Source organism: Microcaecilia unicolor, chromosome 3 (genome assembly GCF_901765095.1).
Source record: "Microcaecilia unicolor chromosome 3, aMicUni1.1, whole genome shotgun sequence".
Lineage (NCBI taxonomy): Eukaryota > Metazoa > Chordata > Amphibia > Gymnophiona > Siphonopidae > Microcaecilia > Microcaecilia unicolor.
This window is the reverse complement of record NC_044033.1, coordinates 201,325,928-201,397,078: the sequence shown is the minus strand read 5'-3', so window position 1 is coordinate 201,397,078 and position 71,151 is coordinate 201,325,928. Positions and strand designations below refer to the sequence as shown.

The following is a 71,151-nucleotide window of genomic DNA, read 5'->3' as shown; positions in this document are numbered from 1 at the left end:
GAAAGAGACTCACCTCTGTACATTAAACTCCACAGAGGTTTTTACATATCTCTATCATATCCCTTCTCACCCTAAATAAACGTATGGGAGTGGAGTAGTCTAGGAGCTAGAGAACCTGGCTGACAACCAGGGAAGCTTAAATTCTGCTGCTGCTCCTTGTTATCTTAACCTTCACTGCCTCAGGGACAAAACTGTAAAGCCTCTGGGAACAGGGAAATACCTGAACATTAACTCAATTTGAACTACTACTGATAAAGGTGTGACCTCAAGAAAAAGAAAGGTACAATAGTTATTTTTCCTGTTCCCAGAGGGCTTACAATATAAATTCGTACCGAGACAGTGAAGGATTAAGCGACATGCCCAAAATTTGAACCCTGGCTTCCCTGGTTCTCAGCCCACTGCGCTAATTATAAATTTTATCAGGGCCAGCAGTAGCTGACACTTCCTTAAGGACACAGGACTGCACTAGTCTATCAGGTCCCTTAGTCATTGGTTCATCTGTATTTACACCCACCTTTGCCTCCTATAAATCACCCCCTCGCTCATAAGAGATCAAAGAAACAGAATTTCTCTCTTAAGAATTGGGGAAAAAAGGCTTAACAAACATCTTGATTTTCCTGCAGAAGCAGAACTGCTAGTGGAATCAGGCTCCTGCACAGATTAAAAAAAAAAAGTACCAGGGAGAAGGTGGGTCCTTGTGCCTGAACAGCTGGGGGGAGAGCAAGAAAACAGATCAGATCCCTTCACAGAGATTATTTACATTGCACAACCCAAATCTCCAGCAACATCACTGCGTCATGGCTTTAGAGGCACAACAATAAAGCCTGAATCACCATCAACACGGCTCAATTAAAGATAGATTTACGAGCCCAACACATTCATGACAGCCCGTGAAGAAGGAAAATGAGGTCTTGATGACGGCAAAAGCCAGGCGAGTGTGTGATAAAAAAAGAAAAATGAATAATAAAACCACAGAGCTAGAGTTTAAGAGAGACACACCAAGTGATGATAGGAGAATCGTTTGCGGTAGTCACCAGCTCCCCATCTCCAACATTCAAAGAGTGCTCAAACAGTTATGGCGCTGGGGTCGCCAACCACTGCAGAGGCTTGTTTGGAGAAGGCCAAAAGCGTCCTGCCTTGTAACCCAGAACTCACCATGAAGGTCAAGAGCAGCAACGTAGTAAGCATCGACCTCGTCTATCCTCTGGCTTTGGGAAACAAACACGGAGTGAAAAGGATCCGAGATATCCAGAAAGGCCATGCTGTGGTTTGCTTAAGAGCTCACTTGGTCTCCGGATTGACATGGCTGTGCCTTTGTACACTAAAAAGAGGCAAAACCACCATGCTATCCTCCTTCCGGTCCTCCCTATTCCTTGCCAAACAGGACTATTACACCCAATTGACTAATTCTCTCAGCTCCAACCCTCATCGTCTCTTCGCCACCCTTAACTCCCTCCTCAAAGTGCCCTCCACTCCCACCCCACCCCCCACACTCTCTCCTCAATCACTGGCTGACTACTTCCGCGACAAGGTGCAGAAGATCAACCTTAAGTTCACTACCAAGCCACCTCCTCCTCTTCACCCTTCAACCCACTCCCTCAACCAACCAACCCAGGCCTCCTTCTCCTCTTTTTCTGATATCACTGAAGAGGAAACCGCCCACCTTCTTTCCTCCTCGAAATGCACCACTTGTTCCTCTGACCCCATCCCCACCAACCCACTTAACACCATCTCTCCTACTGTCACCCCTCCCCATCTGTCATATCCTCAACCTCTCTCTCTCCACTGCAACTGTCCCTGACACCTTCAAGCACGCTGTAGTCACACCACTCCTTAAAAAAACCATCACTTGACCCTACCTGTCCTTCCAACTACCGCCCCATCTCCCTCCTACCCTTCCTCTCCAAGATACTTGAACGCGCCGTTCACAGCCGCTACCTTGATTTTCTCTCCTCTCATGCCATCCTCGATCCGCTTCAATCCGGTTTTCGCCTTCTACACTCGACAGAAACGGCAGTCACTAAAATGACCTGTTCCTTGCTAAATCCAAAGGTCACTACTCCATCCTCATCCTCCTCGACCTAGCCGCCGCTTTTGACACTGTCACCATGAGTTACTTCTTGTCACACTGTTCTCATTGGGTTCCAGGGCTCTGTTCTCCTCATATCTCTCCCACCGTACCTTCAGAGTACATTCTCATGTATCTTCCTCCACCCCCATCCCGCTCTCTGTTGGAGTTCCTCAGGGATCTGTCCTTGGACCCCTTCTTTTTTCAATATACACCTCTTCCCTGGGCTCGCTGATCTCATTGCATGGTTTCCAATATCATCTTTATGCTAACGACACCCAGCTTTCTCTCTCCACGCCAGACATCACTGCGGAAACCCAGGCCAAAGTATCGGCCTGCTTATCCGACATTGCTGCCTGGATGTCCAACCGCCACCTGAAACTGAACATGGCCAAGACCAAGCTTATCGTCTTTCCACCAAAACCCACTTCTCCTCTTCCTCCACTCTCTCAGTCGATAACACCCTCATCCTCCCCGTCTCATCTGCCCGCAACTTCGGAGTCATCTTCGATTCCTCCCTCTCCTTCTCTGCACATATCCAGCAGATAGCCAAGACCTGTCGCTTCTCTCTAACATCAGCAAAATTCGCCCTTTCCTCTCTGAGCACACCACCCGAACTCTCGTCCACTCTCTCATTACCTCTCGCCTTGACTACTGCAACCTACTCCTCACTGACCTCCCACTTAACCATCTATCCCCCCTTCAATCCGTGCAGAACTCTGCTGCACGTCTTATATTCTGCCTGGACCGATATGCTCATATCACCCCTCTCCACATGTCACTTCACTGGCTTCTGATCAGGTACCGCATACAGTTCAAGCTTTTCCTTCTGACCTACAAATGCACTCAGTCCACAGCCCCTCATTACCTCTCTACCCTCATCTCCCCTTACGTTCCCACCCGAAACCTCCGCTCACAGGACAAATCCCTCCTCTCAGTACCCTTCTCCACCACCACCAACTCTAGGCTCTGTCCTTTCTGCCTCGCCTCACCCTATGCTTGGAATAAATTTCCTGAGCCCATTCGCCAAGCCCCCTCCCTGCTCATCTTTAAATCTTTGCTCAAAGCCCACCTATTCAATGTCGCCTTCGGCACCTAACCTTTATGCCTCTATTCAGGAAATCTAGACTGCCCCAATTTGGCTGCCCTATTTTGACTGACTGTACATTTGTCCTTTAGATTGTAAGCTCCTCGAGCAGGGACTGTCCTTATCTGTTAAACTGTACAGCACTGCGTAACCCTAGTAGCGCTTTAGAAATGTTAAGTAGTAGTAGCAGATTTAGCTGGGCATCCCTGGCTGATCACATGACCACTGGACTGAAGTGATGCTTTTGCTGCTCTTGTAGGTGCACAAAGCACTTGGTGTGGTTTTCACAATTTCAAGGGCCAGTCACTGGGAATCTTGCATATTTTTATTTATTTGTTACATTTGTATCCCACATTTCCCCACCTATTGTAGGCTCAATGTGGCTTACATAGTATTGGAGAGGCCTTTGCAGGCTCCGGTGTCAATAAATACAAAGTGATGTTGTGATAAGTTCATGTGGAACAGTCAGTGGAAGAGTTGTGTTATGTCCATTATGTACTTTACTTTTGTTGTGTTGCAGAGATCTGGCTATTAGGTTGGGTCGGTAGGGTATGCCTTTTTAAACAGGTTAGTCTTTAGAGATTTCTGGAAGTTTAGGTGGGCATACATTGTCTTCAAGGCTTTTGGTAATGCTTTCCACAGTTGTGTGCTTATGTAGGAAAAACTGGATGCGTAAGTTGATTTGTATTTAAGTCCTTTGCAGCTTGGGTAGTGCAGATTTAGATACGTTCGTGTTGATTTGGATGTGTTTCTGGTTGGTATGTCAATGAGGTCTCTCATGCATATACCACTTAGCTCTATAATCTTGCATGCACATTTTCAGGCTTAGAATGCAAATATGCACACGTGAGTTTCAGAGCACTGCCAATTATATGCGTAGTTAATTGGTAATGTATATACTGACATTAACAAATGATTGCCAATAATTGGAGTTAATTGGCACTAATTTGTAGTTACGTACCTAACTGTACTTAATCAGTATTCTAGAAACCTAGCGCACAAAAGCTAGTGTTAACTGCAAAGGGGTGTGGCTGTGGGAGGGGCATAGGCGGGCCCAGCACTCACTGTTAAACTATGCACAATTAAGCTGCATTCAGTTGCATGACCCATTGATATGGCACAAGTGGGCACCTCTGAATGATGGTTTGCGAATGCAGATTTCTACTACTATTCTGTAATGGCAATCGAGTACGTAATTCCCTATACACCACCTACAATTAAGCTCCAGGATGATGCAGGCTAGGTGCGAATTCTAGAACGGCAATCGTGCCTGCAATTGCCATTGTCGAATACTAGCATAAGTCCGCATTTACGTGTCTAACTTTACGCTAGCTGAATGGTTGGCACAAACACTGTAGGCAGTGACATGTGTAAACGATAGTATTCTCTAACCCGCGCATCTGCCTGAAGCACCTTCGACCCACTCATGCCCCCATGAAGTTACACAACTTACAGAATACCGACTACATACATAGTAACATAGTAAATGATGGCAGATAAAGACCTGAACGATCCATCCAGTCTGCCCAACAAGATAAACTCATTTACATGGTATGTGATACTTAATAAAATGGGCAATGTGATAATAATGGGTGACTTCAATTATCCAAATATAGACGGGGTAAATGTAACATCGAGACACGCTAGAGAGGTACAATTCCTTGATGAAATCAAGGACAGCTTTATGGAGCAGCTGGTGCAGGAGCCGACGAGAGAAGGAAAAGTTCTAGACTTGGTCCTTAGTGGAGCGCATGATCTGGTGAGGGACGTTATGGTACTGGGGCTGCTTGATAACAGTGATCATAATATGATCAGTTTTGATATCAACCTTGAAGTAACTATACACAGGAAGTCAAATACGTTAGCGTTTAACTTTAAAAAAGGAGACTATGATAAAATGAGAAGAACGGTAAAAAAAAAAAAAAACTTAGGGGGGCAACTGAGAGGGTAAAAACTGAACAACAGGCGTGGACGCTGTTCAAAAATATCATCCTGGAGGCCCAGGCCAAACATATTCCGCGAATTAGAAAAGAAAGACGGAAGTCCAAAAGACAGCCGGTGTGGTTGAAAAGTGAGGTGAAGGAAGCTATTAGGGCTAAAAAACGCCTTCAGAAAATGGAAGGAGGAAACGTCTGAAAATAACAAGAAGCAGCATAAGGAGTGTCAAAGTAAATGCAAGGCGCACATAAAGAAGGCCAAGAGGGATTACGACAAAAAGATAGCATTAGAGGCAAAAAAAACATAGCAAAAATGTTTTTCGGTATATTAAAAGCAGGAAGCCAGCAAAAGAATCAGTTGGGCCGCTGGATGACAGAGGGGTAAAGGGGCGATCAAGGAAGATAAAGATGTAGCGGAGAGACTGAATGAATTCTTTGCTTCAGTCTTCACCGAGGAAGATTTGGGTGTCGGAAATGGTATTTCAAGCGTACGAGTCGGAGAAACTTACTGACTTCACGGTAAACCTGGAGGACGTAATGGGGCAGTTCAGCAAACTGAGAGTAGCAAATCTCCTGGACCGGATGGTATTCATCCTAGAGTACTGATAGAACTGAAAAATGAGCTTGCGGAGGTACTGTTAGTGATATGCAATTTATCCTTAAAATCGAGCGTGGTACCGGAAGATTGGAGGGTGGCCAATGTAACGCCGATTTTTAAAAAAGGTTCCAGGGGAGATCCGGGAAATTATAGAGCGGTGAGTCTGACGTCGGTGCTGGGGAAAATGGTAGAGGCTATTATCAAAAACAAAATTACAGAGCACATCCAAGGACATGGATTACTGAGACCAAGTCAGCACGGCTTTTGTGTGGGGAAATCTTGCCTGACCAATTTACGTCAATTCTTTGAAGGAGTAAACAAACATGTGGACAAAGGGGAGTTGGTTGATATTGCGTATCTGGATTTTCAAAAGGCGTTTGACAAGGTACCTCATGAAAGGCTACAGAGGAAATCGGAGGGTCATGGGATAGGAGGAAATGTCCTATTGTGGATAAAACTGGGTTGAAGGACAGGAAACAGAGAGTGGGGTTAAATGGGCAGTATTCACAATGGAGAAAGATAGTTAGTGGGTTCCTCAGGGGTCTGTGCTAGGACCGCTGCTTTTTAATATATTTATACATGATTTAGAGATGGGAGTAACTAGCGAGGTAATTACATTTGCTGATGACAAAAAAGTTATTCAAAGTCGTTAACTCGCAACAGGATTGTGAAAAATTACAGAAGGACCTTACGAGACTGGGAGACTGGGCGGCTAAATGGCAGTGAGCAAGTGCAAGGTGATGCAAGTGGGAAAAAAGAACCCGAATTATAGCTTCGTCATGCAAGGTTCCACGTTAGGAGTTATGGACCAAGAAAGGGATCTGGGTGTCGTCGTCTATAATACACTGAAACCTTCTGCTCAGTGTGCTGCTGCGGCTAGGAAAGCAAATAGAATGTTGGGTATTATTAGGAAAGGTATGGAAAGCAGGTGTGAGGATGTTATAATGCCGTTGTATCGCTCCATGGTGCGACTGCACCTTGAGTATTGTGTTCAATTCTGGTCACCGCATCTCAAGAAAGATATAGTAGAATTGGAAAAGGTGCAGCGAAGGGCGACTAAAATGATAGCGGGGATGGGACGACTTCCCTATGAAGAAAGACTAAGGAGGCTATGGTTTTTCAGCTTGGAGAAGAGACGGCTAAGGGGAGACATGATAGAGGTATATAAAATAATGAGTGGAGTGGAACAGGTGGATGTGAAGCGTCTGTTCACGCTTTCCAAAAATACTAGGACTAGGGGGCATGCGATGAAACTACAGTGTAGTAAATTTAAAACAAACCAGAGAAAATATTTCTTCACCCAACGCATAATTAAACTCTGGAATTCGTTGCCTGGGAACGTGGTGAAGGTGGTTAGCTTAGCAGAGTTTAAAAAGGGGTTAGACGGTTTCCTAAAGAACAAGTCCATAAACCACTACTAAACTGACTTGGGAAAAATCCACAATTCCAGGAATAACATGTATAGAATGTTTGTACGTTTGGGAAGCTCGCCAGGTGCCCTTGGCCTGGATTGGCCGCTGTCGTGGACAGGATGCTGGGCTCGATGGACCCTTGGTCTTTTCCCAGTGTGGCATTACTTATGTACTTATACCTGAGCACAGATTGTAGAAGTCTGCCCAGCTCCCGTTTTGTTTCCCAATTACCGGCGTCGCCACCCAATCTCCGCTAATATTCCGCGGAAACCATTCCTTCGTGTTTATCCCACTACCGTTTCATCTCCACCACCTCCTGCGGGAGGGCATTCACATACCCACCAACCCTCTCCGTGAAAAAATACTTCCTGACATTAGTCCTGAGTCTGCCCCCCTTCAACCTCAATTCATGTCCTCTAGTTCTACCGCTTTCCCTTCTCCCAAAAAGGTTCATTTGCGGATTAATACCTTTAAAATATCTGAACATCTGTATCATGTCACCCGTTTCTCCTTTCCTCCAAGGTATACATGTTCAGGTCAGCAAGTCTCTCCTCGTACGGTTTGCAATGGAAATCCCATACCATTTTTGTACCTTTTCTTTGCTCTGTAAAGAGCATCCTTTATAGAATACCAGCTTAATGCTCATTTCCCCACGATTCTATATATTGCACCTAGTATTCTGCGCTGAAATCCAGTGTATTCTATAACAATGTGCGTAACTTAATTGGCTTAAGCTAATTAGAACTGATAACAGTTAAGCAATAATGAGCACTAATTGGCAATCATTAGAATTTACACACACAACTCGCTACGGGCCCCTTTTATGCACATAACTGCCAACCAGGACCAATCAACAGCAATTCTAGTTAATAACTGGTTAAGGCCAGTTACCAGTCAATTAATTCATTGATTACACGTGCAACCGACTTTATTCTACAAACTGTAGGTGCAAATTTGCACGAGTCAGAAGTCTGGGCACGCAACTTTGCATAATTGCTCCTACAGAGCCTGCGCTTAGCACGCAGCATCCTGGCACCTAAATTTCGATGACAGTTTCAGAATTATCCCTATAGTGCTGATGTTGCCTCCCCTCAGTCATGCCAATGACAGCCTTTTGTAAAATGAAGTTGAAACTAGCCATTTAAACATTATAGTAACGCAGCAAACGATGGCAGCCAGAGTTGTACCTGCCAATCCGTGCAGCTTACACCCTTCTACTACCCTGTTTAAGTTTTGATTTGATCCCATCCTCTTTCTGTACAGGAATCCTCTGCGTTCAACTCACACATTTTTTTAGTCCCTACCACCTCCACTGGAAGGGTATTATATATCACATCTGCAAATTAAAATATCTACACCCAGTGTTACCTACCACTAATGCACCATTGTCCCCAAATAGAAGCACATAACGAGGTTTCACACTAGCATGTACCATTGCAGGACATGAACGAGTAGAAGAAAAACAGGATGAAGTACCAAGTGGATGTTAATGGAGAAGTCAAAATATGAACACTAAGGGGCCAAAAGCAAGAGCTGTCTTCCTCTAGGCCCATGCTGAAGATTCAGCTTTGCAAGATGGTGATTTCTGGAGGAAGCAGATTAAAATACAAAACTTGTGTACAGAAAAAACATTTATATCCAAGCTGCTATTTCTAACGCAGAGCAGAAACCAGGAAGCAAAACAGAATACCCGTGCACCATGAGGCTACACAAACATACGGGTTTGTTTGTTTGTTTGTTTTTTTTTAATAAAAGGACCTAAACAAATCTACCCACACCCCCAGTCAATGAATGGCACAGCTCCAAGTGACAGAGCCATTTTAGCATCAAGATGCCGCGATGAGCTGTGCCAAGCCTCGGTGCTTTTACTTCACTGAAATTTAAAAGCCATCTCCAAACCTACACGGTGTTGTGATATTCCTAATAGAGCAAACCCATTGCACTCAAGATACTGCAGATGTTGAACTGTACCTGGTGTACAGTTTAAGTATGCAGGATATTGATTTGCATTTGTCCCATATACTGCTGGCGCTGCTGGTGGCTACAGAGCGAGCAGAAATGGTGTTATCTGTATACATCAATCTAGCATGATCCAGTTAGGTGGTATATGAATCACAGGGAAACAGTGACGCATGTGCCCAAGACCTTGCACAGGCTGGGTCAGATCTGAGCAGCACAGACACACACAGGAGTGTGTGGACAAAAAAGTGTCTTGTTTTGGGAAAGGTTTTTCTGACTCACTTCAGCCAAACTACCTATGTATACAGTTATTATGCAGGTGTAATTAAAAGTATTATTGTCAGTGTAATCTGCCAGCATTTTGACCTGTCCTCTCCTCTCGAGCTGTATGAACTGCGTCAAAAGGCAGCGCACAGAACACAAATTCTATTAAAGGTATCTGGGCGCACAGATTCCAGTCTACTACTGTAAGTCAGCATTTATGCGCTAGGTCTTTAAACGACTTATTGTTTACTTTCACCAAGTCCAGCGATGGCCGAGTTAGAATCTACATGTCATTCGGCTTTATTTAAAAAAAAAAAAAAAGTTTAATTGCTCCTTGAAAAAACCCTTCCGTGTACTTTGACAGTGGAAGCTAGTCTTAACAAATTTAAAATCTGTAATGAAATACTTTTTTCCCCACAACTGGCCATTGAGGGGGTCTAGGGGATAGGGCCTGTACACAATGAAACTAGTTTTGTAATTTTTACTTTAGGATATGTCAGAATAACAATGAATGTTATTATACACTTTTCCTATCAAATGACGCAGCTTTTTCTCTCTCTTCTTTTTTAGACTGTAAACCGCTTAAATCCGTCAGCCAGATTTGGAGATATAGTTTTAATAAACATTTAGGTGTGCCTCATTAAGGGGAAATGGGACTTGATATACCACCTTTCTGATGTTTTTTGCAACTACATTCAAAGCGGTTTACATATATTCAGGCACTTATTTTGTACCAGGGGCAATGGAGGGTTTTGATATTAAGTCATGTCAAAACAGCAGACATAAATGTGCCCATGTAAATGTAGCGTATAATAGTACCCTATAATATAGGTGTGTGTGACACACCCATGTACATGCCCCCCCCTTGTGCACTAAAGTAAGGGAATACTGCTATATGCCTGCATGAAATTAAAAGTAGGCAAATGCAAGGTGAAGAACATTGGAAAGAATAATCTGAATCATAGTTACCTGATGCTAAGGTCCAACTTAGGGATCAGAGCTCAACAAAAAGATCTAGGTGTCGTTGTAGATAATATGCTGAAATCTTCTGCTCAGTGTGCAGCGGCCAAAAATGCAAACAGGATGCTAGGAATTATTAGGATAGGGATGGTGAATAAGACTGAAAATACTATAATGCCTTTGTATCGCTTCATGGTGTGTCCGCACCTTGAGTATTGCGTTCAGTTCTGGTTGATGTATCTCAAAAAAGATATAGCCGAATTAGAAAAGGTTCAAAGAAGAGCGACCAACATGATAAAGAGGACAGAATTCCTCTTATATGAGGAAAGGCTAAAGAGGGTATGGCTCTTCAGCTTGGAAAAGAGACGGATGAGGGGAGATATGATTGAGGTCTACAAAATCCTGAGTGGTGTAGAAAGAGTAGAAGTAAATCGAATTTTTACTTGTTCCAAAAGTACAAAGACTAGGGGACACTTGAGGAAGTTAAATGGAAATATTTTTTTCTTTCAATGAATAGTTAAGCTCTGGAACTCTTTGCCAGAGGATGTGGTAACAGTTGTTAGTGTTTCTTGGTTTAAAAAAAGGTTTGGACAAATTCCTGGAGGAAAAGTCCATAGTCTGCTATTGAGACAGACATGGGAAGCAACTGCTTGTCCTGGGATTTGTAGTATGGAATCTTGCTATTCTTTGGGGTTCTACATGGAATCTTGTCACACTTTAGGATTCCAGAATCTTGCTGTTCTTTGGGGTTCTACATGGAATGTTGGCACGATTTGGGTTTCTGCCAGGTACATCCTCCTTCAACCTCCAGCTGTGCTCCACCACCCCCACTCACCGTGACGGCCACTGTCTTGACCTAGTCCTCTCCTCCTCCGGCTCACCCTCCAACTTCCACGCTTCTGCTCTCCCTCTCTCCGATCATCACCTGATCACATTCACACTTCTTCAACCCCCCCTGCCCTGTCCAACTTTAACCACCTCCTCCAGGAATCTCCAGGCTATTGACCCCCCCACCACTTTATCCTCTAGTATCTCTAATCTCCTCCCCTCCATCATGTCCTCCGAGACTGTAGACAAAGCAGTCTCTGCTTACAATGCCGTTCTCTCCTCTGCTTTGGACACCCTCGCTCCATCCACCTCCCGTCCCACAAAGCGTACTAATCCCCAGCCCTGGCTGACCCCTTGCATCCGCTACCTTCGCTCCTGCACCCGATCCGCTGAACGCCTCTAGAGGAAATCTCGTACCCATCCAGACTTCCTTCACTACAAATTCATGCTATCCTCCTTCCATTCCTCCCTATTCCTTGCAAAACAGGACTATTACACCCAATTGACCAACTCTCTCAGCTCCAACCCTCGTCGTCTCTTCACCACCCTTAACTCCCTCCTCAAAGTGCCCCCCCGCTCCCACTCCCCCTTCACTCTCTCCTCAATCGCTGGCTGACTACTTCCGTGACAAGGTACAAAAGATCAACCTTGAGTTCACTACCAAGTTACCACCTCCTCTTCAGCCTGTAGCCCTATCCAATAACCAACCAACCATGGCCTCATTCTCGTCCTTTCCTGAGATCACCGAGGATGAAACCTCCCGCCTTCTTTCCTCCTTGAAATGCACCACCTGTTCCTCTGATCCCATCCCCACCAACCTACTTAACACCATCTCCCATACTGTTACCCCCTCCATCTGTCGCATCCTTAACCTTTCCCTCTCCACTGCAACTGTCCCTGACACCTTCAAGCACGCCGTAGTCACAGCTCTCCTAAAAAAAACCCATCACTTGACCCTACCTGCCCCTCCAACTACCGCCCCATCTCCTCCCCTTCCTCTCCAAAATACTTGAGCGCGCCGTTCACAGTCGCTGCCTTGATTTTCTCTCCTCTCATGCCATCCTAGATTCACTTCAATCTGGTTTTCGCCCTCTACACTCGACAGAAACAGCACTCTCTAAAGTCTGCAACGACCTGCTCCTCGCCAAATCCAGAGGCCACTATTCTATCCTCATCCTCCTCGATCTATCCGCTGCGTTTGACACTGTCAATCATGATTTACTTCTTGCCACACTGTCCTCTTTTGGGTTCCAAGGCTTTGTCCTTTCCTGGTTCTCCTCTTATCTCTCCCACTGCACCTTCAGAGTACACTCTCATGGATCTTCCTCCACTCCCATCCCACTATCTGTTGGAATTCCCCAGGGATCTGTCCTTGGACCCCATCTCTTCTCAATCTACACCTCTTCCCTAGGCTCACTGATCTCATCTCATGGTTTTCAGTATCATCTTTATGCTGATGACACCCAGCTATACCTCTCCACACCAGACATCACCGTGGAGACCCCAGCCAAGGTTTCAGCCTGCTTATCCGACATTGCTGCCTGGATGTCCAACCGCCATCTGAAGCTGAACATGTCCAAAACCGAGCTCCTCGTCTTTCCACCTAAACCCACCTCTCCTCTTCCTCCACTCTATCTCAGTTGATAACACCCTCATCCACCCCGTCCCATCTGCCCGCAACCTCGGAGTCATCTTCGATTCCTCCCTCTCCTTCTCTGCGCATATCCAACAGACTGCCAAGACCTGTCGCTTCTTCCTCTTCAACATCAGCAAAATTCGCCTTTTCCTATCTGAGCACACCACACGAACTCTCGTCCACGCTCTCATTACCTCTCGCCTTGACTACTGCAACTTACTCCTCACCGGCCTCCCACTTAGCCATCTACCCCCCCCCCTTCAATCCGTTCAGAACGCTGCCGCACGTCTTATAGTCCGCCAGAACCGATATACTCATATCACCCCTCTCCTTGTCACTTCACTGGCTTCCGATCAGATACCACATACAATTCAAGATTCTCCTCCTTACCTACAAATGCACCCGGTCTGCGGCTCCTCACTACCCTCATCTCCCCCTATGTTCCCGCCCGTAACCTCAGCTCACAGGACAAATCCCTCCTTTCAGTTCCCTTCTCCACCACTGCCAACTCCAGGCTCCGCTCATTCTGCCTTGCCTCACCCTATGCTTGGAACAATCTTCCTCAACCCCTACGCCAAGCCCCCTCCCTACCCATCTTCAAATCTCTGCTTAAAACTCACCTCTTCAATGCTGCTTTCGGCACCTAACCTTTCGTGAACTATAGTATGCCCTATCAGACGGACTCTTCACTTGTCTTTAGATTGTCTAGATTGTCTTTAGATTGTACACCTGTCTTTTAGATTGTAAGCTCCTTGAGCAGGGACTGTCCTTCCATGTTAAATTGTACAGCGCTGCGTAACCCTAGTAGCGCTTTAGAAATGTTAAGTAGTAGTAGTACTTGTGACCTGGCTTGGTCACTGTTTAGAAAACAGGATACGGGGCTAAATGTAGCACTGGTCTGACCCAGTACGGCTACCCTTAAGTTCTTATATGTTCTAATGTAAGTTCATGCAAATGGCACTTATAAGCACTAAGATTCCAGAATTAGGGGGATAATGTGAAACCAAGCCAAAAGTTCTGTAGCAGGCAGACCCCAGTTTTTAAAATAAATGATTCCTGTGGTTAACTGAAGTGATAAAAACAGCAGCAGAAGTAAAAACGCAAACAAGGACAGAATAAGGAGTGAAGGAAGAGCTACAATCCCACCCTTCCCAGCTTAAGAAACTCCATGGAGACATTTCTAAAGCGCTGGGAGCCTGTGGAAAACACCACGAAGCCGTGTAAGGAAAAGTACCAGTGGAATGATGCAAGAACACACCCTATTGCTCACAACAGGGAAACAAGCTAACTTGTGCGTCTCTGAAAGCTGCCCTTTTCATCATTCACCCCCCCCCTCCCCACCTAAAAGCAACCTCTCTCCCATGACTTTTCACCATCCCCATGTGACTTCCATTTAGGGCAGTGAATTAACCTGTTCTTAGCCTCCATACTGCCAAGAAAGTCAGTAAACTGATCTGAAGAAATGTGCTTCTCACACAGAAAGAAGCTAATTTGGACAGTATGGGATAGTGGTTCTGAGTCGATTGCTTTGGGACCCCTTATTTTAACCCCTTTCTGGAAGTGAAATTTTTAAAAAGAAAAAGCAGCTCATCACACTCAACAGCCCAACAAAATCAGAAACTGAGAGGAGGTAAAACAAAAACAAAAAAAACACCCCAACCCTGCCATATTCAACATGGCCTAAAGTCATTTTGGAAAGGACGTTGGTTTTTCCAGCAAAACAAAGCACACACACATACATACCAACCCAATTCCGAGTCTTGTATTTTTGCACTAATCTCGCATTCGGTCAAGCTCCCTTTCTAGCTGGGTAGAAATGCCTTCTATAAGTATCCATGAACTCTTTCTACCTAAAACAATTAATAGGGAACAGGGACTCTCTCATGGAGCAGTACACAGGAACAGACTGTCCTCATAACTCAGAGGTCTAAACAAATGCCTATGAGACCCACAGTGTCCTCCTTGTGTAACGCTTTAACTTTTACAGTCCCAACAAGGACTGAAGTGCAGAGGCCACCAAGCACCTTCCTGAATCCATCCTAGTGACATTACAGCCAGAGCACACTGGATTTCAGGACACTCGACATTTTTGCTCATACATATTCACAGATATCCTGAAATTCCAATCATGGGGTATTGTAGGGAAGGTTTAGGAAACCCGAGAAGTCTTTCGATGGAGTCAGCCGTGGCCATTTCATGCCTTCAAAAGTTACCCACGGCAAACCTGTTCAAGAGGGACTCACCTCCACCATCAAACCTAAAATCAGGCTTGGCGACATGAGTAAGACCTGGCTTCAATTGCTAGGTTAGCTCCATGAGCCAGGCTACCTAAGTGTAGGAAGAAAAGTCTAGGTCAGAGGTTTTCAACCTAGTCCTCAGGGCACATCCATTGAATTCAATGGGGATAGCGTGAAAACCCAGACTGGCTAGGTGTGCCTCAAGGACTGTGTTGAAAACCCCTGGTCCAGGATATACTAGACTCCGGAATGCTCAAGAGGAGAGGACAGTTGCATAGTCCCTACCACTAACCACTGCCAGCCTACACGAGGCCGACGTGAGCATATCTATATAACGTTATAGTGATCTTCTGTGTTGAAATGTCTTAATAAGCATTTCTACTGTGCTGGCATCATATCTATGTTATTTGAATGTTTTGTGAAGCTTAAGATGTACATACATTATATGATGGTTCTACGATGCTGCCAATTATGGTATCATTTCCATCCTGCTGACATCATATTTCTGTTATATGAATGTTCTACCGTTCTGTTTCAATATGTACATTACTGTATCTCCAAGTTTACCTAATTGTATTATATCAACATTTAGTCATTTTATGCTAATGCAATATAATTTATGTCAGGCAGTTAAACCTTAATAAAGGCTCATCAAAGTAGATCCCTCCCATTGTTCCAACTGAATTGGAAGGAGGAAGAGGAAAATACTGCGCCAAAAGCAGACCTAAAAATATGCTCCCCATCCCCCCCACCTAGATTGGCAAAACTCGAAACCCCTCTTAATACCAAAGGGAGCATCATAAATCTCGGAGGGAAAGTCACAGACTTGGAACACACATGGAGTTTTTAGAGATATACCCTGATTACATCAATACCCCCTAATTATCACCCATTCAATTTATTATTCATCCACTAGCCCTAACGCTAAACCCGTCACCACGATGTAAACAGCACTTCTTGTAGCTGAGGCATCATCAGACTGTCACCTTAACCTCCACTGATCAGAAGTCCAGCAGCAAACAGACAGCCAACCTTAAGTGACATCATCAGCCAGGCTCAACACAGCTGTGGAATATTAATTACTATTTACAGTCACAGGAGAGGCTGACGGGATGATAGCAAAACTTTGGGACACATCCATCCCTTCTGCACAACTACCCTGCAAAGCTTCAGTGCACCTCCAGGTCCTTTCTGCTGGGCGTTACTGGTTAAAAATCACTAGCTGGTTTGTTTTGTAGTACATTTCAAGCAAGACGAACTATGCTCTGACACCAGCTCCCAAGACATTTCAACACCTTTTAATCGCCATATCTGGGGGACTGGCTGCAGGAAAATGTGGGGAAGCGGAGAAGGCCAACTGCAAGCATCCATAAAAAGGGGACTCCCTTCTTCAAGTGCAGCCACTAAGATACTGTGATCCAGCAAACCTAATCTGGGAAGCAATTATCTCTGCCTCACCTATCTCCTCAGACCCCTTTTCATGACCACAGCTCATCAGGCAAGCCTGCTCCTTTCTCCATCATCAACTCTGAATGCTGCACACATGAACTCTCTGGCCCACCTAAAAGCTCACCCCCTTAAGGTTTCTTTAAAGCTTAACCACACTGGCTCTTCCCGATCATAACTCTCTCAACTTTAGCCACCTTTACAGAATGAATTTCCTGGAAACCTCTTATTTAAGTTCCAAGCACCAGGGCCAGCATCTTCTACATACCTATACAGTGTGTTATATACCTGGTATTACTATTAGTGGTAGCCCAAGGGTCCAGATTTTGACAAAGTAGCTTTTATCCTCTCTAGGCCTGTCCTTACTTGCTGTATCCTACAAAGAGGACTGGTCATAGAAGCAGAAGATGAGACTTACACAGTGCCCAGTCAAAGGCTTGTCAGACAAGGAGGGGACTTTGCACAGCACTGATCCAACCACTTTGACAAAAACTGTTTTTCGCGGGGGGGGGGGTATTTCCAATTTGAGGCCTATAAATTTCACTCAAACGGCATTTTTGCATGCTAGCAGCATTTGTTTATGCTTTAGCTCTAAGAACCCAGTCTAATGACCTTCCAAAGTACTACATGGAGATTTCTTGGGGCAGAGGGTGGTCCCAGTGCAATTTCTACTCTAGGCAAAATTAAACCTGAAGAGTCCAAGGATGTTACTCTTAAACCTAATGGCAGGGCTGTGAAAATAAAATTCTGAATTTGCCAACTACTTTACTGGCATGAACAATAGGCTCTGTTCTGTGAATTCCAAGGCAAACCCTCTGCATAAAGAATAAGACCCCCCCACACACACACCTCCAATAGGCCAGAGCTAAATAAGCCCCTGAGCGGGACTCAACAAGTTTCTCCAGATATTCCTCTATTTCCTAATTTCTGCTGAAATGAGGATTATCAAACCTAGAGGACAATACAGAACCTAATCTAAAGGTAATCAATAGAAATAAAACAAAATAAAACATGGAAAAGAAAATAAGATGATACCTTTTTTGAGCAGGGACTGTCTTTCTTCTATGTTTGTGCAGCACTGCGTACGCCTTGTAGTGCTATAGAAATGCTAAATAGTAGCAATACATTTCTTGATTAGCTTTCGAAGGTTGCCCTTCTTCGTCAGATCGGAAATAAGCAAATGTTGGTAGATGACAGTATATATAAGTGAAACATCAAACCATTTCAGTGACAGTCTAACAGGATGGGGGTGGATAGGTGAGAGACAGGAAAAATTGGGTGGATGAGGGACAGGGAGATTTGTATGGAGACAGGACGGTGACAAAGCAGCACAATTTTATGGTGTATAATGGGCTAGAAAACCCAGATCTTTGTTAAGTCATGCCTGGTGGGTGTCAAAATATTTAATCATTCTGACTTCAAAGGTCTTACGTTTCTTTTCCATGTTTTATTTCTATTGATTACCTTTAAAAGTGGACTAACACGTCTATCATACCTCTCTACTCAAGATGGAAGAATCTAATCTAGAGATCACCCAGGGCATACTGCAGATTTTCATGTTAAAATTTGGTCATCAAAATACACAAATTCTGGACCATTTATAAAATACTGCACAACACTGCTATATTTCACAACCTCGAGTTAGATGTTCGAGCAGGAGATATGGATGCCAGAAGTATAAATGAAGCAAAAGTTAAAATGAATAAGTCACAGGGTTAGCTGTTTGCTGAGAATACACAGTGAATTAAATGACAATAATATGGTGGAGAATGAACAATACTCTCAGTCCAGTTCTACCATGACATGTGAACTGCTTTGTGCCATTTTGGAAATTGGTGGTTTATGAAATAAATATATTTATTAAAGTGAGCAGGTAGAGCACCAACCTCAAATCAAAAACAGATAAATCCCTAGATCAGTGGAGAGGTATCAGAGAAGAGGGAATGAGATCCCACTGCTGCTCTTTCTGATCTTGGGCAAGTCACTTAACCTTCTACTGCATGTCTCATTGACTAATTACTATAAGCCACATTGAACTCAAGACTCCTTGGGCAAGTCACTTAACCTTCTACTGCATGTCTCATTGACTAATTACTATAAGCCACATTGAACTCAAGACTCCTTGGGATAATGTGGGATATAAATGTCATCAATCAGGTATAAACTGAAATTATGACCTGGGGGGAGGGGGTCAGCAAAATATTTACTCTACATTACCTTGAACTCCTGAGAAAGATGCCAGATAAATCCAAAATCCCTAAATATTTAGTATATCAAAGAATTTTATGAAAACTATTTCCTAATGATAATAATATAGATCTGATGTCTCACAATATCTTGAAAAGGAGAAAGAACATTACCTTAATTGAACCGCTGCTCATTAAGAATGATCTCTCGCTCTAAATGATTCCATGGCCAACCTTCTTACTTTTCAAACTTAATATGGCAATTAGAATGATTGATATTGATAACAACAGCCAAAGAGATGGGTTGATGACAAACGCAACTGCTCAAAATCCTCTGAAGAACTCACACCGGTGTATGTCCAGTGTGGTGCTGCCAAAGCTTTTAGAACATTCTTGCCTGCTGAATAGTATCTGTGCCAGGGCTCGTTAGAAGGTTACATCCATTTACACTAGTATTCTACAAAAGAATTTCAAGCATAACTGCCAATTCAGAATTTACGCCTAGTGCACAGCATCCTACTGCCTAGATCTGGCGACTTGTTTCAGAATTACCCCCCTGAATGCGCAAAAATCGTGCTGCTTGGACACCTCATCAAATATTCTGATTATGCTGGAAGGCAGGCCTGGTTCTTCAAGACACAAGAAAATCTATCATCATCAGTTGACTAACGATATGATTTTGTCCTCGAGGTCAGCTGCAGGAGTGCAAGAAGCAACAAAAAACAGTGTATTGCCATAGTTCACCTCAAGGTCTTCAACTATGTAAGCAGAGGGCGACTGTTGTAGTTTCAAGAACAAACAGGGTGTCTTCCCAAGCTTCTTGGCTTGACTAAGCTCTTCCAGTGTAACACAGTAGGCACCATCCAGTATGACGGCTCAACTTTAAAAGGCCTTCGATATATGTAGGGTGCATTCTTGCCCCATGGTATTTGGGATCTTTACCTGCCATCAATTTCTGCGTGTCCATGTTTTTCTGCACTCCAGTTACAAGTATTCCTTTGGATCAAGAGCTAAGAACTCTCTCTATATACAAGATCAACTGGGAACGGTTTGAGGTGTGCTGCGTGCGATTCAGCCTTATGTCTTGAAAGAATAAAACCCCAGCATCCAAATTTCTGGAGTGGGCTCAAAACTTCCAATATTTTCACCAAGCCCAACAAGAAATGCCTTTGATGGAATAGGCATGTCTATTATTGAGGGTAAGTCTCTAACAGGCTGTAAAGATACCCATGTCTTTCTGAAATAGCCTACCCATAGGTATAGCAATGCAGAAAGCAGTTTCTACATGTATGTGCATTACACGCACACACAAATGTCCATCCCACCACTCCCCACACCCAAGAATGTCTATGAATTTATTGCAAAAAAGTAGATGGTATAAGTACAATTCTCTAATGAGATGCCTGCACTTACATGACATTCACATGTGTAGATTTGCAAAATACCAGCATTTACATGTGTTAAAGGGCCAGAAGGGCCCCTAGTACTATTCTGTAAGCGTGTGCTTAAGCAGTACAGTATATAAATGCACGGGGGGGGGGGGGGGGGGGGGGAAGCACACAATGGGCTCCATCCTTTATTTAGGCGACTGGTGTAACTACAGACACGTAAATGTGAGGTGTACCTATTCTGGAGGATTGGTCTGAGAACCAGAACAGGATTCAATTCCTACTGTGGCTCCTTGTGACCAAATTCTCCATTGCCTCAGGGGGACAGAGAAAGTACCTGTTTATAATGTGTAAACCACTTTGGGTTGTACCACAGAAATACATGAACCGTACTGGGTTATGCTGGTATCTTAGGCACCCAGATGCACTTAAAGAATAATCTTTCACCCTGAAGTTTTCAGTATGTATAGCTCCAGGCATTTTTATAAGCCCATACTAAGCACATAAAGCACTGTTTTACACACGCTCAAGTTGCCCTCCCCCCCCCCCCCCCCCCATCTGTGGGAATCCAGCTGTTCACCATGATACATTCTAGACAGGCAGCTAACCAGTCTCTGTCAAACGGTCAATCATTTGTCTGCACTTGCAATTCAAAGGCAACCTTGTCCGACATCTTGGTGGAATTTACAAACTTCGGTGAGACTGGAGCGGCGAGTCCAGGAAATCAAGAGAGCTCCCAGGAAGAAAAGTCAAAGCTCAAAAAAGAGTTGTGTTGGTTGTTATGATGCAGCCACTAAAACAGAACCCAAAATGCTCATGGAAAGCAGTGTCCACCATACAAGATGGCAGTATGGATGGGGACTCACCATACCAAAGCCCCTTACCATGCTTTACAGTTGTATTATATGCTGTATTTATATATGATGACACGGTATTTGTAATCCACCAACTCCCAATAAAGGCTCAAAGCAGGGGCGTAGCTACGTGGGGCCAAGGGCCCCCATAGATTTGGCCCTGGCCCCCCGCTGCCAACCCCCCCTCCTGCCGCCAACCCTAGAGTACCTTTGCTGGCGGGGGTCTCCAACCCCCGCCAGCCAAAGTCCTCTTCTCCGAGAAGAGGACTTTGGTTGGCGGGGGTTGGGGACCCCCGCCAGCAAAAGGTACCCGACGGCGGCGGGGGGAAGAGGGGATCGAAAGGGTTGACACGGGGGGGGGGGGGGGAGTAAAAGGTGATGGTGGCGGCAGGGAGGTCAAAATGGTAGGGGGGGGTTAAAAATGGCAGGGGGGGGGGGGTCGTCAGCACCGGGGGGGGGGGGGGGGCTAAAATGTGCCCCCTCACCTCAGGCTCTGGACCCCCCTCCCACCGAACTCTGGCTACGCCCCTGGTTCAAAGTGGTTAACAGAAGTATAAAAGTGTAACGAAAGTAAAGACGTACAAGGAGCTTATTTTCTACAAACAAACAAAAGTGTTCAATTCCTTCCAAAGAAGGTACAATTTTTAGTTCACCTGACAGAGAAACCAAATCTGGACAGCTTGTTAAAGGAGTGAATTTAAGTAATGAGTACGATACAAGAAATTACTTAAATTTCTTGTATCGTACTCCTAGAAGGGAAGGAAAATAGTGTAAAGAGCATTGAGGAGATAGTTCAGTTTGAGAAAGATCAGGATGAGAAGAAAAAACAGGCCCAGTAAATACTCTGGACTTTAGCCATCAAATAATTTAAAGACCAGACGAGGTAATGTAAAAATGATACGTTCCTAAAGAGGTAACCAGTGTAAACTAATTAAACACTGAGAGGCCCTATAGAAGTTTTTCAAACCAAAGATCATTTTGGCCGCTGTATTTTTAAGAATTTGGAACTAGAAAGTGAGCAGAAAGACTATTGCAACGGTCTCTACTGCACTCCTAAGTGTGATAAAATAAGAAATTGAACTAAAATAGAGAAATGTCTTTCAGAAAAAAGTGAGCGCATATTGGCGGAGTTAAGAAAACCATCCCAACAACGGCATTAAGTTGTGGTTCCAAAGAGAGGGCTAGATTCTACACATGGTGTCGTAAAAATTGTCGCTGAAAAAAAAAAATCCACACACACCTATGCATATTCTATACTCTACAACTAAAGTTAGGCACAGTTTAAAGAATACTCCTAGAGCCCATCCAAGCGAATAAATTTAGTTGCAGGAAGAGAATGACATGGGGACAAAGTTTGTCCTCATCCTGTCCCCATGGGTTCTGTCTCCATCTCTACCCCATCCCCGCAGGCCCCGTCTCCGTCCCCGCCCCATCCCCATGGGCTCTGTCCTCATCTACAGAAGCCATGAACACTTATGATTTTATATTTAAATCTTTTTATTAAAGTTATAAAAAGGAAAAATATGCTGTGTAACTGTTGTGCATACATTACAAATAGAAAACAATAATAATAAAGAGCAGCTATAATAACCCTCCTTCCCACCACCACCTTCTACCTTTCCAACTAGAAAATGACTCGGGGACAAAGTTTGTCCCCATCACTGTGGGCTCTGTCCCTGTCCTCACCCCAACCCCGTGTGATCTGTCCCCGTCCCCGCAGTTACTGTGGTTCCCCATCCCCGTGTTATTCTCTAGTTGCAGGAATTTATGCAATGGTGCAATCAGTAGGGCACTGTGCCCATGAGCAGAGTTTGAATTAGAAAATGACACGGGGACGGGGATCCGCACTAACTGTGGGGACGAGGACAGGAGTCCATGGGGACGGGGTGGGGACAAACTTTGTTCCAGTGTCATTTTCTACTTTGAAGCCTGTTAATGAACTGGACTGTTATGTTTGAGTGATGCAGACACCAATATTTTGATTTTTTGGAAAAAAAAACAAGAAAACATGCTGGCCACAACTAGCAAAATTTGCATGGGGGATCCTGTACATCCTGCTACCAGCACATCTTCTAAGAAGAAAAGCCGTTGTTTTTATCATTGTTTTCTATTTGTGATTTATAAACAACAATTGCACAGCATATTGTTCCTTTTTATACTTAATTTAAATATAAAATCATAAAAGTGTTCGAGGTTTATGCAGATGAGGACAGAACCTGCAGGGACAGGGCAGGGATGAAAAAAGAAACCACGGGGATGGGGTGGGGACAAACTTCCCCCCCCCCCCCCCCCCGTGTCATTCTCTAGTTTGAATCCTGCACTGGGATTTCTGTCACGTACTCGGCCTCTGGCCAGCTCAGTCATACACCCAATTTCGATCAGTAAGTACCCAGCCTTAGCCAGGGGAGGGGGGAAAGGAGAGAAACAGGTAGTTGTGGAGTGGAGGAGTAGCCTAATGGTTAGTACAATGGACCAAGATCCTGGAGAACTAGGTTTGATTCCCACTGCAGCTCCTTGTGATCCTGGGCAACTCACTTAACCCTCCATTGCCCCAAGTGCAAAAAGCTTTGATTGTGAGCCCACTAGGGATAAAGTACCTGCATATAATGTGTACAGCGCTGCGTACATCTAGTAGCACTATAGAAATGATTAGTAGTAGTAATTAGTAGTAGTAAGGGGAGGGGGGGGGGGGTAAAAACAACTGGGAGAGGCAATGGCAAACCACCACACTAATTGTCTACCAACAGTCACGCAAGTGGCACCACTCATACAGCATCTGCAACTTGGTACTTGCAAACAGGAAGTCGACTACCTTTATCGGGACAGGGAAACACCTATTGTACCTGAGCACAACTCACCGTGGACTACAACAGAAATAAAGGGGCGAGCTAAACAAATACACTATAGCATGAGCGGGTCTCTCCCTTGTCCACCTCACTGCTTCCATTTCCAGTACAGAATATTAGATAACACAAGACATTTCCCTAGATCTGCATTAGCACTCACCACTCTTCAGCTCACTGTCATGATCTTCAAAATATACCATATATGCTATATGGTATGCAAACTCACTGTCCTTATTTACAGTAATATTACACAGTATAATAATAATTATAGGACGAGTAGAATTCATTAAACTGGTTTACAGATTACACTACAGCATGAGCTGGATACCACTTGCCAATGCATTGTCTTGATTTACAAGAATATTGCACTGCATATATTATACTACAGTGGGATTCACTACTCTGCGGTTTATTGCTCCAATTTTCAGAATTATACTAATATTTCAGTGGTATATCAGTATTTCAGAATAATATTGTACTATGACACTTCTCCAGTGAGCTACAGCTCACAGTCTTGACTTACTATATAATATTAAAAGTAGAAGAATAATCATTTTAGCATGCATGGAAATTTGCTTTCCTGCAGCTTGCGGCCCTAATTTACACTGTTGATATCACGAGGTGTAGTATTACCACATGACTAGGACTCTCACTCTCTGGCTCACCATCCAGATTTACACTAAAAATATCACATAATATAATCCCAGGAGTGGACTCAACGCTCTGATTTACATCTTTAATATCACACACCATAATGCTGCATAAGTGTGATTCACTGCTCTCCAGCTCATTGCCCTGATCTGCACCATATCATGCCATTTTATCGCAAGAGTCAAAATTGCAACTCTTCAGCTCAATGTCCTGATTTACACTATTAATATCACATGAGTGGGACTCGCCACTCTCAGGCAGCCTTGGTGATTTACACCATATTACACTGTACAATATTGCATGAGTGTGGATCACCCTCTCCAGCCGGATGCCTGATTCACACTACAGATATCACACAGTGTTATAATGGCATTATCACAGGATGTTTTACTGAATTCCACCCTGGATAAGGGCAAGTTACAAATAATACAATAATATCATTGCCCGAGTGGGATTTACACCACTCTCCTGCACAATGCCCCAATTTATAAGAGAGATATCACAAGCAGGATACACTGCTCTTCAGTTCCCTGTCCTAATTTACACCAGAAATATCTCACAGTACAATAAGGGTGTTACTGCAGGAATAGGACTCGTCACTCTCCTACTCGCTGCCCCATACACTAAAGGTGTCACACAGTATAATAACAAATCGCATGAGTAGTGCTCGACGCTCTTTATCTCCTTATCCTGATTTATAATCAAGGTATCACACAATATAATAATGATGTTATTGCACTAGTTGACTCATCTTTTGTATAAATCAGGATAAGGAGCTGGAGAGTCGTATCACACGGTATAATCATGTCATGGCACGAGAGGCATCCACCACTCTGAAACTCCTCATTCTGATTTATACTAAAAAGGTATCACACAGTGTAATAATGATGTTACCACACGAGTGGACTCACAGCTCCCTAGTTCATTATCCTGATTTACACTAAAGGTATCAAACAGTATAATAATGATGTTATCACACAAGTAGCACCCACCACTCTCCTGCTCATTATCCTGATTTACACTAAAGGAACACAGTATAATAATAATACCACATGAGTATCACCCACCACTCTCCTGCTCATTATCCTGATTACACTAAAGGAACACAGTATAATAATAATACCACATGAGTATCACCCACCACTCTCCTGCTCATTATCATTTACAGTGAAGGTATCACAGTGCGATAATGATATTATTGCATCAGTAGTAACCACCACTCTCCTTCTCGCTATCCTGATTTACACTACAGGCATCACACAGTGTAATAATGACGTTATGACATGAATAGCACCCACCACTCCTGCTCATTATCCTTACAGTGGAGTAGCAATCACCACTCCTGCTCATCCTGATTTACAGTGAAGGTATCACAGTGAAATAATATCACATCACAAGAGTAGCAACCACCACTCTCCTACTCATTATCCTGATTTAAAGGTATCAAAGTGTAATAATGATATCACACGAGAAGCAACCACTAAAGGTATCAAAGTAATAATGTTATTATCACATAAGCAACCACCACTCCTGCTCATTATCCTGATTTACACTAAAAGCATCACACAGTGTAATAATGATGTTATGAATAGCACCCACCACTCTCCTAATTAACCTGATCACTTGTTATCCTGATTTACACTAAAAGGTATCACAGAATAATAATGATATTGCATGAGTAGCAACCACCACTCTCCTCCTCACTATCCTGATTTACACTAAAGGCATCACACAATGTAATAATGATGTTACAACATGAATAGCACCCACCACTCTTCTACTCATTATCCTGATTACTTGTTATCCTGATTTACACTAAAGGTATCACGGAATAATAATGATATTATCACACGAGTAGCAACCACCACTCCTGCTCATTATCCTGATTTAAAGGTATCACACTGTAATAATGATGTTATGACATGAATAGCACCCACCACACTTCTGCATTATCCGGAATTACAGTGAAGGTGTCACAGTGTAATAAGGATACCTTCTCCTTCAAAGGTAGTCAACTCTGGAACACTCTACCCAGACCTATCCGTTCTATCAAAGACTACCTACCCTTCAGAAAATCTTTGAAAACCCATCTATTCAAGGAAGCTTACCCAAACGCCTCGTCCTAACTCTATTATCCCATCTATTCATCACCTGATCCTGCAACAACGGCTATAACTCATATCACACCTCCTCCAATTTTCCCTATACTTACCCCGGCCTTTTCTTTGATCATCTCTAGCCTAAAACTAGCTCTTAATAATATTACTATTAATAATAATAATACCTATCCATACACCTCCATTATTCTGCATCTCCATTACTCTGCTAAAATTTACCTGTTTTTCTCTACACTTTGCTTTGTAATCCTTTTATTATGTAAGCCGCATTGAACCTGCTATGAGTGGGCAAGTGCAGGGTACAAATGTAACAAATAAATAAAATAAATAAATATTATCACATAAGTAGCAACCACCTTCTCACTATCCTGATTTACACTAAAGGTATCACTGCTTTATAGTGATTTGCACTAAAGGCATCACACAGTGTAATAATGATGTTATGACATGAATAGCACCCACTACTCTACTACTACTAATCATTTCTATAGCTCTCCTGCTCATTAACCTGATTTACAATAAAGGAACACAGTATAATAATAATGTTATCACATGAGTACCACCCACCACTCTCCTGCCCATTATCCTAAACATCACAGTGTAATAATGATATTACTGCATGAGTAGCAACCACCACTCTCCTTCTCGCTATCGTGATTTACACTAAAGGCATCACACACACTGTGTAATCACGATACTCCCACACGAATGGACTCACCGCTCTCCTGCTCGCTGCCCTTCTTGGCCGTGGCCGTGTTGCCCATGGTGTCCGGCGGCCGCGGGGGTCACCGGCGGGGAGGGAGGGGGGAAGCGAGCCTCCCCCACCCCCTCCAGGGCCCGCAGGCCGCGCGCTCGCTCCCTTCCGTGCGGCGGTGCGCCGGTCCCCCCTCCCCCCTGAGCTAGGAGAAGGGGGGGAGATAGAGAACCACAGAGGCCCGCTCCCCCTCGCCCACCAGCACTGCCACGTCACGATATATCGCGATAAGAACAGGAAAGTCGCACCTCCCCCCCGGTCTCCGAGAAATAAAATAACCGTATTAATAAAAAAAAATAAGAATAAACGAAGAGGAAAGAGCGAGCAGCAGCCCTACCACAGACAGAACGCCCGACGAAGACGTCTCTGACGTCAGCCAGCGTACCCCCCCCTCCTTCTCCCCTCCGCCGCCACCAGATAAGAATCTCCCGCCGCCCGACTGGCTCTGCTGCCGGCCGAGTGACAGCTCGTAGCGCCCATCGCACGCCGGACCCGCCACCTCCCTGCCCAGCGATTGGGAGGCTGGGGAGCGCGCTCGACCAATCGGGAGAGGGTGTCCGCCCACGTTCGACTGGCAAGGTGACGGCCCGGTCTTTGAAAGCGGCGGGGAGGGACGAGCTGGGCGATTGGTCCCTTAGGGGAAAGGGCAGGGAACTGAAAGAGGTGAAGACCACGCCTCTCCCCGCCCCAGCAGGTTAGGCTGGACCGGGGCGGGTTCTCGCGGCCGCCGAGACTCCGCCCACGCCGGCTTCTCATTGGCCGTGGGATCTGGCTGATGTTCTATTTTTAGAACGTTGGCCGGTACTTAAAAGAATGTCTGTGTCCTGGTGCCCCGCCAGGCAAGAGGGTTGGGTTGGGTTGGGCTGGGCTGCGACTAAAGGACGAAGATTTTTCTCATTTTATATTAGTGCAGTTGTATATTTCATTGTTGATTTATTTTAACCTCTCTGTATAGTACTTTGCCCACCGGTGAGAAATTGTCATGTTAATAAAGTTTCATGATTCACACTATTGCAGCCACATTTCTGCACAGCAGAAAGTCTCTCTCCCAGGCTAGATCGCCTTGACCTCCCCTGGGATGGGTGTTAAGATGGTGTAGTCACTGCTATCCTTTCTCCTCTCTAGGGCTTTCATTTCACTCGCAATCCAGACCGCAGGCCTGTTTTTACCTCCATTGCATACAGCGTGTTGTAAATCTGATTTTCTTAGGTGAAACTAGAACTCTGGCCATGCATTGGGCCATAAATGAATCTCGAGTACTCTTGCATGGATGATCAGTAGTAACTGTAACACCCTGACGTTTTCCTGGGTATACTATCTCTCTACCACCTTCTTAAACTTGTTAAGCAGTATGGAGGAAATGCTAGGCAGAATCATTCTATTCTCAGGAGACTCAAAGCACCATACTGATCAAATTACATCAAGTATCCAGAGAAAATACAAGGGGAAGGTTAAAAAGTGGAAGGGGGTTATGGATAGAAACAGGATGCCTCCTGCTTTGGCTTCTACCCTGAACTTCTTTGACAAACAGACACCTATTTAAAAACAAATATCTTTACTTTAAGAAAAAACAAACAAATGTATCATTTCTATCCTATTGTCATTATTGTTTTGTTATGTCAAAGCTAAAGTTATGTAACACATCTTTTTACTCTGTTGAAAGACGCAACTGTTTTCGTCAAAACATTGTTACCATATGCTGAAATCTTCTGGCTTGTGTGCAGGAGCAGCAGCCAAAACAGCAAACAGAATGCGAAGAATTATTAGGAAAGGGATGCAAGACCCAGACTAGTATAACGCCTCTGTACCACTTCATGGTGCAACCTCACCTGGAGTATTACGTTTAATTCTAGTCAAAAAGAGGTGCAGAATTCGAAAAGGTTCAATGAAGCGCTGCCAAATGATAAAGGGGATGGAACTACTCCCTTATGAAGAAAGGCTAAAGACAATAGGGCTATTTAGCTTAGAAAATAATGACTGAGGGGGGGGGGGGTATGATTGATATCTCTCTATATAAAACGCACCTCCAACGTTCTAATGAAGCCTCTGTTAGCCAACATTCTAAAGTGAAGGGGGTGAGATCGCATTGTGTCTGCCCCGCCCACGCGTCAAACGTGATGACGTCGAGGGCGGTGCAATGACACTCAACCAATAACAACGCTCGGCAGCGAAGCGTCAGGGAAGGAGGCGGCGCTCTCGACGTCTAGCCTTCCCTTCGCTGTGTTCCGCCTTCTTCTGACGTCAAGGATGACGTCAAAAGAAGGCGGAACACAGCGAAGGGAAGGGAAATCTAGACGTCGGGAGCGCCGCCTCCTTCCCTGACGCTTCGCTGCCGGAACCGGCACGGAGGTAAATTTAAAAACAAGAAAAACAAAACAAAACAACCATGTTGGGGGGAGAGAAGAGGGTGGCCACTAAAGAACAACAATGGGAGCGGGAGAGCAGGGGAGAAACGACAGCATGGATGCGAAGGGGGGGGGGGGGGGGGGGGGGGGGGGGAGAAGAGGGCGGCCCAGCCGCCCAGGCTGGGACATGGGAGAGAGAGGAGCATGGATGCAAGGGGGGTCATGAAAGGGAGACAGGGGACTTGCTGCAAAAGGATGAATGGAGGCGGCAGGGGACAGAGGAGCATGGATGGGCATGGATTGGGATGGTAGGGCTCAGGAAGAGAGGGCAATTGCTGGAAAGTGATGAATGGAGGGGGCAGGGACAGAGGAGCATGGATGGGCATGGATTGGGAGGGTAGGACTCAGGGAGAGAGGGAAATTGCTGGATAGGGATGAATAGAGGGGACAGATGGGCATGGATGGAAATGGATTGCAGGGCAGGCCTCAGGGAGAGAGGGCAATTGCTGGATAGGGAAAAATGGAGGGGCCAGGTGACAGATGAGCATGGATGGGCATGGATTCGAAGGGCAGGACTCAGGGAGACGGGAATTGCTGGATAAGAATGAATGGAGGGGACAGATGGCCATGGATGGATATGGATTGCAGGTCAGGCCTCAGGCAGAGAGGGGAAATGCTGGATAGGGAAAAATGGAGGGGCCAGGTGACAGATGAGCATGGATGGGCATGGATTGGAAGGGCAGGACTCAGGGAGAGGGGAATTGCTGGATAGGGATGAATGGAGGGCACAGATGGCCATGGATGCATATGGATTGCAGGGCAGGCCTCAGGCAGAGAGGGGAATTGCTGGATAGGGATGAATGGAGGGGCCAGGTGACAGAGGACCATGGATTGGAAGGGCAGGACTCAGGGAGAGGGGAATTGCTGGATAGGGATGAATGGAGGAGACAGATGGCCATGGATGGATATGGATTGCAGGACAGGCCTCAGGCAGAGAGGGGAAATGCTGGATAGGGAAAAATGGAGGGGCCAGGTGACAGATGAGCATGGATTGGAAGGGCAGGACTCAGGGAGAGGGGAATTGCAGGATAGGGATGAATGGAGGGGACAGATGGGCATGGATGGATATGGATTGCAGGGCAGGCCTCAGGCAGAGAGGGAAAATGCTGGATAGGGATGAATGGAGGGGGCAGGGGACAGAGGAGCATGGATGGGCACACACACACTATCACACTGTGTCTCACATACACACTTGCACACACTCTCATTCTCACACACACACTCTCTCACAAACACACTCTCTCTCTCACACACACACTTTCACTCTGACTCTCAAACAGTCACTCTCACATACACTCTCCCAAACATACACACTCCGAGGAAAACCTTGCTAGCGCCCGTTTCATTTGTGTCAGAAACGGGCCTTTTTTACTAGTCTATCTATAAAATCCGGAGTGGTGGAGAACAAATAGAAGTGAATTGTTTGTTTGTTTTTTTTACTCTTTCAAAAATTACAGAGACCCAGACTTATAAAACAAATAGGAAATGTTTTTTTTTTTCAAAGAATAGTTACGTTCTGGAACCCCCTGCTAGAGAATGTGGTAGCATATCTGGTTTAATAAAGGTTTTGACAAGCTCCTGGAGGTAAAGTCCATAATCTGTTATTCAGACAGATATGGAGGAATCCTGGAACTGGTAGCATGGAAGGTAGCTACTAACTGGTCGCTTTTGGAAGCAGTATACTGCGCTAGAGGGGCCATTGGTCTAACGCAGGATGGCTGTTCTTAGCTACCAAGACTTCTGGTTACTCCAACCTTCATCGATCAAGGATCCTTCCAACTATCGTCCCATCTCCCTCCTCCCTTTCCTATCCAAGATACTTCTTTCCTTGGTACTCTGATCTCATCCCATGGTTTTCAGTATCATCTTTACGCTGATGACTCCCAGATCTACCTCTCCACACCAGAAATCTCAGCCAAAATCCAGGCCAAAATATCAGCCTGCCTGACATTGCTGCCTGGATGTCTCAGCGCCATCTGAAACTAAACATGACCAAGACTGAGCTTCTCATCTTTCCTCATTATTTCCGATCTGACGAAGAAGGGCAACTTTCGAAAGCTGATCAAGAAATGTATTATGTCCAATAAAAAAGGTATCATCTTATTTTCTTTTCCATGTTTTATTTTGTTTGATTTCTATTGATAACCATCTTTCCCCCTAAACCAACCTCTCCTCCTCCCCCATTCTCTATTTCTGTGGATAACACTCTCATCCTTCCTGTCTCATCAGCTCATAGCCTTTGGGTCATCTTAGACTCCTCCCTCTCCTTCTCTGCACATATGCAACAGACTACTACTACTGCTTAACATTTCTAGAGCACTACTAGGGTTACGCAGCACTGTACAGTTTAACAAAGGACAGTCCCTGCTCGAAGGAGCTTACAATCTAAAGGACGAAATGTCAAGTTGGGGCAGTCAAGATTTCCTGAATAGAGGTGTAGTGGTTAGGTGCTGAAGGCGACATTGAAGAGATGGGCTTTGAGCAAGGATTTGAAGGTGGGCAGGGAGGGGGCCTGGCGTATGGGCTCAGGGAGTTTATTCCAAGCATGGGGTGAGGCGAGGCAGAAAGGGCAGAGCCTGGAGTTGGAAGTGGTGAAGGGTACTGAGAGGAGGGATTTGTCTTGAGAGCGGAGGTTATGGGTAGGAACGTAAGGGGAGATGAGGGTAGAGAGGTAAGGAGGGGCTGCAGATCGAGTGCATTTGTAGGTTAGTAGAAGCTTGAACTGTATGCGGTACCTGATTGGAAGCCAGTGAAGTGACTTGAGAGGGGTGACAAGAATATATCGGCCCAGGCGGAAGATAAGACGTGCAGCCGAGTTCTGAACGAACTGCTAAAACCTGTAGTCCTATATAATAATTCTCACCTCCAACAGGATGTGCCTGGGACCGTGCCTGCCGGAAGTGGTCTGCTAGGCAGGCACGCACTGACCTCAGTGACAGACAATTTGGCAAAGCAAAACAATCTGAGTGCTGGCCATTAGGACACAGGGTTGATAGGAGAGTTTTAAAAGACTGAAGGAACCGAAAGTGTTAAATGGGGGGAGGGGGGGGGGGAAGTCCTGAACGACTGAAAGACATGCAAATTTGGGACAGGAAAACAATCTCAATGCTGACCATTAGCACACAGGGTACATAGGACAGTTTTAAAAGACTGAAGGAACCAAAAGTGTTCAGGGGGGGGGGGGGGGGGGCAAGTTCTGAATGAATGAAAGAAATGAAAATTTATGAGAGGAACACAATCTGAATGCCGGGCATTTGTACACAGGGTAGATAGGACACTTTTTTTTAAAAAAATGAAGGACGTGAAAGTATTACATCTTGGGGGAGGGGTGAGGAGGAAAGCAGTGGGGTATCCGGATACTGGGCGTTAGGGCCATGGGGGTACATAGACTTTTGAAAGCCTTAAGGAACCCAAAGTCTGGGAAGGAGGAAAAGGAGGGGAGGGAACGGGGTGAGGGGCATTAGGGAGGGGGCCCTGTCACACACACTCTCACACACACACTGTCACACACCCGCACATTCACTCTGCCTCTCTCAAACATACACACTCCCAGGAAAACCTTGCTAGCGGCCGTTTCATTCGTTCCAGAAACGGGCCTTTTTTACTAGTTTCTCTATAATATCAGCAAAATTCGCCCTTTCCTTTCTGAGCACACTACCAGAACCCTCATCCACACTCTTATCACCTCTCGCTTAGACTATTGCAACTTGCTTCTCACAGGCCTCCCACTTAGCCATCTCTCTCCTCTTCAATCTGTTCAAAATTCTGCTGCACGACTAATATTCCGCCAGTATCGTTATGCTCATATTAACGTTCTCTTCAAATCACTTCACTGGCTTCCTATCCGTTTCCGCATACAGTTCAAACTCCTCTTATTGACCTATAAGTGCATTCACTCTGCAGCTCCTCAGTACCTCTCCACTTTCATCTCTCCCTACATTCCTCCCCGGGAACTCCGTTCACTGGGTAAATCTCTCTTATCTGCACCCTTCTCCACCGCTAACTCCAGACTCCGTTCCTTTTATCTTTCTCCACCATATCCCTGGAATAGACTTCCTGAGCCGGTACGTCAAGCTCCATCTCTGGCCGTCTTCAAATCTAAGCTAAAAGCCCACCTTTTTGATGCTGCTTTTAACTCCTAGCCTTTATTCACTTGTTAAGAACCCTTATTTTATCATCCTCACTTTAATATTCCCTTATCTCGTTTCAGTCCTAATTAGATTGTAAGCTCTGTCGAGCAGGGACTGTCTCTTCATGTTCAAGTGTACAGCGCTACGCACATCGAGTAGCGCTTTAGAAATGATAAGTAGTAGTAGTAGAGTGCACAGAAAACCTGGCATTAAGCAGTTTCTGTGCCAGTTAAGGAGGTGATGGAGACTACATACTTTACTAGAAGTGGGGAAGCTGAGGTGAACATGTGCAGTCAGCTCCACCCCGTCAAGTAAAGTACATATGCTCCTCACTGAAGCTGCTGAAGGACATGGCTCTGTTTTGCCTATTTTTTTTTTTTTAATAGCAACCTATTTTATCGCAACCCATGAGGAAGTCATTTATCATTATTTAGCATGTATACCACTTTAATTGCAATATAAGTCAAAGCATTTAATAAAGATATACTCTAATAAAACAAGATGAGAAGAGGTTTTCAAGTGCTGATAGCAGGAACAGTTTCATGTTATTGATCTTTCAGATAAGAGGCCACCCAAATTTCAGTTTTGCTTACAGTACCAAAACCAGTCCAAAATCTTCTCTAGTGTGTTTTGGTAAACTTGTTATTTTAATTTGCAGCCATATCGTTGGTTTCTGTCAAATGACCATGTCAAAAAAAAGTGTGCTTTGACCCATTTATCTCCTTCCCACCCTCATCCCAGAACCCCCACCCGTAAGCCTCCCTGAGCTCCTTGTACAATGCTTGGTCTAGGGATATTTTTTTTTTTGTTACATTTGTACCCCGCGCTTTCCCACTCATGGCAGGCTCAATGCGGCAGGCAATGGAGGGTTAAGTGACTTGCCCAGAGTCACAAGGAGCTGCCTGTGCCGGGAATCGAACTCAGTTCCTCAGTTCTCCAGGACCAAGGTTCACCACCCTAACCACTCTTCCACTTCATACTCCTGTCCATTCTAGCTTTGCTCTCAAAATAAGATACTATGACCCCACAGCTTGGAAGGTAGCGTGTGCGAAGGGATTTCCTTTGTACTGCAATTGCAAGTAATTTAGTTGCAAGCTCACAATAGTTTATACGGTAGAGTACTTAACATAAATGCTTTTGATACAAAATTTTGGCGGGAATTTTTAAGTTTGTAAATTTGGGATAACCACCTCCTTCGGTATTAGCCTCACTCTGGAGTTATGATGGCAGCCAGCACTGCCCCCTGATGTCAGTTCCTGTTCCGGCTACGCAGCGATAGCAAGACCTCCCGGAGCCCTGCTGTGATCCATTTCATGACCCCTGCTGTAGGTGCTTTGTGGCGCCAAAACACAGAGCATGTCAGGTCACCCTGTATTAACAACAATAAAGTATTTCTTCACAATATCTCCAGTGTAGGATTTGCCTTTTTGGTCAGGCACTGTAAAAGCAGAGTGACTTTTAGTTTATTTTCATTAACTGTAGTCCACCTGTGTGGAGATAAAATGAAGTCTTTATGGATAGCCCTGATCTAGAGTATAACAATTGCTGGACAGATAGCAGTGGATTCAGGCTTTTAGTGTTAACCAAACACACACACGCATGAGACACTCATAAGGCTACACTTGGGTGCTAAAGGGTAGAGGGTTGGAAGATGTATGAGGAGATATAGCTTTAAGCTCCTGTCTACAAGCACAGCCTTGGCCTAATCTCTCACTAACATGTGGTCTTCCATTAAAAAAAAAGAAGGGGAAGGGGATTAGGTAGGATTATAACTACACAGTTTAAAACAGGACAAAACAAAAGGCTGTCTTGGATAGTGAATGATACATACCTGTAGCAGGTGTTCTCCGAGGACAGCAGGCTGATTGTTCTCATGACTGGGTGACGTCCACGGCAGCCCCCACCAACCGGAAGCTTCGCGGGCGGTCCGCACGCAGGGCACGCCCACCGCGCATGCGCGACTGTTCCCGCCAGTTGAATGACAAGCAAAAATGATGAAAACGCAACTCCAAAGGGGAGGAGGGAGGGTAGGTGAGAACAATCAGCCTGCTGTCCTCGGAGAACACCTGCTACAGGTATGTATCATTCACTTTCTCCGAGGACAAGCAGGCTGCTTGTTCTCACGACTGGGGTATCCCTAGCTCTCAGGCTCACTCAAAACAAGAACCCAGGTCAATTGAACCTCGCAACGGCGAGGGCATAACCAGAAATTGACCTACGAAGAACAACTAACTGAGAGTGCAGCCTGATCAGAATAAATGCGGGTCCTGGAGGGTGGAGTTGGATTTACACCCCAAACAGATTCTGCAGCACCGACTGCCCGAACCGACTGTCGCGTCAGGTTTTGTCTATTAGATTGTAAGCTCTTTGAGCAGGGACTGTCTTTCTTCTATGTTTGTGCAGCGCTGCGTATGCCTTGTAGCGCTATAGAAATGCTAAATAGTAGTAGTAGTAGTAGTAGTATCCTGCTGGAGGCAGTAATGTGATGTGAATGTGTGGACAGATGACCACGTCGCAGCCTTGCAGATCTCTTCAATAGTGGCTGACTTCAAGTGGGCCACTGACGCTGCCATGGCTCTAACACTATGAGCCGTGACATGACCCTCAAGAGCCAGCCCAGCCTGGGCGTAAGTGAAGGAAATGCAATCTGCTAGCCAATTGGAGATGGTGCGTTTCCCGACAGCGACCCCTAGCCTGTTAGGGTCAAAAGAAACAAACAATTGGGCGGACTGTCTGTGGGGCTGCGTCCGCTCCAAGTAGAAGGCCAATGCTCTCTTGCAGTCCACTGTGTGCAACTGACGTTCAGCAGGGCGGGTATGAGGCCTTGGGAAGAATGTTGGCAAGACAATTGACTGGTTAAGATGGAACTCCGACACCACCTTCGGCAGGAACTTTGGGTGGGTGCGGAGCACTACTCTGTTGTGATGAAATTTGGTATACGGAGCATGAGCTACCAGGGCTTGAAGCTCACTAACCCTACGAGCTGAAGTAACTGCCACCAAGAAAATGACCTTCCAGGTCAAGTACTTCAGATGGCAGGTATTCAGTGGCTCAAAAGGAGGTTTCATCAGCTGGGTGAGGACGACGTTGAGATCCCATGACACTGCAGGAGGCTTGATAGGGGGCTTTGACAAAAGCAAGCCTCTCATGAATCGAACGACTAAAGGCTCTCCAGAGATGGCTTTACCTTCCACACGATAATGGTAAGCACTAATCGCACTAAGGTGGTTCCTTACGGAGTTGGTCTTGAGGCCAGACTCTGATAAGTGCAGAAGGTATTCAAGCAGGTTCTGTGCAGGGCAAGAACGAGGTTCTAGGGCCTTGCTCTCACACCACACGACAAACCTCCTCCACTTGAAAAAGTAACTCTTCTTAGTGGAATCCTTCCTAGAGGCAAGCAAGACATGGGAGACACCTTCAGACAGACCCAACGCAGTGAAGTCTACGCCCTCAACATCCAGGCCGTGAGAGCCAGGGACTGAAGGTTGGGGTGCAGCAACGCTCCGTCGTTCTGCGAAATGAGAGTCGGAAAACACTCCAATCTCCACGGTTCTTCTGAGGACAACTCCAGAAGAAGAGGGAACCAGGGGCCAAAAGGGCGCTATCAGAATCATGGTGCCGCGGTCTTGCTTGAGCTTCAGTAAGATCTTCCCCACCAAAGGTATGGGAGGATAAGTATACAGGAGGCCGGTCCCCCAATGAAGGAGAAAGGCGTCCGACGCTAGTCTGCCGTGTGTCTGAAGTCTGGAACAGAACAGAGGCAGCTTGTGGTTGGTCTGAGAGGTGAAAAGGTCCACCGAGGGGGTGCCCCACTCTCGGAAGATCTTGCGTACCACTCTGGAATGGAGCGACCACTCGTGCGGTTGCATGACTCTGCTCAGTCTGTCGGCCAGACTGTTGTTTACACCTGCCAGGTATGTGGCTTGGAGGAGCATGCCGAACTGGCAAGCCCAACTCCACATCCCGACGGCTTCCTGGCACAGGGGGCGAGATCCGGTGCCCCCCTGCTTGTTGACGTAATACATTGCAACCTGATTGTCTGTCCGAATTTGGATAATTTGGCAGGACAGCCGATCTCTGAAAGCCTTCAGTGCGTTCCAGATCGCTCGGAGCTCCAGGAGGTTGATCTGCAGATCCTTTTCCTGGAGGGACCACAGACCCTGGGTGTGGAGTCCATCGACATGAGCTCCCCACCCCAGGCGAGATGCATTCGTCATCAGCACTTTCGTGGGCTGTGGAATTTGGAATGGACGTCCCAGGGTCAAATTGGTCCGAATGGTCCACCAGAGCAGTGAAGTGCGGCAACTGGTGGAGAGGCGGATGACATCTTCTAGATTCCCGGTGGCTTGGAACCACTGGGAAGCTAGGGTCCATTGAACAGATCTCATGTGAAGACAAGCCATGGGAGTCACATGGACTGTGGAGGCCATATGACCCAAAAGTCTCAACATCTGCTGAGCTGTGACCTGCTGAGACGCTCTGGTCTGCGAAGCCAGGGACAGGAGGTTGTTGGCCCTCGCTTCGGGAAGGAAGGCCTGAGCCGTCTGGGTATTCAGCAGAGCTCCTATGAATTCCAGAGACTGGGTTGGCTGGAGATGGGACTTTGGGTAATTTATCACAAACCCCAGCAGCTCCAGGAGTTGAATAGTGCACTGCATGGACCGGAGGGCTCCTGCCTCCTTGGTGTTCTTGACCAGCCAATCGTCGAGATATGGGAACACGTGCACTCCCAGCTTGCGTAGATACGCCGCCACCACCACGAGGCACTTTGTAAACACCCGTGGGGCAGAGGCGAGCCCAAAGGGCAGCACACAATACTGAAAGTGCCGTGCGCCCAGGCGGAATCTGAGATACTGTCTGTGAGCTGGCAGTATCGGGATGTGAGTGTATGCGTCCTTTAAATCCAGGGAACATAGCCAATCGTTTTTCTGAATCATTGGCAGAAGGGTGCCCAAAGAAAGCATCCTTAACTTTTCTTTGACCAGGAATTTGTTCAGGCCTCTCAGGTCTAGGATGGGACGCATCCCCCGTTTTCTTTTCCACAAGGAAGTACCTGGAATAGAATCCCTGCCCTTCCTGCCCGGGTGGTACGGGCTCGACCGCATTGGCGCTGAGAAGGGCGGAGAGTTCCTCTGCAAGTACCTGCTTGTGATGGGAGCTGAAGGATTGAGGACAATTTGGTGGAAGGGAGGCCAAATTTAGGGCGTATCCGCACCGCACTATTTGGAGAACCCACTGGTCGGAGGTTATGAGAGGCCACCTTTGGTGAAAAAATTTTAACCTCCCTCCGACCGGCAGATCGTCCGGCACGGACACTTTGAGGGCGGCTATGTTCCCGTGGATCCAGTCAAAAGCCCGTCCCCGGCTTTTGCTGTGGAGGCGCAGGGGACTGCTTAGGCGCACGCTGTTGACGAGAACGAGCACGCTGGGGCTGTCCCTGTGCCTGTCGAGGCCTTCGGGCCGGCTGGGTGTACGTACGCTTGGCAAAAGCATAGGGCGCAGCCTGCCGGGCCCGGGAAAAACGTCCACCTGCAGAGGTGGATGCTGAAGGCGCCCGGTGGGAGAGCTTGTCGAGGGCGGTTTCCCGCTGATGCGGTTGGTCTACCAGCTGCTCGACCTTCTCGCCAAAAATATTATCCCCCCGGCAAGGGACATCGGCCAGTCTCTGCTGGGTGCGGTTGTCCAGGTCAGAGGCACGCAGCCATGAGAGCCTGCGCATCACTATACCTTGGGCCGCAGCACGAGATGCCACGTCACAGGTGTCATAGATACCCCTGGACAGAAATTTTCTGCACGCCTTCAGCTGCCTGACCACCTCCTGATAAGGCCTGGACTGCTCCGGCGGGAGCTTATCAACCAGGTCCGCTAGTTGCTTCACAGTGTTCCGCATGTGTATGCTCGTGTAGAGCTGGTAAGATTGGATGCGGGTCACGAGCATGGAAGATTGGTAGGCCTTCCTCCCAAACGAGTCCAGAGTGCGAGACTCCCGCCCCGGGGGCGCCGAGGCGGTATCCCTCGAACTCCGTGCCCTCTTGAGAGCAGAATCCACGACCGCCGAGTCATGGGGCAATTGGGGCCGCATTAACTCTGGGTCCGAGTGGATTCTGTACTGGGACTCTGCTTTCTTGGGAATGGTGGGATTAGATAGTGGTCTCATCCAGTTCCGAAGCAGTGTCTCTTTGAGGACATTGTGCAACGGCACCGTGGAGGACTCTCTAGGTGGTGATGGATAGTCGAGGACCTCGAGCATCTCAGCCCTTGGCTCGTCCACAGAGACTACGGGAAAGGGAATGCATATAGACATATCCCTAACAAAGGAGGCAAAGGAGAGGCTCTCGGGAGGTGAGAGCTTCCTCTCCGGTGAAGGCGTGGGGTCAGAGGGAAGGCCCACAGACTCCTCTGAGGAGAAATATCTGGGGTCCTCCTCTTCCCCCCACGAGGCCTCTTCCTTGGTATCGGACATAAGCTCATGTAGCTGAGTCCTTAACCGGGCCCGGCTCGACGTCGAGGCACCGAGGCCTCGGTGTCATCGAGCGGTGGACTCCCGCGCCGGCGGAGACGAAGCTCCCTCCATCGACGTCGACTCCACCTGCGTGGCGGTCGAGACCGGCGCCGCAAGTGGTGGCGGTGTCAAAGGCCTCGGCACCAGGCTAGAGCTCGCAGGCGCCACAGCACCCCCGGCGCCGGCACAGCCTGGCGCATCAGCCCTTCCAGGATCCCCGGAAGGATGGCTCGGAGGCACTCGTCCAAGCCCGCTGTCGGGAAAGACGGGGGGGCCGGTAGAGGCGTCGGGGCCGGAAGCTGCTCGGGTCCAGGAGACTGCACCAAAGTGCTGGGAACCTGACGCGTCGGTACCTCCACTACCGAGGGGGACCTCTCCTCTCGACGTGGACGCTTCGGCGTCGACTCCTCTCCGGCACCGAGGGCCGGGCGCACCGATGGGGACCGATGACGGTGCTTTTTCTGTTTTTTTTGCGGTGCCCGTCATCGGCGCCCGGTGGAACAGAGGTGGAGGATGTCGATCCCCCTCGGTCTCGAGGGGCCGGGTCAGACAGGGTTCGGTCCCGAGGGCCATGAGCAGAGGGAGTGACCGGGGCCGATTGCCCACGCGGCCTCTCACCTCTACCGTCACCGGCGCAAATTCCAAAAAGACGGTCCCGAAGAACTTGCCTCGCAACCTGAGTCCGTTTCCAGAGACCAAGACACAAAAGAACACGACTTGATATTGTGCTCCGGCCCGAGGCACTGGAGCCACCAAGCTTGGGTGTCGGTCTGCGAGATAGGCCGGCCGCACCGACCACACTTCTTAAATCCACTCGGGACCTTCGAGGACATCGACGGAAAAATCGCGTCGGCGAAGTTAAAGTCGTCGATGGTGGCGGTAAATCACACCTCGAAAAATAATCGACCGCGCGGCGCGACGCCCCCGCTAGAAAACGAGGGAAAATAAAGCGCGTGCTCTCTTGTTTTTTTTTTTTTTTTAAATGAAAAAGGAAAAAACTGGAGCGCACGGCAACAGAAACAAAAAATAAACGAATTCGCGAACAACGCGACGGTTTTCCGGGGCTGACTAAGAGAGAGCGGCAGACGCACGACTCTCTCCAGGCGCGGAAAAGAAAAGACTGGCGGGAACGGTCGCGCACGGGCGGGAAGACGGCCGCGCATGCGCGGTGGGCGTGCCCTGCGTGCGGACTGCCCGCGAAGCTTCTTCCGGTTGGTGGGGGCTGCCGCGGACGTCACCCAGTCGTGAGAACAAGCAGCCTGCTTGTCCTCGGAGAATATTTGGTTACACAGCACCATCTCAGCATCAGATCCCAGGCTTTCCACAGCACCAGTTACCAATGTGTGAATATTTAGGAAAAAAAAAATGATCACACCAAAAAAAGTTCATGCTCTGACCGATTGCCAAAGACACGGTTTTAACAATGAATCTCACACACAGGCAAAAACTATGGTCAGGTATCCTAAGTGCTTTATTTCTAGAGCTAAATTACTAATATAAAAATGATTTTTACAATGTACAAAAATGGTTCAATGACCTTAGAAAAACATGCTCACAGCTAGGAAATGCAATTTTTTTTTTAAATACCCTTCAGAGGACATGAAAAATTTACTCAAAAGTTCAGTCACAATATAGAAATTATTTTGGATAAAGTACAACACTAATTTAACCCTTGCTGTGGTGAGGATTTTTAAATTTTTTTTTTCTGGAATATCTGCCACTCTCAGCCCCAACTCCTGTCCCTTCAGATACATGTCGTTTCACCCCTGACCAAAATGCAGATTTGGGCAATCGGTTTAGGGTTCCCCTTTCAACACAAAGGTGGCTTCTGAAATTTTTTTAAGTTTCCAAGAGCAAGGAGGCTGTATATCTCCACCACTAGTGGGAGACAGCGAGATGTACGTCTAGATTGAAGACAAAACGGAAATACATTAAGTTATGCCCCATATAAGTATGTACACATTCCTGTTACCCCCACACACCCAGGCATGCTGGGCCAAGTGAACCTGGGGAAAGATCTCTACATACATTGGCTGCTCCTGCTCAGTAACAGTACAGAGCTCCAGCCTCAGTGTATGGCCAGTTATTTTCCTTGATAGTGTTAAGAGCTCATCACTCCTGTTCCCCCTCATTCAAATCACAGGAAGGTGGCTGGATGCATCTTATTAACAGAAGCCACAAGATTATAGCACTATGGTGAATCATTGGCTGTGTCCTCCAGGGTGGCCACCACATGCACTGCTAGATTTCAGTTTGGCATGGTTTATGAAAAAAAAGACACCATTAGTTACCATGAAGTATTACCAACACTCTCCCATCACTTTATAAAAATTAAATCCTCCCGGCTCTAGGAGGTTCCCTCCCCCACCCCTGTGAGGTCACAGCCCAAAGCTCCTCAGTTTGATACTGTAATACTTAAAATCCATGTTTAAATTCAGGACAGTAGAAAAAAAAACTTCAGGAGACAACTGTTCATTCCTGAACCCCCAGCGGTACAGTGATTATCTCATGAGGGGAGGGGTGGGGGGTGAAGCAGTACCAGACACATGGATAGGATGAAGGCTATATACACAGTCAGATTTCTGCTCAACACTGCTAATCAAAAAAATACTCCCCCACCAATGCACTGCAAGGAGGGTGTCTGCTAGTGATAGATGAATACACAGAGTAAACCTATTATGTGACTCAGATTTTAGTGTTATGAAAAACACTGTTACAAAGAGCCTGATACCATACAGAACACCTGCACTAAGGCAGCAATCAGGGTAGGGATGGGTCCAAAGGATGTGCATGCCACCGCCCCCCCCCCCCCCCCATGAAGCACCACAAGAAAAGGTAGAAAGCAGGCAGAGTCCACGATTCATATCTAAAAAAAAGGAGATTTGAAGGGTCAGTTCCAGAGCACCAAAAAACACTGTACACCTACACCCTACTCATTTCTCCTTAGATGCCATTTGGCGCTTCCAGTCAAGAGACTAGGAGATTATGCGTGTATGATGCTCTCAGCCTTCTGTGGACATGCTCTCCTCAAGAAAAATGCCCACACCTAAGAGAAGCCAGACACAGAGACTTCTGCCCAATTGCTCCCCTTAGAGTAGGGCCAACCTTTCTGAAAAAAAAAAAAAAGGCACTTGAATCCCCCTGCTCCTCTTAATGCTGAAGCCGCCCTCGGGTTATGCCAGACAATGCTCTGCATAAAACGAAAACCTGCAAACCCAGTCCAACACAGACAAGTACACACCACAGTCCTGGGAGCGCTCAGGTCAAACAGGTCACATTGCAAAGACTCCCACTGTCCTTTTCTTATTCTCCAAAGAGGTTCCCTTCCCCCACCCCAACATCAGCAAAAACTGGGTTACATGCAGTCCATAGAGTTCTCGGGAATGAGGTTCAGAGCTCCCCCAGGTGCCAGGCATTTGGAAGTAGTACAGTTTGGGGGAAGCATGTTATTGGGGATGGGGTCCACGTTCTCAATGTCCTCCATCTTTTGATCAGAGGTGTTGTCCCAGTTGATGTGGAAACGGGTCACACGAGGGTTGGGAGCCAGGATGTTCCTCTGAAGCTGGAGAGAAAAAAAAAAAAAAAGACAGGGGAGGGGGATAGTTGAAGCAGACAGTTTCATATGCGCAAGGTACAACCCTACCCTTTTACCAAGAGGGGAAGGAGAGGGTCAGATTTTTTTTTCCAGCAGCTGAGATAATGGCGCTTTTGGTACCATGCCTGCCTCAGACTGATCTAGATTAAATTTACACCAGCCAGCAGCTGTTCTTAATCCATTTCCGGCTTCTCACTGCAGTTAGTTTTAACTGCACTCAACATTACATGTATCACTGAAGGACGGCACTGCCCCCATGCATAAACCCAGATGTATTGTCAACATTTTACATCCAGAACCTTTAAGTCATTTGAATAAAAGGATTGAATGTATGAGAAACAGAAAAACAGTCACTCAGAAGAATTAATGCCAATTGTATTTTCAGGATATCCAGTATGAATATGCATGAGAGATCTGCATGCACTGTCATTTACCTCATGCATATTGGATGGGAGTAGTCCAGTGGTTAGCGCAGCAGCCCTATAACTAGGGGAACTGGGTTTGATACCAACTGCACATCCTCATGACTCTAGGAGCGCCACTTAACCCTTCATTGCCCCAGGTACACAATAAGTACTTGTATATAATACGTGAACTGCATGGTCTAATCACAAAGGCTGTATCACCAAAAAAAAAAAAAAAAATCCCATCCCCTTTCCCACAGCAGATATCCTGAAAACCCAACTGGCTGTAGGGTATCCAGAACAGCTCTGAGAAGCCCTGGTCCAGATGAAGCACATTCTCTCACCACCCAAACCAACTCACCCCACCCAGACACTAGTCTTACCTGGGAGAAATCTGGCTTCAAGGGGGGATTCTCTCTCAGTTCAGGGCTCACATACTCGTTATTAACGTAATAACCCACTCGAATGAACTCTTGACCTCGATACGTACATGTGATCAGTACCACTGTCACACCAACAGCATCCGTTTCAGGAATGAGGCTGGAGTTGGGGGCATCGGCCTGGAAGAAACATACTGGCTCAAGAAAACATGTACAGATCTTCACTGACAGAGGATGTGGTAAAAACAGCCGGTATAGCTGCATTAAGAAGTCCATAAGGCAGACCTGGGGGAAACTACTGCTTATCCCTAGGGGTCAGTAACATACAATCTTGCTACTTCAGTTTTCTGGCAGATACTCGTGACCTGTTTAGCTACTGTTAGAAGCAGAAAACTTTGTAGCTAGATCTTTAGTCTGACTCAATGTGGCACTCGTGTTCTATAAACTTCAAGCAGAGGAGCTTTTGAGGTCAAAGGCCCCTTCCATAACTCTTACCAAAGCCTCGGAGGGCATCTCTGAAGTGAATAAAGAGGGGTGTCTAGGCTTCCTTCATCCATCCAAGTCTTGCCTTGCATTTATACACCCTCTGCATACAATGCATTGGTTCTCCACTAAATGGGGATTTGAGTGTTTGAACCTCCCTCCCCCCTCCTTACATCAGGGTCTCATCAAATCCAATGGGGAAATAGTGGGAACCAATTAACTATGAAGATGAAGGATAGTGCATGCAGAAAAACTTTGATCAGCTTTGGTCACAATATTTAAATCACATACATAAAAAACATCTACTGAACAGTAAGCTGGAGGCCTGTGTTTTTTTATTTTCCTAGTTATCCTCTGTTTATTTTTAAAAGCCAAGTCCTCTCACCTGAAAAACAAACATGTGTCTTCCAGCTGGCACAGGCCCCACCAGGACCGAATCAAGAATCTGGTCGTACTCCTCACTCTCTGCTGAGCCAACATAAATGATCTTCCACTCTAGGTCTGAAAAGGAGGACAAATCATTAGGGGACTGAAGAAAGGAGGAGCAGAGAAACTGCACCCCATTCGGTGCAGGGCTGGCCCAGATGCATGGATACTGCAGCTCTTTTCAAGCTTCCACTAGTCAGGAATTTCACATATTCCGATATGTGCATTGCTTAAGTAACAGGCTAAAAGGAAAATACTTTTAGAAGGATAAGAAAAAGAAAGTTATGGGCTAGAAAAAGGACAATTCCCATGTCCTAGTACTGGTCTGTGTTGCCCTGGTGGCAAGGCCCCCATGTTATAGCTGTTGTATTTATTATGCAGAGTACAGGGTCAATTCCAAGCCCATGACTGGCCTTGACAGCAGGGGCGTAGCCACGGGCGGGTCTGGATGGGCCCAGGCCCAGCCACTTTCCCTCTTGGCCCGCCCAGCCAACATCCCGGTGTCAGCAAGTGGGGGGGTGCTCCGCTGGCGCCGCAGTCTCCACCTGCCCACCAGCTCCCCCGACGGACACGACCCTCTTCTTCCTCTGCCACCCAGCACCTGACCTGACCCAGCCTTAAAAAAAAAGTCCGTGAAGCGCCTGGCGTCTGCTCTGCTGCTGTAAAGCAAGCAAATCGCGGAAATAGGACGTTACATCAGAGGGCGGGACACAGTGAAGAAAGGGCCAACGCGAACGCGATGAGGGAGGTGATTTGCTTGCTTTTTTAAGGCTGGGTCAGGTCAGGTGCCAGGGGAAGAAGAGGGTCGTCTGTCCTTTCGGAGGGTCTGGTAGGCAGGTGGGGACTGGATCGGGGAGGGGGGCTCAGATGGGAGAAGGGGGCAGGAGGGAGAATGGGTCTGGGGCTGAAAAGGGGGGGGGGGCCCTAATGCATGTGAAAGGAACTGGGGGCTGAAAAGGGGACATGGAGAAATGGCTGGGGGCTGAAGCTCCGAACTGGTGGGAGAAAAGGGGCTGGGGCTGAAACTGGGGGCTGAAAAGCAGGGGCAGCGAGAGGGAGGGCAGACCCTGGATGCATGGGAGAGGGAGGGCAAATGGTGGATTGAAGGGGCAGAGAGAAAGGGCAGACAGTGGATGGAAGGGACGGCAGAAAGGGGAGACACTGGATGGCAGAGAGAGCGAAGACAGATGCTGGATGGAAGGAAGATGGTGAAAAGAAGATGAGGAAAACAGAAACCAGAGACAAACTGTAAATAAAATATATATTTTTATTTTTTTGCTTTAGGATAAAGTAGTATTGTAGATGTCAGGCATTTACCTGTTTTATGAATACAGCTTAATCAGGCATTGCATTTATTACAAAGCAAAGTTTGAAGGATATCTGTCATTGACATGTTTGCCTTATAGCAGTCATATTTGGTTAAGTTTAAGATATGGGATAAAATCACTATATTTAAAAATGTCGGTGTTCCATGAACCAGGTATGTGGTTTGTGTTAATGCAGGAGAGCTGTTGCACAGACTGTTTACTTAGAAATCCATCATCAAGTGCACTCTAAGGTATTATTAGAGTATCCCAAGAAACACTACTCACACCTAGTGCCCACCCATATTAGCTCTGGGCCCACCCAAAACGTCAGGTCTGGCTACGCCACTGCTTGACAGTCTGAATCTGATCAGCCTATCCTAAAAACGCAAATGTATTTTCATTAGCACTTTTACAACTTTCTTATGTAGTGGCTCTGGCAGTTCAATAAACTCATCTGAGGACATCCTAAAACCAGCTACATTTAAGTGATCTTTCATAAAGCAAGGGGGGGGGGGGGGGGGGGGGGAGGGACCACACAGTCCACAGGCTAACCTATTCCACCACCTCTCCTCCCTGGCACAGCTCTAAGCAAGGAGCAACAGGAGAACCACAGTTGTATTTCTGAGGCAGCTTACTAGGAGCACAGGGTCATACTCATAGCACATCCTCCTCAAAAAAAAAAAAAAAATTATTCTGCAGATCATACACAGCAAAACAAAGAGCAGAGATATAAATTGCCAGAGAATGTGGTAAAGCTGGTTAGCTTAGCAGAGTTTTAAAAAAAGGTTTGGACGGCTTCCTAAAGGAAAAGTCCCTAGACCATTATTAAATTGGACTTGGGGAACATCTATTATTTCTGGGATAAGCAGTATAAAATGTTTTGTACTTTTTTGGGATCTTGCCAGGTACTTGTGACCTGGATTGGCCACTGTTGGAAACAGGATGCTGGGATTGATGGATCTTTGGTCTGTCCCAGTATGGCAATACTTATGTAGAGATGGCCAAAGTAGAGACTTGAGCCACAAGTGCCAAGAGTCTGAATTAGCTGGTCAGACATGATCATGTTTTAGCACAAAGCTTGCATCAGGGGTCATAGCTATATTAAGCGTGTATTATTGCTTCAATATGCAGGTAACAAACTCCCCTATATCCAGGACCTCTTTATCTCGCGTCACCTCCATCTGCTCGCCATAACAGAAACCTGGCTCTGCCCTGATGACTCTGCTTCAGTCGCAGCCCTGTGCCATGGCGGTTATCTATTTTCACATACTCCTCGCCCTGCTGGCCGTGGGGGCGGTGTTGGACTACTTCTCTCTCCCTCCTCCAGATTTCAACCCCTTCTTCCACCTCAATCTCACTGTTTTTCCTCCTTTGAAGTCCACTCTATCCGCCTTTTCTCTCCTCTGCCTCTTCGAATAGCGGTCATTTATCGTCCCCCTGATAAGTCCCTTTCATCCTTTCTCAGTGACTTTGATGCCTGGCTTGCCTTCTTCCATGATCCTTCCTCCCCCTCTCTCATCCTTGGTGACTTTAATATTCCTGCTAATGATCCTTCCAACTCTTATATTTCCAAGTTACTCGCTTTAACGTCGTCCTTTAATCTCCAACTATGCTCCACCTCCCCCACTCATCAAAATGGTCACTGTCTTGATCTCATCTTCTCCTCCAACTGTTCACCCTCTAGTTTCCTTGCCTCCGATCTTCCCCTCTCTGATCACCATCTTATAACTTTCACACTTAAATCTCCTCCCTCCCAGTCCTGTCCTATCCTATCTAATTTATCTAGGAATCTTCACGACATTGACCCTTCATCTCTATCCTCCCATGTTTCAAACCTCCTCTCTACTGTGGCACCATCCACGTCTGTCAACGAGGCTGTTTCTTCTTACAACAATACTCTATCCTCTGCCTTAGACACTCTTGCACCTTTGATGACCCGCCCTGTAAGGCGTACAAAACCCCAACCTTGGCTGACTTCTAATATCCGCTACCTACGTTCCTGTACCCGCTCCGCCGAACGCCTCTGGCGGAAATCTCGGGCCCTTGCTGATTTCTTACACTTTAAGTTCATGCTGACCTCCTTCCAATCTGCTCTTTTACGTGCCAAACAGGATTATTATATCCAACTGACCAACTCTCTTGGCTCTAATCCTCGACTTCTCTTCACCACATTGAACTCTCTCCTCAAGGTGCCCCCTCCCCCAACTCCCCCTTCACTATCTCCTCAGACCCTTGCTGAATTCTTTCACAACAAGGTTCAAAAGATAAACCTTGCTTTCTCTACCTCACCAGCTCTCCCTCCACTAGTCCGTTCCCTCTCTCTCCTTCCCCTCATTCCCTTTCCTCCTTTCCTGAAGTTACTATTGAGGAAACTACACTTCTCCTTTCTTCCTCAAAATGTACCACCTGTTCCTCTGATCCCATTCCCACCCACCTTCTTAATGCCATCTCTCCTACTCTTATTCCTTTTATCTGTCACATTCTCAACCTCTCACTTTCCACTGCGACTGTCCCTGCTGCCTTTAAACATGCTGTGGTCACACCTCTCCTTAAGAAGCCTTCACTTGACCCTACTTGTCCCTCTAATTACCGACCCATCTCCCTCCTTCCTTTTCTCTCCAAATTACTTGAGCGTGCTGTTCACCGCCGCTGCCTTGATTTTCTCTCCTCACATGCTATTCTTGACCCATTACAATCTGGTTTTCGCCCTCTCCACTCAACCGAAACTGCGCTTACTAAAGTCTCCAATGACCTATTACTGGCTAAATCCAGAGGTCAATATTCCATCCTCATTCTTCTTGATCTTTCCGCTGCTTTTGACACTGTCGATCACAGCATACTTCTCGATACCCTGTCCTCACTTGGATTCCAGGGCTCTGTCCTTTCCTGGTTCTCTTCCTACCTCTCCCTCCGCACCTTTAGTGTTCACTCTGGTGGATCCTCTTCTACTTCTATCCCTCTGCCTGTCGGCGTACCCCAGGGTTCTGTTCTTGGTCCCCTCCTCTTTTCTATCTACACTTCTTCCCTTGGTTCATTAATCTCATCCCATGGCTTTTCCTACCACCTCTATGCTGATGACTCCCAAATCTACCTTTCTACCCCTGATATCTCACCTTGCATCCAAACCAAAGTTTCAGCGTGCTTGTCTGACATTGCTGCCTGGATGTGTCAACGCCACCTGAAATTAAATATGACCAAAACCGAGCTTCTCATTTTCCCCCCCAAACCCACCTCCCCGCTCCCCCCATTTTCTATTTCTGTTGATGGCTCTCTCATTCTCCCTGTCTCCTCAGCTCGAAACCTTGGGGTCATCTTTGACTCTTCTCTCTCCTTCTCTGCTCATATCCAGCAGACCGCCAAGACCTGTCGTTTCTTTCTTTACAACATCCGTAAAATCCGAGCACTCTACCAAAACCCTCATCCACACCCTTGTCACCTCTCGTTTAGACTACTGCAATCTGCTTCTTGCTGGCCTCCCACTTAGTCACCTCTCCCCTCTCCAGTCAGTTCAAAACTCTGCTGCCCGTCTCATCTTCCGCCAGGGTCGCTTTACTCATACTACCCCTCTCCTCAAGACCCTTCACTGGCTCCCTATCCGTTTTCGCATCCTGTTCAAACTTCTTCTACTAACCTATAAATGTACTCACTCTGCTGCTCCCCAGTATCTCTCCACACTCGTCCTTCCCTACACCCCTTCCCGTGCACTCCGCTCCATGGATAAATCCTTCTTATCTGTTCCCTTCTCCACTACTGCCAACTCCAGACTTCGCGCCTTCTGTCTCGCTGCACCCTACGCCTGGAATAAACTTCCTGAGCCCCTACGTCTTGCCCCATCCTTGGCCACCTTTAAATCTAGACTGAAAACCCACCTCTTTGACATTGCTTTTGACTCGTAACCACTTGTAACCACTCGCCTCCACCTACCCCCTCCTCTCTTCCTTCCCGTTCACATTAATTGATTTGATTTGCTTACTTTATTTATTTTTTGTCTATTAGATTGTAAGCTCTTTGAGCAGGGACTGTCTTTCTTCTATGTTTGTACAGCGCTGCGTATGCCTTGTAGCGCTATAGAAATGCTAAATAGTAGTAGTAGTAGTAGGTAACCAAAGATGTCGTGCAACTGAGGAATGGTGCAGTGTCCTATAAAAAAAAAAAACAAGAGAGAGTAGAAGATTATCAAATGACCCGTGCTGATGTACACGTGTGGAAGAGCCCAGCCCTTGCTCCACAATCTTGTTCTCATCTCTGGTAATCACAGGAGCTGTGTTTAAAAAAAAAAAAAAAAAAAAGGAAATACAAAGATCCTAATTTGGTGGAAAAACCAGTCACTTGGCAACAATGCTATATGACGACGCTGATCTGGTCTTGTAAGCTCAGTGCTGGAATAAAGAAATATGAACTGGGATTCATGTGATAACTACTCAGCAGCAGCAGTTTACCTTTCATTTCTGAACTCATATGATATGTAGAACAGAGTGTCAATTGACTTACTTGTACTGTTGCACCAGATAATATTTCTAACAGCTCTAGTCGAAGAGTGTTTACCGTGACTCCTGAGGCAGGTGGCCGTGTAGAGTCCTCTTCTGATGCTTTTATTAAAGAACTTTCAGGCAACATCTCCCCGTAGGGTCACCATTTGGGTTTTGCGTTGTTCCTGTTGTGTTTGTGAAAACGAACGTTCACTTCCCCTATTGAGGGGTCTGAAGCCAGAAGGCACACTTTAGTACATCACTGCAGCTGGACTGGGCCGGTTCTACTCCCAAAGCACAATGCTCTGAAATAAGGACCACAGTGGTAAACAGCCAGACTCAAAAGACCTTGGCATATCTTCTAGTCAAGGAAGCTCATAACCGGACCACTTCCTCTCATCATTCATGCCTCCAGCACAAGCTTCCAAGGCCCAGGAACTGAGATGCTTTCAGGTGGTGGAAGTTTGGGCTCAAAGTGTGCTTGCCTCGGGACAGCACTGTTTATATCTCCTTTGCATCTCTTCTTCCCCCCTCCCCCAACACACCTCTGAACTATGTTCTTGGAATCTTGCCAAGTGAAACCAGCAGTGCAGGGCCATGCATACAGTTAATTTTCATTGCTTGCCTGGGATATTTAAGCATTATATGCGGTTGGGTTGTAGCAAATTCCTGTTAATGGATGAACAAAAATGAATGTACTTCAAGCTGTGTTAGTGTTATTGGGCTAATGTGAGTGTTATCCAAATAAATTTGAGAACACAGTAATCCTCTTCAGGATTAAGGAGGGGTCTAGATGGTGTTTATGGTTTGTCAGCAAACCAAGGGCTTGCATTTTTTTAAAAGCAGTTGATGTCACTAGTACACCACATCAGCATTTGAAAGGAGAATGCCCCACTCACTTATCTGCTTCTATATATTCCCCTTAGAGCAACAGTCTGCTTCACAAAGCCCACCTGATCCTGGCAGACAATCTCTTCTGATTGAAACAGCCAAGATTCAGATCCTGCTACTTCAGCTTATGCTCTTTCTGAAAGGCTGCCAACTGTATCCAGATTCACTGTAGGGCACAACTTATGTTCTTATGACAAGGATCATCCAGTCCTGGGTTTACCCCCATTGCATGCTGGGGCTTGTAGTCTTGCAATGGGGTACCCCCTGGACTAATCAACCCTGTCCTGCCAGTCTTTATCTTGTGACCATGGCCAAACCGCTTCACCCTCCACTGCCTCAGATATAAAATTTAACATCAGCCTCCAGGGGGGAAGTGCATGTAGGTCGTTCTTCAAGAGGTGAAAATGCTATGGCCACTTCTACACGTGTTACCCAAACAGTTCTATTTTTTTTTTTTTTTTTTTGCGGATGACCAGCTATATCGACGGGAGAACGCCCAGAAATCCGGTTTCAGGCTAGACGCTCCGCCGGCCGGGAGAGGGCGCTGCTCAGTGCGCGCCTTATTCTTCCGGTTTTACGGCAGCCGACCAATCAAATCGTCGAGAACGGAAAGAACGCGGGGTTTAGAGAAATACCAATCCGATGTCATTAGAGGGAAAGTGAAAATCCCGCCGGCGCCAAAAAAAAACCCCTCGCTTTGTAGAGACGCGCCGACGTCCCGATCCTCTCCGCCGACGGAACCACGACAGCAGCTTCCCCTTTACACGGCTGAAAATGGATGACAGCCTCCTCCCTCCCCACCCTGCAGACCTACAGCTTTGCCACGGCCACGGCAACGATCAACGTATCTGGGACTTTCACTAGAGAGGCAGCTTCCTTCTGCCATTATTCATAATTAATAAACGCGCAAAAAAATAAAACAGTTAAACAATGGTTGCTTCAAAAAGTCTTCAGCAAAAATGTGCCGCTCAAAACACAGCAGCCAGGCTGATATTTGGTAAAACACTTTTCGAAAGTGCCAAACCCCTCCGAGAAAAACTGCACTGGCTTGCCTTCAAAATCTGCACTCTGGTCCACAAAACTACCTATGGCGAAGCCCCATGATACATGACAAACCTCACAGACCTACTACCAATCAGAAACACAATCGGATCAGTTAAACCTCTATTAACTGAGCTGCAAAGGACTCAAATACAAATCAACTTATGCACACAGCTTGCACACAACTATGGAACGCACTGCCAAAAGCCGTGAAAACAACCTACGGCCATCGAAACTTCAGAAAATCACTAAAAACCTACCTGTTTAAAAAAAGGCATATCCCACAAACCCAACATAAGTCCCTGAACTCTGCAACACTGTAAAACCACAGCTGGTAATGGACACCCATAACCCTTCCTCACTTCTATCCCCACTGTGCAGAAAATCATGAACCTTATTGGACCACATCACCTTGTATTTGTTTCTCTACCGGACTTGGTGAACACCTTTACGGTATTATGTAAGCCACATTGAGCCTGCAATAGTGGGAAAATGTGGGATACAAATGTTACAAATAAATAAATTGGGTCCAGGTGATGAGTCTATAAATGCCCTGTAACTTTTACTATTTGCAATTTTGAAAAAGGATTTTTCCTTTTAACCACTTACAATAACATTTTCTAAAACGATTCAAATCGTAGCTACCTGATGCTAGGGTCCTCTTTGGGAGTCAGCACCCAAGAAAAAGATCTTGGTGCCATTGTACACAACACACTGAAATTATCTGCCTATTGTGCAGCAGCAGCCAAAAAAGCAAAGAGGATGCTAGGAATTATTAGGTTGCCAAGAATACTATATCATACCTGATAATTTTCTTTCCATTAATCATAGCTGATCAATCCATAGACTGGTGGGTTGTGTCCATCTACCAGCAGGTGGAGATAGAGAGCAAACTTTTGCCTCCCTATATGTGGTCATGTGCTGCCGGAAACTCCTCAGTATGTCGATATCAAAGCTCCATCTGCAGGACTCAGCACTTAGAGAATTACACCCACGAAGGGACACTCTGCCCAGCTCACCACCGCCGAAACGGGGGAGGGGAATTAACCCAGCTCATCCCCACACAAGTGGGGGAGGGGAATCCGTCCAGCTCATCCCCGCGGAGCGAGGGAGGGACACCACACCCGCCGATGCGGGAGGATCTGGCTTATCCTGCAACCGCAACCGCGGGAGGAGCTGACTGACCCTAACACCGCCGAAGCGGGAGGGGTACAAAGCTGCCCTACAGCCGCACGAAGCGGGAGGGAGTGCCGGCAGAATTTAAATCTCAATCCAGCCCCGTAAAACGGAGGGGAGAGGAATGCAGCAGCTCACTGTAACACAAACTCGTCTCAACTCTTGAAGAATCCAAGTGAAAAAACTTGAACACGAAGTCTTTCTGAAGTAACTGAAGACTAAACTTGAACCTGAAATGCAACCAGAATAAAAACAGTACAGATATCTGGGAGGGGCTATGGATTGATCAGCTATGATTAATGGAAAGAAAATTATCAGGTATGATACATAATTTTACCTTCCATATCATCAAGCTGATCAATCCATAGACTGGTGGGATGTACCGAAGCAGTACTCACCCAGGGCGGGACATTGAAATCCCTGACCTCAACACTGAAGCTCCAAACCGGGCCTCCGCCCGTGCAGCCACAGTCAAGCGGTAATGCTTGGAGAATGTATGAGCCGAAGCCCAAGTTGCCGCCTTGCATATCTCTTCCAAGGAGACGGACCCGGCCTCTGCCATCGAGGCCGCCTGAGCTCTAGTGGAGTGAGCCTTCAGCTGGATAGGCGGCACCTTCCCCGCGGCCACATAAGCCGCTGCAATGGCTTCCTTGACCCATCTTGCCACTGTAGGCTTAGCAGCCTGCAGACCCTTACGAGGACCTGCAAACAGGACAAACAGATGATCCGACTTCCGGAAATCATTGGTCACTTCCAAGTATCTGATGATGACTCGTCTCACATCCAGATATTTGAGAGCAGAGTATTCCTCTGGGTAGTCCTCCCTACGAAAGGAAGGGAGACAGAGCTGCTGATTCACATGGAAGCGAGAAACAACCTTGGGCAGGAAGGAAGGCACTGTGCGAATAGTCACTCCTGCCTCAGTGAACTGCAGAAAGGGCTCTCGACATGAGAGTGCCTGGAGCTCGGAAACTCTTCTGGCTGAAGTGATAGCCACCAAAAAGACTGCTTTCAACGTCAGGTCTTTCAGAGATGCCCTTGACAAGGGTTCAAAAGGCGGCTTCTGCAAGGCTCTTAGCACCAGGTTAAGATTCCACGCAGGCACCACTGAGTGCAGAGGAGGGCGCAGGTGATTAACTCCCTTGAGAAAGCGCACCACATCTGGCTGCGAAGCCAGGGAAGCACCCTTCAGGCGGCCCCTGAAGCAAGCCAGAGCCGCTACCTGGACTTTAAGGGAACTGAGCGACAGGCCTTTCTCCAGACCTTCTTGCAGGAACGCCAACACTGAAGAAATTGGAGCAGTGAAGGGAGAAAGTGAGCCTGCTTCACACCACGCTGCAAATATACGCCAAACCCTGGCGTAAGCAGTAGAAGTAGAGTGCTTCCTCGCTCTCAGCATAGTGGCGATGACCTTGTCTGAGAAGCCCTTCTTTCTCAGACGCTGCCGCTCAATAGCCAGGCCGTAAGACCAAAGGGGGAGGGATCCTCCATCACCACGGGACCCTGATGTAACAGGCCCTGCTCCACTGGCAGCCGCAGAGGATCGTCGACTGAGAGCCTGATCAAGTCCGCATACCAGGGACGTCTGGGCCAATCCGGACCCACCAGGATTACCCTGCCGGGATGCTTTGCCACCCGGTCTAGCACCCTGCCCAACATGGGCCAGGGCGGGAACACATAGAGAAGCTCTTGAGTCGGCCACTGTTGGAGAAGAGCATCTACTCCCAGGGATCGAGGGTCCCGTCCTCTGCTGAAAAAACGCGGCACTTGGCAATTGGCCGATGACGCCATCAGATCTAGGCTCGGCTGGCCCCAGCGCTTCGTGATGTCCAAGAACGCCTGAGCAGATAGCTGCCACTCTCCGGGCTCCAAGGTATGGCGACTGAGAAAGTCCGCCTTGACATTCATGACTCCGGCAATGTGGGCCGCTGACAGCTGCTCCAGGTTCGCTTCTGCCCACTGGCATAGATTCATAGCCTCCTTGGCTAGAGGGGTGCTCTTGGTACCTCCCTGGCGGTTGACATAGGCCACAGCCGTGGCATTGTCCGACAGGACCCGTACCGGCTTCAACACCAGTACCGGGATGAACTCCAAAAGCGCCAACCGAATGGCTCTGAGTTCCAGGAGGGTGATAGACCACTTTGCCTCTGCAGGAGACCAGAGCCCCTGCGCTGTCCTTCCCAAGCAGTGGGCTCCCCAGCCCGACAAAGAGGCGTCCGTCGTGACGACAATCCACTCCGGGGTCACCAGAGGCATTCCCGCAGACAACTTGTCTGTCTGCATCCACCAGCTCAGCGCCTTGCACACTGCTGGGTCCAAGGGAAGGCGCACAGCATAATCCTCCGACATCGGAGTCCAGCGCTGCAGCAGAGATTGTTGTAGTGGTCTCATATGAGCCCTGGCCCAGGGCACTACTTCCATCGTGGCCGTCATAGAGCCCAACAGCTGCACATAGTCCCAAGCCCGAAGAGGAGAGGCTACTAGGAACTGGTCCACCTGAGCCTGAAGCTTGACAATCCGATTGTCTGGCAGGAACACTCTGCCCACTTGGGTGTCGAATCGAACTCCCAGATACTCCAGGGACTGAGTCGGGCGCAGCTGGCTTTTCTCCCAGTTGATGATCCATCCCAGGGAGCTCAAAAGAGCAACTACCCGGTCCACAGCTTTGCCGCACTCTGCATAAGAGGGGGCTCGGATCAACCAGTCGTCCAGATAAGGATGGACTTGTACTCCTTCCTTTCGCAGGAAGGCCGCGATGACCACCATTACTTTGGAAAAGGTCCGCGGAGCAGTAGCCAACCCGAATGGGAGGGCTCTGAACTGGAAGTGTCGGCCCAGGACTGCAAAACGCAGAAAGCGTTGATGAGGAGGCCAGATGGGAATATGCAAGTACGCTTCCTTGAAGTCCAAGGATGCCAGGTACTCCCCTGCCTTCACTGCCGCTATAACAGAGCGGAGAGTCTCCATGCGAAAGTGCCGCACTTTCAAGGCCCGATTGACCCCTTTGAGGTCGAGGATAGGCCGGACAGAACCTCCTTTCTTTGGTACCACAAAGTAAATGGAGTAACGCCCCTTGCCAAGCTGACTTTCTGGCACCGGAACGACCGCACCCAGGCGGATCAGATTGTCCAAAGTCTGCTGCACTGCCACAGCTTTGACCGGAGACTTGCAGGGAGAGAGTACAAACCCATCTCTTAAGGGTCGGCAGAACTCTAGCTTGTAGCCGTCTCTGATGACTTCCAGCACCCAAGCGTCTGAAGTTATTGTGGTCCACTCGCCCAGAAACGAGGACAGCCGTCCTCCAATCTGCACTGGGGCGTGGACCAAGGCCCCGTCATTGGGTACGAGACCCTGGGGGAGGACCGGAGGGAGCACATCCGGGACGGCGGTCTCTGTGAAAGGAATGCTGCTTGGGGGAGAAATTCCTCTTAAAGGAAGAGGGGGCAGAGGAACCCGACCTGCCCGGGCGGTACAGACGGGCTTCCTGAAACCGTCCTCTGGAGGTACCGGGACGAGTACTAGCCCGAGCCCTGACCTCTGGTAACTTCTTGCCCTTAGACGTGCCGAGATCGGTCACGATTTTGTCCAGCTCGACCCCAAAGAGCAGCTTGCCTTTAAAAGGCAATCTAGCCAGGCGGGATTTAGAGGCGTGGTCAGCAGACCAATGTTTCAGCCAAAGCCACCGCCGCGCAGAGATTGTCTGAGCCATGCCTTTAGCTGAGGCCCTCAAGACATCATACAGCAAGTCTGCCAAATAGGCTAAGCCCGATTCCAGGGCCGGCCAATCAGCCCTCAAGGAATGATCCGAGGGGGAAGCCCGCTGCACCATAGTCAGGACCACCCTGGCCACATAGGAGCCGCAAACTGAGGCCTGCAAACTTAAAGCAGCCGCCTCAAAGGACGACCTTAAGGCCGCCTCCAATCTTCTGTCTTGGGCGTCCTTTAGGGCCGTGCCACCTTCCACCGGCAACGCCGTTTTCTTAGTCACCGCAGTGATTAAAGAATCCACGGTAGGCCACAGATAGGCCTCACGTTCACTTTCAGTCAAAGGATAGAGGCGGGACATAGCCCTAGCCACTTTAAGGCTCGCTTCAGGAACATCCCATTGAGCCGAAATTAAGGTGTGCATGGCATCATGCACGTGGAAGGTTCTAGGCGGGCGCTTCGTCCCCAGCATAATGGCAGAGCCAACAGGGGCTGAGGGAGAGACGTCCTCCGGAAAGGAAATCTTCAAAGTGTCCATGGCCTGTATCAACAGGTTGGGCAAATCCTCTGAGCTAAAAAGCCGCGCTGCAGAGGGGTCATCCGCTCCATCCGAGCGGGGATCCGTCTCCTCCAAGGAATCCGCAAAGGACCGTTGGGAGAACTCAGATACGCTGCCCTCATCTACATCGGAGGAGACAAAGTCCTCCAAGGCCTGGGAATCAACCCGAGGGCGTTTACCTCTGGGAACCTCAACCTCTTTACCAGACGAGGGAGCAGGGGCAGCGTTTTGCATAAGGAAGGCCTGATGCAGCAGCAAAACAAACTCGGGGGAGAAACCCCCCAGACTGTGCACTTCCGCAGCCTGGGCTACAGCCCTAGACGCACCCTCAACCGGCGCTCGCAAGAGCGGGGGAGAGACATGCTGCGCATCCAAAATGGCGTCCAGCGCGACACTCCGCGAAGGAGCCGCGCGGGAAGAACGGCGCTTAACTTTAGCCGCTTTTGTGCCGTCGCCCAAATTAAGGGCGTTCATGGCATTAATGTCTCCAACCTCAAGGGCGGCCCAAGAAGAAGCCGTCTGAGCCGCGTGGCCGGCCAAGATGGCGGAGGCGAGGAGCGGGGGATGGGCGTTTATGGCGGGAAAAACCGCCACGCCGGAGGAAGGACCGGGACATTCATCGGTCACGAAACTGTCACCCAACAAGGGCGAATCAGGCTTTAAGACCCCCGCATCCCCTCTAGAAGCGCTCAAGCGATCCGGGGAGCGACTCTTTGCGCCCTCGCCCTCCGACGCCATATGCCACGAGGAGAAGAATCGGGGAACCCCCTGCCCGCTATAAAAAGGTAAAAATTACCTGCTTGCCGCTCCGAGCTGTAACGACCTGGTGTCCCAGTGAGTAGCTGCAATAAACGTTTAAATAAATGTCGAAATAAACGCCTTTAAGGACGTTCAAATTTTTTTTTTTTTTTTTTTTACGGAGCCAGCGGGAGGAGGGAGAAAAGGAGGGACCTGGCACCACCAGGTTTGCACTTGCTCAAAAGAGCCCTCAACCCCAGGCACTCAACAAAACCTAAGGATTAGGCTTGGAGGCCTAGCCAGAGCTGCTGCTGTGTGTGACCACCACCTGCTGAGATAGAGAACATACTGAGGAGTTTCCGGCAGCACATGACCACATATAGGGAGGCAAAAGTTTGCTCTCTATCTCCACCTGCTGGTAGATGGACACAACCCACCAGTCTATGGATTGATCAGCTTGATGATATGGAATGCTTTTGTATCGCTCCATGATGTGATCTCACCTTGAACAGTGCATCCAAATTTGGTCACCATATCTCAAAAAAAAGATATATAGTGAAATTAGAAAAGGTTCAAAGGACAGCAACAAATGATAACGGGGATGGAACTCCTCTCATATGAGGAAAAGCTAAAGAGGTTAGGGCTCTTCAGCTTGGAAGAGAGATGGCCAAGGGGGATACAATTGATGTCTACAAAATCCTGAATGGTGTAGAATGAGTAGAAGAGAATTGATTTTTTTGCCATTTCAAAAAGTACAAAGCCTAGGGGATACTCAATGAAGTTACATGGAAATACTTTAAAAACAAATAGGAAGGAGATATTTTTTCACTCAACAAATAGTTAAGCTCTGTAAACTTGTTGCAGGAGGATGTGGTTAACAGTAGTTAGTGAATCTGGAATGGTTTGGACAAATTCCTGGAGGAAAGTCCATTGTCTATTGAGACAGACATGGGGGAAACCACTGCTTGCCCTGGAATTGGTAGCATGGAATGGTGCTACTAATTGGGTTTCTTCCAGGTACTTGTAACCTGGATTGGCCACTACTGGAAATAGGATACTGGGCTACATGAACCATTGGTCTCACCCAATATGGCTATTCTTATGTTCTGTATGCAAGTCACGTTCTACATGTGGAAATGGCTTTTATAAACTTGTGTGGATGTATATGCCTATATACTTTTAAAAAGTTTGCCTGTAAGTGTTCTGAAAACTTAGGATTAACATTAATGTCTTCAAAAGAAAACGGCATGGATAAGCGGACTGGATACGCTGTATAGTCTATCTGCCTACATTTTTCTACGTTTCCAAGCCTAGCTCTTGTGCGCAAACTCCCCGATTCCGCCGTGCATGTTCCCTGCCCCCCACCAATCCCCACAGGCAGCTCCATGGTGTAGAAGTGGAAGCACACATCGGCCCTATTCTGTACTTTTAAATAGAGCATTTAAAAAAGTTAAGCGCAGCAGCAGACCGATGGCTGCTGTCACTTTTGGTTTTTCTCCAACTTCGTATATGCTTGGTTCTCATTAACTTGTACAGGCTTCCTTCTGCTTGCAAGAGATAAAAACCACAGTGCAAGTGAAACTGATGAAAAAACAAAACAAAACCGAAACACAAAAAAACTCTTGAAAACCTTCTTTGTTGCCCCTGAGCTGGCAGTAAATTTTCAGCATTATGTGCCTTCATTTCCTTCTGTGCATCGAGAAGGAATACTGATCAACCTCATTAGCATCCATTTTTAAATGCATTTCAATGGACTTTGCGGTAATGTTTAGCTCACACCAAAACTGGTGCTCCAACCTTTTGCGCATTCTGAGCACGGTAAATCAGGTGCTAACCACTTTTTAACACTGGCATGAGATTTTGTGCATCAGCCCATGGATATTATATTAAATCATAAAATGTAACAAATCTCTTCTGAAAATACCTTGTAACCAGCCCTGCACTAGTATCAAGAGTCTACAAAGCCTTCATCCAAGTTCCACAGCTAAGCCAGTCTCCCAACTAATACTGATATTACATGCCCTCCCTATCGCTTTTAGCTCACTGAGCTACTCTGATCCTGTAGCTGGAAAGGCCTTCCACAGTATAACAATTCAGTGTATAGTTAAGGTACAGCATAAAAGGATTCTAACTCTGCTAAGTCCAAGATTTGTCCAGTCAGGGGCAATGTAACCAACTTACTTTTGAGCTATGACATGACCACCCTCCCTCCTCAAGCAAGTACCAAGATATCAATATTGTATTTTTCAGCATCTTAGGCGACAAAGAACTTTTCAGCTGTCAGATGAAACCTTATTCCCTATGGTTGTGATCATTTCACTTTTACCTTAAAATTGTTTCCAGAGAATAAATTACAAGAGTTTAGTAATTACTGCCACATACAATATGCACATAACGAGCAAGATGTATGAGGAGGTAGGGATAACAAAATGGATTCTAGTCTCCTTTCCTATCCTCTTCCCACCCCATCCCCAAAAAAGGCATAAGTATGCATCTCTGAGGAAGAAGTGGGCAGGCACACTACATATGCGTAGGGCACAATATTCGTTTGGGAAAAAAATTGCATGCCTGTCCCTATTAAACATTTGTTGTCAACCTTCATGAAGAGGAGATTTACTCAATAGGGTGTACAGCACAGCCCAATAGCAAAACCTGACAACCTAAGCATAAATTACAATCAGTGAGGCATGCTTGGGAAATAGGGACCATATGCTTAGCTCTTTGTATAGTGCATCGGATCCCCATTCTTGAGCGATTCCATAAATCAGAGCTCAAATTTTCTGGCCGCAGTCCCAGAAAGCATGTGATCTTGGAGGCGCAGGCCAATAATGCATTATGAATAGCCTACCAGGTCACTATCCCAAATGTAGGTTTTGCTACTCCTTTCGAGGTGGTGACCCACAATTTACAGAGCCCTTACACAAGTGCTCAGTTTTCTTTAAAGGAATTGTTAAGCTGTTAACAAGTGTCTTTTAGATGTATCCTATCCTGTCTACCCTCTTTTATCCTAGTCATATTTTATCTAGCTCAACTTATTATATACACTACTAAGCCCAACTTTACATTGTTTGAAATACAAAGTTAATAGAATTTTAATAAAACAGTAGTACTATGTAAGCCGCATTGAGCCTGCATTATGTGGGAAAGCGCGGGGTACAAATGTAATAATAATAATAATGTGCCTGCATCGGATGTCTTGAAGTTCTCATTCGCTCAGGCCCCAATGCTCAAAGCTCTGGTGCTATAAAAATACAGCTGGAACAGCGCAGAACAATGTCCTACTGCACAATACTAATGCGATATTGAGCATTAGGGAGTGCAGGAGGATTGTGCTTGGCGAATGCACAGAACAGTTCCGCAGTAAGTATGGCTCCTGTGTGTATGCGCCTGGTAAAACCTGAACATTAAGCACACGTTGGCCTCTGTTTTCTGCCTAAATATAAGCTTAAAAAAAATAATTTTTCTCTCGCTTGGACGCTTACATTTAGACGCAGGAAACAAGTGCCACCAACCTATGCTTTTGCTTGGGTCTGCTGTTTCTCACAGCCAACACTTAAGGGGGTCGCTGGGCTTCCTTTTGCTTCCAAAAGCATTCAAAGCTTGCAGAATTTACAGAAAGAATGAGAAATCCTCTCTTCCAACACCCTAATGCCTGCCCTGACCTAGCATTATTTTTTGCTATGGTAAGGCGGTTTTGTTTTGGGTGCTCTTTTCAGGGCATTGGGAAGGAATCCAAAATGACCTCATTAATATGCTACTTGACTTGTCTGTGTGTTCTTTTGCTTCTGAAATCTAGGCCTCTGCACAGGTAACTGGGGGCGCTAGTACAGCACTAACAGCCTCTAGCGCCCATGTTTACTTTTGAGCATTGGTGTCTCGGTATAAGGCTTTTTTTTTTTTTCCTGTTGTAAGGCCACACAACTGAATTCCTCTCCTTGTTTTCAGCTCAGATATGATCTTGTTTCAGAAAGAACTCAAAAAGTCTTTGTGGAGACTCTTAAATGGAAATGCATGTGATGCTTTTTCTTACCCTGAGGACAGCATCAGAGCCCATGGGTGGGGTGGGAGATAGTATCCAACATTTTCAGCAGGAAGGAAAGGTTTCAGTATCTCTACCGTTTGTTAAATTAAAAAGGGAAGGAAAAGGAGAAAAAGGGGAAGGAAAAAAAAAAAGAAAATATATGAAATATTTCATTTCCCTCTTTTTTTTTTTTTTCTCATTCCCACTGATTTATCAGAAGGGTAGTTAAGAAAGGGAGTATTAGTGAGGATGAGGAAAGGGGATTGAACACTAAATACAGATTGCATGTGAACATTCTGGTATTATCCAGAGGTATAGTTCATGGTTGTGAATTGAACTAAATAACAGAAAGGTAACCCCCCCCCCCCCCCCCCCCCGGGAGTGACTGGCAGAACGTACTTTAGAATCTGTGAGCTGTATAGTTTTTGTTTGAGATGTTAAACCAGTAAAAAGATTTAAACATTTTGAGTACTGCGTGCAGTTCTGGAGACCGCACCAACGGAAAGATATAAACAGGATGGAGTCGGTCCAGAGGGCGGCTACAAAATTAGTAAGCAGTCTTGAATGCAAAAATGATAGGGACAGGCTTATCAACCTCAACATGTGTACACTGGAAGAGAGGAGAGAGAGAGACGTGATAGAAATGTTTAAATATCACAAGGGCCGATTGCCATGATATTCTTATGCACCTTATCTGTATCTATATTCTGAAATTCTTATTCTATTAATGTGAATGTCGTAACATTTTGTAAGCCACATTGAGCCTGCAAATGGGTGGGAAAATGTGGGATACAAGTGCAGCAAATCCTATATAATAATTCTCACCGCCAACGTTCTGAAGCTGCCTGGAACCGTGGCTTCCGCCAGAGGTGGTCTGCTAGGTACAGTAGATCACGATAACATCATGACTTCCACACTGCAGAGAGAATCCAATGAAGTGGCACACGCTGGGTTCGTAACAGGCCCCGTCCTCGCGTCAAAACGTCATTACGTCAGAGGGTGGGGCCTGTAACGAACCCTCTCTCTCGCAGTAAGCCTAACGAAAGAAACGTCCCCCGAGGTCGCCGCCCCCGCAACCCCCTCTCGGTCGCAGCCTTCCTGCCCCCCCGCGCATCACCCAAAGCACAAGACTGGCTGCTGCCCTCAAGAAAAAAATCGCCGCTGGACCCCCGCCCTCCTACCCGAGTTCCCGCTGCGGCTGCCTGAACTCCCCATCCACCCTCCCTCACCTGGACCCCGAGTCAATGCTGGACACCACCCTCTCTCTCCGCTCCCTCCCAGTCGCCACTGGACCTGCTGCTCTCTCCCTCCCCCCACCCACTGTCCCCCTCACCCACCCTCCTCCACAGTGGACACTCACCGCAGCCGCACGCTCGCCGTTCCGCCGCCCTCCCTCTCCAAGTCTGGTTCCCACTCTCGGAGAGGACGAAGAGGGAGGGCGGCGAGACGGCGAGTGAGTGGCTGTGGTGAGTGTCCAATGTGGAGGAGGCGGGTGAGGGCTCAGGGTGGGGTCCAGTGGCAACTCAGAAGAGGGGGAGGGAAAGAGCAGTGGGTCCGACTCCCGCGCAGCCATCATCCCCGGTCACTCATAGCAAAGCTAGCAAACCTATGAGATGCTGCTGGACGTTTAATAGACAGGAGTGGAAGTGAGCCAAGCAAGTCTACGGTAAGCAAGGAAGCCCATTGGTTCATCTCTGTTTCCACTCCCCACGCAGCCGTCATTGGTATACACTCAAAAACAAGCAAACCTATGAGCTGCTGCTCAACACTGTCGTTTTTAAATTGTTGTTCCATCTGAAACAAGTCTAAAGCTGTTTCAACTGGATAGACAGTGCCTTAAAACGTGAAAGACAAAAGGAGGGGGGAGACAGACCCTGCAACTGGGAGGGAGGGAGACCCTGCAACTGGGAGAAAAGGGAGAGGGAGGGACCCCCCTGCAACTGGGAGGGGGGGGACAACAATCCTGGAACTGGGAGGGAGGGGGGACCCTGGCACATACTCTCATTCTCACACACACACTTGCACCCAGTCTCACTCTCTGTGTCACACACACTCGCACATTCTCTCTCTCTCACACACACTCTCTCTCAAACATACACACTCCGATGAAAACCTTGCTAGCGCCCGCTTCATGGGCTCCCGTTAGCATGAGGTACACAGAGGACAGCTGGGAGATGCAGGGACAGCAGCGGGGAGAGCGCTGCGAAGTTGAAGCGCAAACTCGGGAGGGAGGGGGGGGGGTCTGAAACAAGGGGGGGGGGGGGGGGAATTACCTTGCTAGCACCAGTTTCACTACCTACCGAAACGGGCCTTTTTACTAGTAAATAAATAAACAAAAATTTATGTACAGGAAGAGAGCCTTTTTCAAATGAAGGAGAGCTCTGGAATGAGGGGGCATATGACAAAGTTAAGAGGGAATAGGCTTAGGGGTAACCTAAGGAAATATTTCACAGAAAGGGTGGTGGAGGCGTGGAGTCGAGGACTGTTCCAGAATTTAAAAAGGCATGGGATAAGCATGTGGGATCGCTTAGGAACAGGTAGAATTGGGGGTTACAGAGGATGGGCAGAGTGGATGGGTCATATGGCCTTTATCTGCCTTCACATTTCTCTGTTTCTATCTCTACCTGTCCCATCACAATGGAGTTGGGCTCTTGAGAGGGAGTTTAAGGGGGGGGGGGGGCACAAGTAAAAGACTCTCTACAAAGTCACCATTAAGTAATAGCAGCTAAATATATATTTTTTTAATGGAGTTACTACGTCTCCCACTAGAGAAGACAAAGATTTCTCCTCCCCCAAGACCTCAAAGGAACTCTATAGTCTGGCTCTTCCTATCGCAGCTTTGTTTCTTCCTGGGAGTTCTAATCCCCGGCTCTGCCACCCACCCAGCTTTAACTCACCATCGGGCAGGTCCTCGATGCACTCGAAAGTGATCTCGAACTGGAAGGGGTTCTTGAAGGGACACGGGTTATCCAGCACCACCACGTTCAGGATCTGCACTTTCGCCATGGCCGGAAACCGAAGAAGAACGCACCGGGCCGGCCCGCGCCTCACTCACGTACGCATAGAGAGACAGACAGAAGGAACGAAAACTGGCGCGTTCAAATTTAACGCGGCGGGACCCGGCAGGGGGAGGAGGGAGGGCAAAAGGGCGCGCAAAAACCCCGTCCGACTCTACCGCGCATGCGCACGAACTCCCCTCCGACTCCACCACGCATGCGCACGAACTCCCGGCCTCCGCCACCCACTAATCCCCCGCAGGCGGCTCCGTGGCGTTGGCGACTGCCCCGATTGGATAATAGCGTCGGCCAAAAAGACAGGGAGGCGTAGCTTGGCGGCGATTGGACGAGAGAAAGGTTACCTTGGTAGCGGAGACCGAGGAGGTTAGACTGAGAACAGGAGACGCAAGGCTCTATTGGATGGGTTGAAGCCAGTAGGCGGAGTCACTAGTTCACCCAAAACAATAGCAAACGCTATAGAAAGCAATAGTAAAAGATTAGTACTCTAGAAATAATGGACTGTTTAAAGGAGGACACATTGATCCAGTCCGGGTTTTGCTTCCATTGAAAGCAATGCAAGTAAAACAGCTTACAATCTAAAAATAATACAGACAAACAAGACAATTAAGGGCGAGGGAAGTACTGGGTGAGAAGGAACAAGGGGAGGCAATTGAGTAGTAGCTAGGAACCAAAAGCAGTGGTGAAAAGGTGGGGTTTCAGCATAGATTTGAAAACAGGTAGAGATGGAGCTAGAGGTTCAGGCTCAGGAAGCCTGTTCCAGGCATAAGGTGCCGTGAGGGAAAAGGGACAAAGCCTGGAGTTAGCGGTGGAGGAGAAGGGGGATGACAGAGATTTGTCCAGTGAGCGGAGTTCATGGGGAGGGATGTAGGGAGAGATGAGAGTGGAAAGGTAATGGGGAGCTGCACAATGGATGCATTTAAAGGTCAGTAAGAGAAGTTTGAATTGTATGCGGAAGCGGACAGGGAGGTGTAGAGAGGTGTGATATTTATTTATTTATTGCATTTGTATCCCACATTTTCCCACCTATTTGTAGGCTCAATGTGGCTTACATAGATCTGTTATGGCATTGCCATTCCAGGGAGTCAGATACAATTGGTTATGTAAAGAGAATGAGAATGGGAAGAAAGTTCTAAGAAAATAGATATTGAAAGATGACTTTCAGTCTGGTGAGGATTGGTGTGGTGGTAAAGCTAAGCTAAGGGTCCTCTTTGTAGGCTTTGTTGAAGAGATATGTCTTCAGGGATTTACAATTCATCAATTGTTTTCAAGTCAGCTGGTAGTGCGTTCCATAACTGTGTACTCATGTAAGAGAAGGAAGTCGCATGTATAAGCTTGTATTTTAGTCCTTTGCAGCTGGGGAAGTGTAGATTCAGAAATTTTCGAGATGATCTTTTGGCATTTCTGGGAGGCAGGTCTACTAGGTTTAGCATATAGGTCGGGGAGTTTCCGTGCATGATTTTGTGTACGATCGTGCAGATCTTGAACGTAGTACGTTCCTTAAGTGGGAGCCAGTGAAGTTTCTCTCTTAGGGGTTTTGCACTTTCAAATTTTGGTTTTCCAAATATGAGTCTGGCGGCAGTATTCTGGGCTGTTTGGAGTTTCTTAATGGTTTGTTCTTTGCAGCCAGCGTAGAGTGCATTGCAGTAATCCAGGTGACTTAATACCATTGACTGTACCAGGATCCGGAAGATGGATCTAGGGAAGAAGGGTTTTACTCTTTTGAGTTTCCACATGGAGTGGAACATTTTTTTCGTAGTGTTCTTCACGTGGGTTTCGAGCGTGAGGTTTCGATCAATGGTAACTCCAAGAATTTTCAGATTGTTTGAGACGGGAAGAGAAAAGTTTGGTGTGGTTATAGTGGTGAAGTTGTCTGTATTATACTGTGAGGTGAGTACAAGACATTGTGTTTTCTCTGCATTAAGTTTCAACTGGAATGCATCCGCCCAGGAGTGCATGATTTGGAGGCTTAAGTTGATCTTGTTGGTGATTTCATTTAGGTCATGTTTAAACGGGATGTAAATCGTGACATCATCTGCATATATGTAGGGGTTAAGGTTTTGGTTAGCTAGTAATTTAGCTAAGGGTATCATTATCAGGTTGAAGAGGGTTGGTGAGAGGGGGGATCCTTGGGGGACTCCACATTCGGGTGTCCATGGGGCTGATCTATCTGCGTTTGTTGTTACTTGGTATGATCTTGCGGTCAGGAATTCTTTGAACCAGCAAAGAACTTTATCTCCAATTCCGAAGAATTCTAGTATATGTAATAATATTCCATGATCGACCATGTCGAAGGCACTGGACATGTCAAATTGTAGGAGGAGTATGTTGTTTCCAGTTGCAATTGTTTGTTTAAATGAGTTTATTACAGACATTAGTACAGTTTCCGTGCTGTGATTCGACCGAAATCCTGATTGAGACTCATGTAGAATTGAGTGTTTATCTAGATAGTCGGTGAGTTGTTTCGTCACTATACCCTCCATGAGTTTAATTATAAGTGGAATAGATGCTACTGGGCGGTAGTTGGTTAGGTCCATAGTATTTTTCTTAGCGTCTTTAGGTAGAGGGGTAAGTAGAATGTTTCCTTTATCCATGGGGAATAGGCCATTTTGTAGCATGTAATTTAGGTGATTCATGAGGTCTGTTATGAGTTGTTGAGGGGCAGATCTAATGAGGCTGGCAGGGCAGATGTCTAATTTGCATTGGGACTTGGCATATTTTCCAAAATTTCGATGGATGAGAGGGTGTCAAAGTTGGTCCATGATCGGTCTGCTGGGTATTCCTCAGGTGTTGGATCTAGACATTCAAGGAGGTATGTGTAGTCGGTTGTGTTGGTAGGTATCATGCGTTGCAGCTTTATAATTTTTTCTTTAAAGTAATTTGCAAGATTGGTAGCAGATGGGGTGTCTATGTTGTTGGTAGTCACCGGTGTGGTGTTTAGTAGTTTATTTACGAGTGAGAAAAGTTTGTGTGTATCCTTGTAGTTTGGTCCAATTCTGGTTTCGTAGAATGTTCTTTTAGTTTTTCTAATGGTATATTTGTATTTTCTTTGTATTTGTTTCCAGTTTTTGAGTGTGGATTCGTCTTTTTTCTTGTTCCACGCTAGTTCTAATCTTCTCACTTGTGCTTTTAGTTCTTTCAATTCTTCGTTAAACCATGGTATAGAGTTATTTTTGCGTGAGGTTCTGGTTTTAAGCGGTGCAATGTTATCTAGAATTGTTCTGCATCTATTGTTCCATTCACTAAGAAATAGGGGTGAGTCTGTTAATGCTGTCCATTCATCGTTATAAAATTATTGCCAAATTGTTAACGGGTCGATTTTGCCTCTCGTGGTATAGGTTTTTTGTTCTTGTTTTTGTTGTTTGTTTTTTGTTTGCCAGCGAAGGGAGAGGTCTGCTCTATAGTGATCAGACCATGGTATAGCTGTCCATTTTATATCTACTAGTGTGAGATTGGTTCTGATGCGAATTTGTGGGTAATGATATCTAGTGTGTGCCCTTTATGTGGGTGGGTTTCATGTTTGGCCAGTGGAGTTCCCATGATTGCAGGAAGTCCTTGCAGTCACGTACGTTACTTAGGTTGGTATCTTCAAGGTGAAGGTTGATGTCACCTACTATGAGAAGGTTTTGGGTGGCGATACAAGTGTTCGATATGAAATCCATAAAATATATTTGGGAATCTTGCCAATTGTTTGGTGGTCTGTAGAACAGGATAAGGTCCAGGTGCTGTTGTAGGATTGGGTGGTTAATTCTGACTGCGGCTATTTCAAGTTGGGGAAGAATGGATTTGGCTATTGTTGTAACTGTGAATTGGGAATTGTAGATTATAGCTATGCCTCCTCCTCTTTTTCCATTCCTTGTCCAGTGGGTAATTTTGTATCCTGGAGGGCACAGTTCTAAGATTTTGGTATCTTTGGAGTCGTGGATCCAGGTTTTGCTAATAAGTAGGAAATCAAGGTTGTCAGTTGTGATGCAGTCAGTTATTGTCATGGTTTTGTTAACTACGGATCTGGCGTTTATATAACCTGCTTGTATTAGTTGGTGGGGTTCCATTGGGTTCGTGGTTGTAATGATTTCTATCAGTTGTCTGTCTTCTTGGTGTTTGTGACTGTTGGGTCCCTTCTTTCCTTTCTGTTGGTAGTGTTCGTGGGTGGTGGGTTTTCCGTGCCATTTTTTGATTTTTTGGGTGCGTGTATTGTGTTTGGTAGCTGTGTTAGTCCACTTTTAAAGGTAATCAATAGAAATAAAATAAACCATGGAAAAGAAAATAAGATGATACCTTTTTTATTGGACATACATAACTTCATACATTTCTTGATTAGCTTTTGAAGGTTGCCCTTCTTCGTCAGATCGGAAATAAGCAAATGTTGTAACCCTAGCCTGGCCCATCTGTAAAAACTCAAAAGCTGTACCAGTTGGATAGGCATTTTTTAAAAACTTAGTTGACAGCTTTTTAATGTATTTGAAAACTTCCCATATGTAGATATAAATATCATGAAACCAAAACTGGAATATCACTAAAACAGCTTCAAAAATTATTGTAGGTGGTGGAAACAGCAGTAATAAAGGCTGTATTTTGTGCTAATTTTCCCTACACTGTTCTATACAATACACTAATACATGGCCAAATCTCAGTGAGGATATCCTGTGTACAGATGGGTTCATCTTAACTGTTATA

At 46.7% G+C, this 71,151-nt stretch overlaps 1 protein-coding gene across 1 annotated transcript; it reads right to left on the bottom strand.

Moving 5' to 3' along the window:
• Window positions 1-41,718: 41,718 nt before the first annotated feature.
• Window positions 41,719-66,641, bottom strand: ASF1B (anti-silencing function 1B histone chaperone). Its single transcript, XM_030197143.1, has 4 exons — window positions 66,358-66,641; window positions 45,513-45,628; window positions 44,648-44,824; window positions 41,719-43,827 (listed from the first exon to the last, which is right to left on the bottom strand). The coding sequence occupies exons 1-4, from the start codon at window positions 66,464-66,466 to the stop codon at window positions 43,621-43,623; spliced, it is 609 nt and encodes a 202-aa protein (XP_030053003.1). The 5' UTR covers window positions 66,467-66,641; the 3' UTR covers window positions 41,719-43,620.
• Window positions 66,642-71,151: the final 4,510 nt, after the last annotated feature.

Bases quoted from the DNA above. Each gene is read 5' to 3' on its own strand.
- ASF1B (XM_030197143.1), bottom strand. From the start codon at position 66,466: ATGGCGAAAGTGCAGATCCTGAACGTGGTGGTGCTGGATAACCCGTGT. The intron at 45,629-66,357 runs GTGAGTTAAAGC...CCTCCTTTTCAG, and splicing joins CATCGAGGACCTGCCCGATG to ACCTAGAGTGGAAGATCATT. The intron at 44,825-45,512 runs GTGAGAGGACTT...TGTTTCTTCCAG, and splicing joins GACACATGTTTGTTTTTCAG to GCCGATGCCCCCAACTCCAG.